At 35.0% G+C, this 72,089-nt stretch overlaps 2 protein-coding genes and 1 long non-coding RNA gene across 8 annotated transcripts; 2 read left to right on the top strand and 1 right to left on the bottom strand.

The window, feature by feature from the left end:
• Positions 1-20,039: 20,039 nt before the first annotated feature.
• LOC137833010 (uncharacterized) lies at positions 20,040-40,561 on the top strand. The gene is made up of 5 exons (XR_011084645.1): positions 20,040-20,192; positions 20,291-20,574; positions 20,844-20,908; positions 21,754-21,982; positions 39,928-40,561. It is a non-coding gene; the product is annotated as an uncharacterized lncRNA (long non-coding RNA).
• Positions 40,562-42,286: 1,725 nt separating this feature from the next.
• On the bottom strand, positions 42,287-46,068 carry LOC137830978 (uncharacterized). 5 transcript variants are annotated; one of them, XM_068638430.1, is made up of 5 exons: positions 45,782-46,068; positions 45,397-45,452; positions 44,499-44,600; positions 43,940-44,313; positions 42,287-42,511 (listed from the first exon to the last, which is right to left on the bottom strand). In XM_068638430.1, the coding sequence occupies exons 1-4, from the start codon at positions 45,890-45,892 to the stop codon at positions 44,295-44,297; spliced, it is 288 nt and encodes a 95-aa protein (XP_068494531.1). In that variant the 5' UTR covers positions 45,893-46,068; the 3' UTR covers positions 42,287-42,511; positions 43,940-44,294. The 5 variants fall into 5 exon arrangements, with proteins under 5 accessions (XP_068494531.1, XP_068494530.1, XP_068494532.1 ...); XM_068638429.1 differs by having other exon boundaries at positions 43,940-44,116; XM_068638431.1 differs by having other exon boundaries at positions 43,940-44,116; positions 44,499-44,555; positions 45,782-46,066.
• A 21,041-nt stretch (positions 46,069-67,109) lies between these two features.
• On the top strand, positions 67,110-70,155 carry LOC137830977 (uncharacterized). Of its 2 annotated transcripts, none has more exons than XM_068638428.1 (3): positions 67,110-67,406; positions 68,146-69,089; positions 69,676-70,155. In XM_068638428.1, exons 2-3 carry the CDS (start codon positions 68,148-68,150, stop codon positions 69,679-69,681), a joined length of 948 nt encoding a protein of 315 aa, XP_068494529.1. In that variant the 5' UTR covers positions 67,110-67,406; positions 68,146-68,147; the 3' UTR covers positions 69,682-70,155. The 2 variants fall into 2 exon arrangements, with proteins under 2 accessions (XP_068494529.1, XP_068494528.1); XM_068638427.1 differs by having other exon boundaries at positions 67,261-67,406; positions 68,139-69,089.
• Positions 70,156-72,089: the final 1,934 nt, after the last annotated feature.

Genomic DNA, 72,089 nt, shown 5'->3' with positions numbered 1-72,089 from the left:
TTTTTTCGTCGGATGCGGAACAGATGATACTCCGACGCATAAGCGTCCGTTTTTTCACTTTTGCGTCCGTTTTTGGCCCACGCAAAATGGTTGTTTTCTTGTAGTGTTTCTAAACCCATGCATCTTCTCTATCCTGATGCAATGTGCAACCTCCAGTTCCCGCATTAGTTCATTTAGCATTGGTTTCTTCCAAGCAAACCATTCTCTTATCCATACTAACCTCCCATTCTCAGGTACTACCATTCCAAAACCCTTGCTCTCTTAAGTTAGAGTCCTTAGAACTAGAATCAACATGGAGTGTAAGGAATCTTTCCCTTAGAGGGATACTGCCAGTCCATGCATATTTCCATAATCTTATATTATTTCATTTTCCTTTTTGCTGGACTATGTTCTTATCAAGCCAATTCTCTGATTGTCCACAATCACACACACTCTTAATGTCCCTCCACCAACTTGAGTTGTGTGAGCTTGATTTATTCTCGTTCAAGTTTCTCCAAATCATATTTTGATATAAGGATATCTTTCCATGGTCCTAACTCTTTCATACCTACTCTCCACTTCCATTTTCTCAATATAATTATATTAAAAAACTTTAAATCCTTAACATTTAATCCTTCCTCTTTCTTAGATTTACATAAATTTCCCCAGCTAGTCCATGAGTTTTTCTACCGTCCTTCCCCTTCTTACAAAATATCCAGCTTGTCGAAAATCAATCTTTTGTCGGGTTTGAAGATTGGAAGTAAGAAGGTAGATGTGAGTTTCTTGCAATATGCAGATGCCACTCTTTTCTTCTGTGAGGATTCTTGGAGTAACGTGGTGAATATGAAGGCTATCCTAAAAATCAATTTCCACAAGTCAATACTAGTTGGTATAAATTTTGAGAATACCACTCTTAGTTGCTACTCAAAGATCTTAAACTGTGGCTTGATGGGCTATCCGTTTAAATACTTGGGACTAGAAGTAGGAGGGAACCCAAGGAAAAAAGCGTTCTGGGAACCTGTTCTGACCAAACTGAAAGCAAGACTAAGTGCGTGGAAAGGGAGGTTTTTATCTTTGACAGGTAGGAGTTGTGTAATTAAATTTGTGCTCACAGTAGTACCCCTCTTCTACCTATCTGTTTTCAAAGCGTAAAGCATTATCATCACTCAAAGAAGATTCCTCTGGGTGTGGGGAAAAGAGAATAAACCGATTTCATGGGTAAGCCGGGGAGACGTATGCAAACAAAAGGAAGAGGGAGGCTTGGGAATCAAAGACATCAGAAAGTTAAATTGTGCCATGTTAGCGAAATGGAGATGGCGACTTATCTCGCAAGAGAAAGGGAAGTGGAAGGAGGTGCTTCTGTCAAAATATGGTTTTCAGCAAGAGGGTTCAAGTTTTACAAGTATTCCTGTGAAGCACCAGTCGTGGTGGTGGAGGGACATAGGAAAGGTTTGTAAGAAGGGGGAAGAGAAGGGTGGTTCCAAGAAGAGTTACGGTGGAAACTAGGGAGAGGAGATAAGGTGAGATTCTGGGAGGATGTGTGGGTTGGTAATTCAAGTCTAAAAACATCATTCCAGAGGTTGTTTTCCTTGTCGGCTAACCAGGAGCAAAAGGTGGAAGAAGTAGGTGTGTGGGAGGGTCCTGAGTGGCAGTGGAGGTTACAGTGGCGTAGGAACAGATTTGAGTGGGAATTTGAGATGGTAATAAATCTTCTTCAATGTATTACAAGGGCATATGTGAAGAGATACATATCTGACATCCAAGTGTGGGGGGGGGGGGGGAGGAGGAACTAGAGAAGTATACGGTGAATTCAGCATACACATGTCTAGCAAAGAAATCGAGTGGGACACAGCAGGTTGTTTTTGAAATCCTTTGGAAAGCCACAACTTTTCCAAGTGTGCTGCCAACAGCGTGGAGAGCACTTTTGGATAGAATTCCAACACGGGAAGGCCTATATAGAAGAGGTGTGCAGGTGACTTCTACTGAATGTGTTTTGTATCGAAGTAAGGAGGAATCCTCTAAGCACTTATTCATAGAATGCGTATATGCACAACGAGTATGGTCCATATGCCAAAGGTGGTTGGGAACTACGTTAGTGCAACATAATAAGATTAAGAACCAATTTGAAAGTTTTCATTGTAGTCAAGAAAGTGTTAAGCAGAATCAAGTTTGGAAAGGTATTTGGGCAGCTGTTGTAAGGTGTATTTGGGACCAAAGAAACACAATTTTGTTCAAACAGGGAGTTGTGGATGTAGAAGAGATATTTCAGATGACTCAGCTTAAATCTTGGTCTTGGCTTAAACATAGGACTAAATCATTTAGTTACTCTTTTGTAGATTGGATTTCCAGACATCTGTATAAAGAGTTTGAAATAATCTGGAATGAATGGCAAAGGGGTATGTACAAGGTGCAGAAATAAGGCTGAGAGGGATCATGGAGGTAGTTAGGGGAGGTTCGAAGGGTGGACATATATGAGAAACAAAACTGGATTGTTTTGTGCCTATCTAAAAGCTGGTAAGGGCTAACGTGGTGTTGACAGCTATAGTAGGATGTTGGGTGTTTGGAGAACAACTACAGGTTGATGTGTATATAGCAAAAGGTTTACTAAAAGCTAAACAGGAACCAGAGGACAAGGGTGGATGGAGATGTTGGTTGTAGGGGGTCGCAACTGGGTAAACTGGCAGTTGTAGGGCTGTCCTAATTCCTAAGCACTGAAGGTTTGTTAAACGCTAAAGAAAATCTGGTAATGTGAAGCAATATGGGGTATGAAACGCTGGAAGGGTCTTGATATAGTGTATGATCAGGAAATGTCACTCATTGTGGTGGAGGAAGGGTAGTACCTTTTCATAACATTAATAATGTGGCAGAGGATTGAGAAGTTGATGGTGGAGATGGAAGCAGTTGCTGATGTCAGGGTGAAGGAAATGTTGGTGCTTGGCAGATAGTGGGAGGCCAGGAATGCAATCCTGAGTGACAGAGGCAAAGCAGGGCTGAAGAATAGGTGGAGTAATTAATTTCTGATTGGTGCTGAACGGTGCTATTGTTGGTAAATGCAGTTGTGTGGTTAGTCAGCAGTGACAATACTTGTATAGGTTGTCTCTAGTCAGGATCATCCAATGTGTTGCTAGTTTTGGGCTACGGAACTAACACTAATCCAACCAATTTTGCCTGGACAGCATTCCAAATGCAATGGAATGGGCAAATCAAACTTAAGGTTACAACTGAATGTGTAGTGGAGGTGCTGGAACAGGAAATAAGTAATCAATTTTTCATGGGTGGTGGCTATTGATTAAAGAGCTTAGCAGGTTTGATTGTGTGCCGCTAGTCTAGATGGATATGGGGTAGCATGCTGTCAGAAGAGGGAATTCCGAAAGGAGAAACTGTAGGAGTGTAACAAAAAGGTCCTCACGAAATCAGCTATATGGAAGATGAATAAGAAGAGGGCACATGGAGGGAGAATTAACTGGTAAAATCTGTAGAGTGAAGAAGGGGGAGAAATCCTAGACCAGGTTTATAATTACAACTCTAAGGGGATGCTAGGTGGAGTGAGGCTTTTTGTTTTAATTGCAGATTGGATCTTTGTCTTGGTATCACAATCCTTAGAGGAGCATATGGACTGCCGAAATGAAGGTGCAATGTTGCTGGTTTATTAGAAAAGATCTCCCCAACTACAAGTTTTAACTTTCAAAGGAAGCAATATTGTTACTGTTATTTTGTAATCTTAACTTGTTAGTATGAGGGAAGAACAATGATTTTGGTATAAGGGTTGGGATACCCCTGAAGTATCCTATTAATTCAATTAATTATTTGCTGTAAAAAAAAAAAATTCTTCTTATTTTTGACATCTTTTATATAGATATATAGTATGAGGGGGGCAACTGGCAGTATGAACTTAATTATGTAACCCTTCCTGCAAATGAGATATGTTTCTATTTTTACCCTTTTTTTAATCAGCAAAGAATAAATAAAATAAAATGAGGTACTTCAGGGGTACCCAATCCTTATACAAAAAACGAAAACAAGTTTCCTTGCACCTAACCAGCTAAGGATCCACCAGACCTTACACGACATTACCCAAAATCACATACGAGAATAAGATACAGAATCCCCAAATACATCAACTCACCAGTGAAAGACACCCTTAGAACAGGCACAAAATCCAACTGATAAAGAAGATCTTTGCCAGCAATCTGACCTATCACATAACTAATTGTCAAAGACAACAACCGATCCTGTGAGAAGAGAACATAACTAGAAACACCTACACAAATCACAAACAACTTCCAATCGCAACCCAAGACAAACACATTAATCCGTCACTATCAGGTAGAAAAAGTCAAGGAAATCTACACAGAACACATCACAACTTCCAAACCTGGGTACAAACATTAAATAAGAAACACCAAATATCAATCTTTCAAATACCCCATACAACACTGAGGTTCCAAACACCAGTCTGAGTAAGAGAAAGCAGCCAACCTTTATTTTACCATGATCCAAGACCAAGTCTTCCTTTGTACCGCAGTAAAGACCTCCACTAGATCTACCCTCCCATTCTAAAAAACAACTCTATTACTGTGATTCAAAATTTCACTTACAATACCTACCCAAATGCCCCCCCAACACCTGATAATATCATGTTTCAAACCTATTGGTTTAAACATCTTAAAATTAGGAATTTCAAAGTTTGTCTGGAAAATAACATCACCAAATTAAAATTAATCAATGAATATTAAAAATCATTATATGGTAACAATAATATTGTAAAGCTTACCAGAACATCCTCCCAAATCATGTTCCGATCGACTTCTGACACCTCATCCCATGAATTAATCAAAATGGAGAGCCTCTCACGAGAAACAACTCCAAGATAACTCATAAACTCATCTGCTTTAGGACCAAAAGCCACTCTAGTGTTGACATCAATGTCAACACGTGTCTTCTCACTATCAGCACGTTTCAATGCGAGACGCTTCAATCTAGTAGGTCCTCTGCTGCCTCCTCCGGATCGAGGTCGGATTGGAGTCTGATCGTCATCCATAAATTCATAACATTAAAATAAATTCAAAAAATACAACCAATCTTGTGTGTGAAGGCAACATTCCCAAGGTGGCACGACGGCAGCGAACGAGAGGTCGTGGACGCGGAAACAACGACGGAGCATACAAGCAAGAACAAAGGAACTACGAAAGCAATGCAACAGTATCAATGGGGCAATGCAACAGTATGATGAACAGTATATATGAACGAAAAATACATTGGTGAAGGCACAAAAGCTTTGAAAGAGAACCACAAACATACCACGAAGGAACGAAAGCTTCATGAACAGCGAAACGCGAAACGCAAATGAGAGCACAATGAATGGTGAAACGCTTCTGGAGAAAGAAAGAGTAGTGTATGGCGCGTTTCTGAAGTGAGTTAGGGTAAAAAACAGTTTACGAATGCGGCTATTTGTAAAAGCCGCATTCATAAATCTTAATTAAAAATAATTAAAAATACGAATGAATTGATTCTTTTAAATACGACTTAATTAAAAATAATTAAAAATAAATAAAAAATAGTAAAAATACATGCTTTGAAGCGCGACTTGAAAGTGAAATATTGACTAAAACTAAAATCGTGTTTGGAATTACTATTTACATATTTTTGTAAAAAATTTAAAATTTAAGTATTTCAGTAAATTTAATAAATAATTAAAGCGTTTTCGTAAATTAATCAGTTAATTGTATATATTTTATGTTAAACTCAACCATATTCAAAGGCGAACCTAATCTTAAAATGAAAAATTTTATATATAGCTATAGGTATTTTGTTTTATGCACGGTATAAAATAAATATTTATTATATAACTACATCTATATATATTATGTTATAATTAAAATTTATAGTGAATAATTTTTTTAATTTATAAATTATATTTTGTATTTATGACAAATAACTTATATTTTGATATTCTTACTTTTAATTATTTATAATATCTTTTTAATAAATATTGAATTTCAACTTTAGAACATAGGTATAATTGAATTCATATTTAAAAAAATATTTAATATATTAGGATATTTAAGTTTTTGAAGATAAATATATATTTGAAAATATAAAAAAATTGTATGTAAGAAGAAAAAAGATGTTTTTATTCTCTTATGTGTGTGAAAAATTGTGAATCGGTTTTGTAAAAGCCGAATTAATAGACGAGTTATGGGCAAGCAAACCTGCAAAGCTAACTCGACAGTGAAGCTTGTACGAGGTTTCTATCAGACTTGTTATTGTTACTTGTACCTTCTTTGTCATACATAACTTCTTATTTAGCAGATAAAAATGTAGAGACGGTCAGAGCACACCAAGATTGGTGCTTTGATACATATAAGAAAATTGTATATAAGAAGAAAGAAAATGTTTTTATTCGGGTATTTACATCACTTACTTCATGTATATACTAGTGTAGGAAGACTTTCTTTCTTCAAATAACAATCTAATTAGGCAGATCCACTCATCATGATATTATATATTTGGGTACAATATTTTAATAGAAAACGACAAATTTTATGAGTTAATTCATTCAGGTATATCAAAAGAATAAGAGTGTATACCAAACACATATTAGAATTGTATCTCAGGATATAAGATATGAGTTAATAATCTTTCTTATATTCATATTTTTATATTGTTTTACATAGTTATAGCTATCAATGTATTTTTTATTTTAAATAATAATCATACTGTTTTTTTAATGTTATTTTAATTATATATGTTCCTGCTGGGGAGATGGGACCTAGAGAACTATTGAAGTCTTCTTCTCCTTCCTTCGGTCGGTTAGGTGACTGGGTGGTGAGCTGGAATTCTCTCCGTCCTCCTGCTTCTCCTTCGGCCCTCGGCCTCGGCTGAACACCAGATGGTGGGGGTACCTGCGAAGGCACTCCGACGCTCAAATTAGTAAAGCGGGTGGTCAGCTCTCAGGTAGGTGAACAGTAATAAATGACATACCTTCTCCTTGGAATGCGTGCTATTTATATTATTCTAATGGGCCTACCTTGTTGGGCCCGTTTATCGAGGTGGATACCGCTTAGGGTTGCATTACCTAATTCTTGATGATGGATTAGCTTCACTGATCTTGGTTTGAGCGTTAATTGTAATGGGGTTCGGCCATCGGCCAAATTCTCATGGTGAGGGTCGGCCATCGGCCAAATACCTGTGGTCTTCGACCGTCTCAGTTAAGTCTTCTAAGGTCTCGGTCTCTCGGCCAAGTGTCCAAAGGTCTCGGCCTCTCGGTCTCTCGGTCAAGTCTCCAAAGGTCTTGGCCTCTCGGTCTCTCGGCCAAGTCTCCAAAGGTCTCGGCCTCTCGGTCTCTTGGCCAAGTCTCCAAAGGTCTCGGCCTCTCGGTCGCTCGACCAAGTCTCCAAAGGTCTTGACTTCTCGGTCTCTCGGTCAGGTTGACTGGGCATCGGGCAGCCAGGTGGGTCCCAGCCTTGCCTAGTACCGGTACACTTGCCCCCCACGGTGGGCGCCAATTGTTCCAGCTAGGGAGATGGGACCTAGAGAACTGTTGAAGTCTTGTTCTCCTTCCTTCGGTCGGTTAGGTGACTGGGTGGTGAGCTGGAATTCTCTTCGTCCTCCTGCTTCTCCTTCGGCCCTCGGCCTCGGCTGAACACTGGATGGTGGGGGTACCTGCGAAGGCACTCCGACGCTCAAGTCAATAAAGCGGGTGGTCAGCTCTCAGGTAGGTGAACAGTAATAAATGACATACCTTACTCCTTGGAATGCGTGCTATTTATATTATTCTAATGGGCCTACCTTGTTGGGCCCGCTTATCGAGGTGGATACCGCTTAGGGTTGCATTACCTAATTCTTGATGATGGATTAACTTCACTGATCTTGGTTTGAGCGTTAATTGTAATGGGGTTCGGCCATCGGCCAAATTCTCATGGTGAGGGTCGGCCATCAGCCAAATACCTGTGGTCTTCGACCGTCTCAGTTAAGTCTTCTAAGGTCTCGGTCTCTCGGCCAAGTCTCCAAAGGTCTCGGCCTCTCGGTCTCTCGGCCAAGTCTCCAAAGGTCTTGGCCTCTCGGTCTCTCGGCCAAGTCTCCAAAGGTCTCGGCCTCTCGGTCGCTCGGCCAAGTCTCCAAAGGTCTTGACCTCTCGGTTTCTCGATCAGGTTGACTGGGCATCGGGCAGCCAGGTGGGTCCCAGCCTCGCCAGTACTGGTACAATATATTTTTTAGTTTAACAATTTAACAATTCTTCTGATTATTTTAAAATTTATAACATAACGTTATTGTAACGATAAAAAAAAATGATAACAAGAATTCTAATTATAGTTCATTTAATCAAAATGTATTCTTATTGTATATATCCTTAATTGTATTGAATTGATGAAATCAAGAACAACTAGGATTGAATATTAATTGATTAATCTAATCGATTTACTTATTAATTGAACAAAAATACCAATATCATGAAAATCCTCTTTTAAAATATATAATACCTAAATTAATTCATTATAATATAATAAGAATATATCTTTATCATACACAATTTAATCATACTCAAGATAAATATCAAGATATTCTTGGACTAGGTATGGTGCTTCTGTGGTGACTTCAATGCTGTTAGAAGTTGATCCTGTCGGTTGACCTAGCGCAAGAGCGTTGCCTCGTCACGATCTTCCTCACCAGCTTGACACCACGTGCCCTTCAAGTCCACACCACGGAGAGCCTTTCTCAGAACCTGAAAAACACAAGGTGGTGCCTCTGCGGCCGGTGGCGCTCCGACGCTCAAGTCAATGACAGGAGCAACCAAAAAACTGAGAGAAAATATGCTCTGTAGGATCGTACTAAAAGCACACAACCCTAGCAGAGTGAGCCGTAATGAATAACGTACCTCTACAAATTCTGTTAAGTTTACCTTTATAGCTAGGTTTCTTCTCTCTCCAGGCCGTTATGCTTTTGGACGCGTGGCTCGCATCCAACCCTGCACGTGTCACCATCTGGGCTGGGGTCGTAGGTTGTACCCAGCCCTACACGTGTCATTGTCTGAGCTAGGATAACTCGAGCGTCATTTCTTTATTGCTCCCAGCCCTACACGTGTCATCACCTGGGTTGGAGTAACTGATAGCATCCAACCCTACATGTGTCGTCATCTGGGTTGGGGCAACTTGAATGTCATTTCTGTGTAGTAACTAGTTGCGCGGCTAAGTCCTCTACTCAAGGAACAAACTAGCACACGACACGCTGTAGAACACCACCCATCAAGGCGAGTATCGGGAGCAGCAAAGTGCACCATCTCTATGATATCGCTTGTCGCTGGTGGTGCCTTCCCTTTTGCTACACCATGCATGTTCTAGCTGAGGAAACCTTGCTTTCAATGAATGTCCACCCTCGGAATCCCGTCGTGGATAGGCAAGACGTTCCCTTCAACCCACACGCCCTTCACGCCCTACGCTGGCACAACAATCGTAGCGTTGGACTGACCCGCCGGATTTCTGTCGGGAAATTCGGCGACGTGCTTCCTGCGGCGATGTTAAGCTACTTGATCGCCAATCGCCCAACGCGTCGATGACAGATAACCCGGCGACGACCGACCATGTTAACTGCAAAACGCCAGTTCCATGAACCGGCGACTACGCTCACCTCTGAACCATCCATCTTTCTCTTGCCCACATGTTCCGCTGAGCACGCCCCACCTAATCACGTGCAAGACACGTCATCACACCCGATGACCGGGTCGGTACAGAAGCCGTAGTGAAAGGAAGGGGATAAGGGAGGGATCTGCTTATTCAAGTGAGATTATTGGCTTTAATAGCTTCATTGATGCTAACCTTCTTCTGGACTTACCTATTGTGGGTAAGAATTATACGTTGTTTAAGTCTAATGGGTCGGCAAAAAGCAGAATAGACAGAGTTCTGGTCTCAGAGGAATGGTTCGTAAGATGGCCTATGAGTAAACAATATGTGCAGCGGAGGGAAGTCTCTGACCACTGTGCTATAGTGGTGAAGTCAGTGGAGAAGGATTGGGGACCAAAATCGTTTCGTACTATTGATGCTTGGTTCCTGGAAAGGGGGTTCAATGAGATGATAAAGGAAAAATGGTTATCTTACCCTAAGAAGGGGAATGCCATGGTAAATATGAAGGAGAAGTTGAAGAGTCTGGGCGACCTAAAGATTTGGAACAAGGAAGTGTTTGTAAATGTCTACACACGCAAAAAGGAGATCTTACAGGAAATTGAAGAATGGGATTGTATGGACTGCTTGAATGATCTGAACGAAGGTGATAGGTTGAAAAGGGCTGCGTTGGTAAGTCGATTGAAGGAAAATGACAAAAAGATAGAGTCCCTCACTTGTCTGAAGGCTAGAGCAAGGTGGTTTAAGTATGGTGACTCCTGTACTAGATTCTACCACTCATCCTTAATATGGAGAAGACTCGGAAATGAAGTTAAGGGGGTGGAGGTAGGGGGTCAGTGGTGTGAGGAACCTTGTACTGTGCGATCTGAAGCCAAGAAGCTTTTTGATTCTAGATTCACAGCCACGAAAGACTTTGGGGTAAGACTCGATGAGGTAGAGTTCAAGTCTTTATCACAAGAGGACAATGAGAGCCTGATTATGGCCTTCACAGAGGAAGAAATAAGGGACATAGTTTGGCTTTGTGATGGGACAAAGAGTCTTGGGCCTGATGGCTTTAACATGAACTTTATTAAGGAGAGTTGGGAAGCCCTTAAAGATGAGGTAGTACAAGCGATGTCCCTCTTTCATGGATCAGGGAGTATTCCAAAAGGGTGCAATGCCTCGTTTGTCGCTCTAGTTCCAAAAGTAAGAGACCCGTCTAATCTGGAACAATATAGACCAATCTCCTTGGTGGGTGTAATGTATAAAATCATCTCTAAGGTGCTAGCAGAACGGATGAAGAAAGTATTACCAGTAGTCATTGATGAGTGCCAATCAGCTTTCCTTAAGGACAAAGGGATTCTTGATAGTGTTTTAACGGCCAATGAGGTGCTAGAAGACCTTAGGAGGCGACGAATGAGTGGGTTGTGCCTTAAGGTGGACTTTGAAAAAGCCTACGATTCCGTTTGATGGGAGTTCCTGTTTGACATGCTCCAGAGGCTGGGTTTCCATTGTAAATGGATTACGTGGATCAAAGGATGTCTAGCTAGTGCAACGGTATCGGTGTTGGTAAATGGAAGTCCAACGGAGGAATTTTGTCCGTCACGGGGGCTTAGGCAGGGATACCCCCTCGCTCCTTTTCTCTTTATAGTAGTAGCTAAAGGGCTTGCAGGGTTAGTAAGACAAGCTGTGAAGGCTAATCTTTACAAAGGCCTTAATATTGGAAGGAAAGAGGTGGAGATAAATATACTACAGTTCGCTGATGACACATTGTTTTTATGCCAGGACTCTTACTCTAATGTGTTTATACTGAAGGCCATTCTCAGGGGTTTTGAGCTAGCGTCTGGGCTGAAGATCAACTTCCATAAGTCAAAGTTGGCAGGTGTAAATGTTAGGAAAAGCAATATGGATTGTTATAAGAAGACCCTAAATTGCTCTCAGATGGAGGTACCCTTTATCTACTTGGGTATAGAAGTGGGAGGTAATCCGAGAAAGAAGAAATTCTGGGAGCCTGTGTTGAGCAAGCTTAAATCCAGGCTTAGCGTATGGAAAGGGAGATTTATGTCTATGGCAGGAAGATTGTGCCTGGTCAAGTCAGTCCTGTCGGCGGTTCCACTATACTACCTGTCCCTGTTTAAAGCACCTGGGGTGGTATGCAAGAGTATTACTAGCATACAAAGGAGATTCTTGTGGGGCTGGGGGAAGGGAAATAAATCTATCTCTTGGATTAGTTGGAAAGATATTTGCAAACAGAAAGAGGATGGAGGGTTTGGTATCAGAGACATAAGAAAGTTTAATTATGCGTTGTTGGCAAAGTGGAAGTGGAGGACTATCTCTGGTCATGAAGGGAGGTGGAATGAAGTGTTAAACTCAAAGTATGGATGGGATACAAGCTTTGGTCATGTACCTGTGAAACTGCAATCTTGGTGGTGGAGAGATCTGGTGAAGGTGTGTAAAGAAGGAGGAGGTGAAGGGTGGTTCCTTGAACAAGTTGGATGGAATCTAGGAAGTGGTGATAAAGTTAGATTTTGGGAGGATGTGTGGGTTGGTAATTCAACGTTGAAGACTTTGTATCCAAGGTTGTATTCTCTTTCTCTAAATCAAGGTCAGAAGGTGGAAGAGGTAGGAGTATGGGATGATTTGGAGTGGAGGTGGACCCTAAACTGGAGGAGAAGTAGATTTGAATGGGAATCGGATTTGGAATATGAACTTGGAAACCTCATCTCCAGGGTCAGAGTTAGGAAGGATGTGGAGGATACCCTACTGTGGAAGAGCAGTAAAGATGGCGTGTTTTCGGTAAGTGCAGCGTATGAGTGCTTGTCAAAGCCTGAAAGGGTTCCAAAGAAAGAGGTGTATACCCTCCTCTGGAAGGTGAAAACTTTTCCTAATGTTATGCTCTTGGTCTGGAGGGTACTGCTGGGGAGAATCCCTACAAGACTGAGATTGAGAAGTAGGGGGGTTGTAATGAACTCTACCATGTGTGCGCTATGTCTATCCGTGGAGGAGTCCAACCAACATCTTTTCTTGGAATGTAAGCATGCATGGCGGGTGTGGTCCATGTGCTATAAATGGATAGGTATTCTGTCTGCTCAACACAATGACATTACGGTACACTTTGAGAGCTTCCATCTGGTAAATGGTAGTCGAGTACAGAATTTGGTCTGGAAAGGGGTATGGACAGCTATAATTTGGAGCCTGTGGGAGCATAGAAATGAAGTGGTGTTTAGAGAAGGAGTAGGTGATGCTGAAGAAGTGCTGCAAAAAGCCCAACTCAAATCGTGGTTGTGGTTGAAGCACAAGGGTCACAAGTTCTCCTACTCGTTCTCCGATTGGATTTTAAATCCTTGGTCCTGCATCTGTAGTTATAAGTAAAGTAGAGGTGTGGAAGAAGGGCCCCTTGAGCTTAATGTGGACTTTCAGAAAGTGAGGATACCTTTGGAAGAGCAAGGAATTGAATTTAGTCTGCTATAATGTGAGCCTGGTCATGTTACTGCTGATTCGGTTCCAAGGAGGTATAACCCTCGAGTAGTCCAGGTGGGGGGCGAACGCAGTATAAGACGGTGATCTGTAGTGGAGGTGGGAGTTTCTGGGCTTGGTGTGGTAGTTGGGGGAATGTTAATAGGGGTTGAGCTTGCTGTGTTGCTCATGGAGGTGATGGTGTTATTTGTTTCCGTTGTACTGGAGATGTCCCAAGGCATCACTGGTGGGTGTGGTGTATTGTCTAGTGTGTGCAGATGCTTATGATGAGTGTCTCTTGAGGTTATCTTAGCAGACCCGAAGGTCCAAGGCCGGAGAAATGATCCCTAAAAGGAGTGAGAAGAAGGTAGTGGTAAGAGGTGACTGGTGGTGGATTACAGTGAGGTATGGTTAACACATTTGTAGTATTATAATCCTTGGATGGTTGCTGGTTTGTGAACGTGTTTCTTGGAGGCAAATTCTGAAGTAGATGACCTCCAATGTCACGCCTGATTCTCTGCTAGGTGGTGGACTGCAGGAGTGTAGGGAGTGCCTGTAGAAATATATGGACCTAGTCATACCTGCTGGAGGTAGAGGTTGAAGGCCAAGGCTCGACCCATATGTTGACGCTGGTTTCTGGAACTGGTTATTATGTGGCATGGTTTGGTGCAGATCCAGTTTGGTTGCAGCTGGTGTTGAATTATGCCAGTGTCACGTATGGGGACCACTTCACTGTGAATCCATGGAAGTGATTTGGATGGCAGAGCAGGTGTAGTTTGGCAGGTTTATTGGCTGGACTGATTTCTGGATGGTGTTTTGATGGCATACGTTTATGGAACTAAGGAGGCTGCCCTTACCAATTAAAGAAAGATTTACCCAACGGTTTGGTGCCAAAGATGTCTTAACTGTTGGTGATGATGTTAAGAAAATTAAATCTTATGTTGGGACAATCTTGAAGGAAAGTTTATGCCGGAACAAACTTAAGACAACAAGTAGTAGCTGCCAGAATTATGTTAATTAACGTTTGTTGAAGTTTATGCAAGTATAACATAACCATTTTGAAGGGGTGCAGGGCGATAAACGCTGAAGGGCTGGTATAAAGTAGAGATGAAGTTATGCTTAGGCCGGTAATGCATCTGTGCAGTCCCTGTTCTGATGATGATGCATCGGATCTGCTGGTTGTTTTATCAAAGTAATGAGCCTTCAAGGAGTTGGTATGATGCTGGAGTGGAAAGTGAATCAAAAGTGTTCTGCTGCAGTAGGGAAAGTTAGATCCAGTTATAGGAAGGAGTAAAGAAATAGAGAGGGTTCAATATATACTATGGCAAATGAGGAAAATAGCCCTTGTCTTGTAGGTGATTTAGGTGTAGGGAAGACCGCATCTGATGAAAGGCTTGCTCAGGGCATTGTTGATGAAACTGTTCCACTGAAATTCCAAAGAAAATGGTGATTACTCTAGAAATGGGACGTCTTGTAGCTGGAACCAAATATCGCGGGGATTTTGAGCAGAGGCTGGTAAAGGTGATTGAAAAAGTGAAAGAAAGTGATGGGGAAATAATTCTCTTCATTGATTTGAAATCAGTTCTTTTAAGAGCAGAGATCAAGTGCTGGAGCAACAATTGTTCATGAGTACCAGAAGTACATAACGAAGGATCCAGCAGTGCAGAGGCGTCTCCAACCGGTGGTTGTGTCTGAACCAACTGTTGATGAGATCATAGAAATATTGGAAGGGTTGAGAGACAAATATGAAGAGTTTCATGGCATTAAGTACGAATATGAGGTTGTCTCAACAAGGAACCTGGTTTGGGAAGTAGTGAAAAAGAATGGTTTGTTGTTGTAGTAGATGGAGTTGGGTGATTGGCTTGTATTAGGAGCGGCCATGTTGGGCAGACGGAGGCTGATGTAAGATCATGAAGGTGTGCAATGTTTTACAGAGAGTTGGTTGGTTATGGTGGGAAGTATATGCCTGGCAGCAAATTGAAGGGATAAAGGGTGATACTTTTTTAAGTGCTACTGCTACTATTTGTCTAGTAGTTGCTGCTGTTATAATTTCCCTTCTTGGCAGATGTTAATTTAGAGAGTAAGTGAAAGCTTTATATTACTGTAGTAGTGACCATGTCACGTACGAAGAGGGAAGAAATAAGAGGGTATGGAACCTGTCCAGTAATAGAGGTGGGGCTGGCTAGTTGGTGTGTAGGATGTTCTAAGAAGCACATAGCTTTCCCCTGTAACCCCTCTAGTGTTAAGTGAATTATTTGTAACTCTAGTTTATACTGTTGCTCGCTTAACCTTAGAGTGGTTTTGTAAAAGGGTTGGGACACCCCTTAAGTGTCTCTAATTATTCTATTAATTTATTGCTGATAAAAAAACAAAAAAAACAAAACAAAAACAAACCTATCACTATGATTCCCATCTTGAAAACTTTTCTGGTCTTTGCATTAGGTTTGATTCGCTTCATTTTCATTTCTTCTACTCACTACTATCATATGCATGCCTGTAAATTAATGGCTCCTGCAATGTATTCTCTATCTCTTTTTGGTTATGTCTAGGAACCAATTGTTAACTATTGCGGAGCTCAAGGAGCATTTTTCATACATTTGCTTTGTTCGGTTATCTGTTATCATTATCAAGTAATCTTTTTCACCTTCTCTTCATGTGTAAAACATGTAATCTATTTTGAAAGTATTAAAAATTGAAATATTTAAGGATTTGATTTGGATTGTTCAGAATTCGTTGATTAGGAATACATGTACCAATTATTTAGTTTCTAAATTTGGTCTCTAAAACCTTGGTTGCTAATTAGATACCAATTTAGAAACTATTTAAAATAGAAACTAATTTAGAAACCAATTTTTTTTAGTTTATAAAATGGTCTCTAATTTAGTTACTATTGTAACTAATTATTTTGATCTCTAAAAATTGGTTTCTATTTCATGATTTTCTTGTAGTGCTATTTCATAATTTTTTTTAAGTGTAAATATAGTGTATGTGCGCGCATATCATATAATACTACAAAATAAAAAGTTTTACAACAAGAATTTGAGCCTACATTTTTTTTCAGCAAAGAATAAACAAATTTAATTAAAAAAAAACACTTTAGGGGTGTTCCAACCCTTATACTAGTACCTACAACCTTTTTCATCATGTTTTCAAATTTATAAACGTTGTTAACTACCCAAAGAACAAAATAGAACATCATTCATAGAGTCTTTAATATTTTGTCAAAGTTGGTGCTTTTTTGGACATTGAGAACATAGAAAGAAGGATAGTTGAGAAGTTAAAAATTATAAAGAAGGAAAAAACTTCAAAATCATTGACAAAAATAAGTTGGAGGTTGACAAATTATCCAAGAAGGTATTAGTTTCTCAATTTATACGGGCAATTTCACTATTAATTTATGTAGTGTGGACTATAGTACCTATTTTTCCTACTAATTAATGTCTTTAATTAATTGAAATTGGACAGGTTGCAGCTTTGGAGACTGGTGCTTCCACAGGTGAGATTATAGCAAAGTTAGATGTGGAGAATTTCATTAAAATTTTGATGAGAACATTGATTGCGTTGGATGAAATTTATGATGCTTCCACGTGTGAGATTATAGCAGAGTTAGATGTGGAGAATTTGATTGAAAATTTGGTGAGAACATTGATTGCATTTGATGAAATTTATGGTGAAGGTGAACTGAAACTACAAATAAGAGAGCATGTATTAACTCTTGATCTTCAAAACTGAAAATATATGTCTATTGATATTAAAAAATATTTGTCACTAAAACATTATATGTCTAGAAAAAAATTATGTGAAGGTTAAGAGAGTTTAGAAACTCTTGATATGTTTAGGATGACAAGGCAAAATTTAATTCCCCTTAAAAATGATGAAAACACAATTTAGATGCATTATCATGATGACTTTCAGAGGAGGCGGGGAAATCCTAATGCAACATTCCAACTCTGTTGTGGTGACCATAGATTGGAAAACTTTTGATTAAGGTAAGGCTTTTAGATTTACAACCAAAATGTTTCACACATATTAAGAATATATTAGTGAGTCATCATGTGATTGTGGATTATTTTTTTCTTAAAAGAAATTATTAATCTCTCATTCTAAGACTGCAAATTAGACTAATGTGTAGTTTACATTTTCTTTGTACATCTACTTGCACCTTTTAATGTGTTGTAAAGGTGTTTAATGGTAGGTGTAAAAAAAATGAAGTAAAAACTATCTTGAAAAACCAAAGAGACTAGGAACTTTAAGAATGGATGACTAGTGGTTTTTATTTGCTTAGAACTAATGTCATTTCTAGGTAATTCTTCTACCATATTTTATAGTATTAATTAACTTATTTAAAAAACTTCATTCATTCACTCTTGCTATTTCTTTATCTTTACTTTAGAAAGGAATTGTATTATATATAAATACAATTTGTGATTTGTTTGTCATACTTGCAATGTGAAGCATTAGTTGATATTTTATTCTTACATTACTTTGTTTTCTTTTGCATTATTTTGAACTTGTCGGTTATATTTTTCTTTTTTTCTTTTTAGGAATAACCAAATTTATAATTGTATCGGACAGGAGTGTTCGGCATCTCGGGACCTCGGTTTGAGCATGTGGGTAGGTCAACTCGATTGTTGGGCCCAAAGGGTGGGTCATGAGTTTGACCCAATTATATTGGTAAGCCCGATGGAGAATAATAAGTTTTGTCATATATTGGTTGTTAATTATATATATATATATGTGTGTGTGTGTTAGTTAATATACAAGTGTATGTGTCAATATATTTGTAGTTGTTAAATGAATAAACATATGCATAAAGTTGTTAATAAGTAGAGAACACCCGAGAATAAAGGTGCATACGATTCTCTTCTGTTGTAGCACTTTGAGTGAAGGTGCCCATGAACATAATGTTTTTTTGTTACCTATGCTTTCGGTTGAGATTATATTCTCGTGAGTGTTGTTAAACGAGTAAGCTATAAAAGGGCTTGAGACCCCAGGTAAAGGTACACTGTTTTTGAATACTAGACTGAAATTGAATACTTGTCTTATTTTGTATGCTCTCACTGACTTGATCGTCGGAGTGTGATCAACAAGTAGAGTCTCCTCTATTGCAACAGAGCCATGTTCCAGTGCAACAAGAAGACAAAAAACAAAATCTAGAAGAGACAGGTTAGGAGCAGAGCTTTCCACCCAAGTCAACCGATGAGAAAGTCAATCGATAAGAACAATAACGGAAGGCCAAAGAATGTCCACTTTTAGCAGGTGATCATGACCACTAGATTGAATTACGATATTTGTTCTATTAACAGTTTGCACTATGGTGATCTTTAGGGTATGGATAAATTGAAAAGGGTAACAAGTATAGGTAAATTTCATATTTTCTTTTATATCACACTTTGTTGGTTTCTTGACGATTTTTTAACCTTTTTTCTTGTAGTGTGATTGGAGTAGTTTTGTGTCATTCTATTATTTTTCGTCATTCTACTAGATCTAGATGATATGTTAATATAGGTGACACATCTTCAAACGAAATACTTCGAGATAAAAACACTAACTTTTCTAAAGGTAAGGGAAAAGTTGTATTAAAGTTTGCGCAAAAGGAGTCAAGATGACCTCAAACTAGGAAGCTACTCGCAGAAGAGCAGTTATTGATAAAAATGATGAAGCAAAGCCTGTAAAAGGTGACTCTACTTCTGAGGTATACTGATGGAAACTACTTTAGAAATCAGTTCTGCATTAGAACTCAAATAATTGCTGATAGTTATGTATTTTTTTTTTTGATACAGCTAGTGTATTGGTGTATTTCCATGTTATTGGAGACTTGTATCTGGGTGGAGGCAATTTGCCTTTCGTTTGTATCATTTCTTCCATTTCAACTAACTTTTATATCTTCAACTAACTTAAACAATATAATTTCTTAAACATTATATTTTATAAAAAAAATAATCCTAGTCGTGGAGTTAATGAAACCGATTTTCTTTATCATTGATTAAAATTGGATTAGAAATTATATCGAAATACATTAATAATATATTTAATAAAAGAAATGTTACTTTCAATCTTTAATTAGAGTCCTGAAGTTGCTACATAATAACATACCCAAATTTATGTATTATGTAAATGCAGTGGTTATAAGATAAATGAATCAGTAACTAATATGTATTTCTTATATCAATATAATTATTTGGTATCAATATGAAATTTTGTTAATCACATATTACACACATTTTTTAAATTAATAATTCAGTGTCTATATTTTTATTATGAAAAAATTATACTTTTATAGTATTACGAAACACTGAAAAGTAAATACAAAAAAGTTGAAGGGTAGTAGTGTATTGATGGTAGAAGAAGAACACAGGCCTGAAAAAACCATTAGGCTATTTTGGTTCAACATTTTTATTATTTGTGTCCTAGTTTTTTATATATGCACCTCCTAAAAGTAACGAGGGTTTTCAAACCGTCGGAAATAACATGGATTCAAAACCGTCGAAAATAAAGGGGGTTCAAAACCGTCGAGAATAACGGGGGTTTCAAAACCGCTGGAAAGTGATTATTTTATAGAATTTAATAGAAACTGTCGATAATCAGTTAGCAACGTTGGATCTTTCAAAAAAAAAAAAACCGCGCACTTAACGAAGGTTAAAATCACGAGAAATCGCAAATTTAAAATTTCTGCTTAAATATAAACTTGGTTAGTGTTTCTCATTACACCACTATAGTATATTTTTTCATATAAATGTTACTAACAAAAAAGTAACTTTAACGCCGTGATTATTAAACTAATATATAGTATCTTTTTCAAATGTTACGAAAAGATTATTTTTCTAATTAAATAAAAAAATGAATTTGTTTTTATTTTCCAGAATTATTGTTCTATTAAATTTTTTATTAAATATATATTAATTTAAAAATTAAAAATATTCCATTAGAAATACTTTTTAAACTATGCATCCATTGACACCAAATCGCAAAGGCTAAGAAATAGAACTTAAAACACTAATATTCAGCTATTTTGCACTTCTCATTCGCGCCCTACATTTCGTGTTTTTTTTCTTCTCCCTACATTTCCGCATTGCGCCCTACTTTGTGCCGCTTCCGCCACTGTTGTGTCACCATCGCATGCACCTGCTGCGCAACACCGCGTGCCTCTTTCACATTCTCGTTCGTGCCATACTGTTTTCGCATTTCTTTCTTCTTTTTTGTGCGCCCTTCTTCTTTGTGCCACACTTCCATTCTCCGTTACTGTTGTTCCTCCATAGGTGCCCGTGAAGCACTGCGAAACAACCGTGGCGCGCCCCTGCTGCACAACAGTAGCTAATTCGTGTTTCCCTGTCAGTGAAAGAAGGAGATTCAAGGCTCTTTAAGACGGATTGAGATTGCGAAGGAACAAGCCTCAATGTCGCGCTTTCGTTGTTGGGAACCTGGCTTTTGCTGCTGCAACAAACCTGTGCCTCTGGCTATCTTGTGAGGAATTGTCATTCCAATTTCGCAACATTTGCGCCTAGAGTTTTTCTCAACAAATCTTTTTTCCGCTTATATAACAGTAAACTCCATCATTCTTCTATGAGTTTTCTCGTTTCTAGCTGATAATCTTAATTTTTAATTTGTTATTATTTTCTTTTACATTTGCCTAAGCTTTATAAGCTTTACTTAAGTCATATCTTTTGATTAGTTATCTCTTTGGCACACATTAGACAAATACTTAATTTATTAAGTCTCTTTACCTCAATTTGTATAGCAAACAGTAGAAAAATACTTTGTATGTTCTGTAGAAAATTCAAACTAAGCTTCTTTATGTTTTTACTCTTGTAGGAATTTTACCATGTGCACTGTTGATACCTGGCCTACTCGTTGTTCCCGAATATCCTAGATGGCTGGTAAGCTTTGCAAATCAATATTCTTAAAGTCATTAATATTGTTTACCACAAAATTACAAATTGAACGTATTTTCATGTTGTTCCATTGATCAGACATAATGGTACAACTTGTTCTCTTCCATTCATCTTTATACTTTTGAAGTTGTATATCAGTTTTGTGCATTGCTTGTTTCAAAAGCTTCTATGTGATATTATGATATGATGGGGATTTATAGCCAACACCATATCTATCAATCATGTCACACATTTTTGCAAAATCTAGATTTCTAATAACATTGAATGGGATGACACTTGTGTAGAAAAATTCAACAATTTAAGCATCACCTTTTTCTTTATCACCTCTCTTGTATATTTGATTTAGAGTAAATTGAACACCATTAGTACATTTACTGTTAAATATTTTGCTAGTGCTAGCACTTTGGTCACTCTCTTCCTCACCATCAATTACCATCAATTTGTCCAAGGCTATTGAACTTTATTTTTTTAATGAGGCATCTTTAGCTTTTGATACAACTTTCAACATTAAAACTTTGATTTCTTATGGTATTGATACACAAGGTTCAGAGTCATTCTAGTTTTGGCAAGATGATGTTTGAATCTGAAAATGTCTTCATTAAATGTTTTTGAGTAGTGATTACATTTTACCTTTTTTTCGTTCCCTAAACATTAGTTTCACGCTTCCATCCAATATTTTTTCTATTTCTTGTAGTTTTGGCAAGATGATGTTTGAATCTGAAAATGCCTTCAGTAAATGTCTTTGAGTAATAATTACATTTTACTCTTTTTTTTGTTCCTTGAAACATCAGTTTCATGCTTCCATCCAATATCTTTTCTATTTCTTGTAGTTCTGGCAAAATGATGTTTGAATATGAAAATGCCTTAAAAAGGATCCCAACGAAACCCACAATAGCAGCAACATACCTGTCGCGTGGCACGGTGTGTGGCGCTACGAGGTGAGGAGGCGTGACGAGGGGAGCCGGTGCACGATGCAACGAGGTGAGGATGACGACAATTTGGGGCGTTGCGAGGTGAGGTGGTGATGAAGATGAGAACGTGAACGAGAATGCGAATCAGGTAAAGAAAATCTAAATCCTAACCTAACATTTATGAAAACACCTCTCTGAATCGTTTTGGACATTTTTTTTTTCAAAACTCGGTGACTCGACCTCGAAGTTGATATTTGCACTGAGTTCACCGAGTCAGTCCGAATCTACCATAAGTCTACCAAAAAACAAGTTTACCTATGGTAACTTGCCAGACAGTACCAAACTCGTAAATTCGAATGGGTTCAAGGGTGAACCCGCGAGTTTGATAACCTTGGTCTCACCATCAATGCTCCATTATCGTTCGAGTGAAGCAGTTATGGTGAACTTTGCATTCCAACTTTATCACATGCGTGATGAAACTTGCCAGACAGTACCAAACTCGTAAACTCGAATGGGTTCAAGGGTGAACCCGCGAGTTTGATAACCTTGGTCTCACCATCAATGCTCCATTATCGTTCGAGTGAAGCAGTTATGGTGAACTTTGCATTCCAACTTTATCACATGCGTGATGAAACTGTATCCATAGTGAACGAGAGAGACCAATTTCTTCGCATGGTTAAGTGTTTCAATCCAAAACTTGTGACAATTGTGGAGCAGAACATGAACAAGAACACCAGCACCTCCCCTTTTCTCCAAAGATTTGTAGAAGCATACAATTACTACTCTGCTATGCTTGACACACTTGATGCAATTCTACCAAGGGAGAGCCAGGACAAGATGAATGTTGAAAGGAAATTCTTGGCTAAGGACATTGTAAATATTGTGGCTTGTGAGCGCAAGGTTGACAATGGCTGGCTTCATTCCATTCCCAATGAGCACAAATGTTAGAGAAGCAATTAGGAAACTAATTATTAAGCAGTATTGTGATAGGTTCAAGATAAAGGAGGAATTTTTATCTGAAATTTTCTCCCAGCCTATTATATCATAAACTTATTCCTTGTATGGGATATTGAGGACCTTGTTGTTGGTTGGAGTTGTGGTAAATGAATACATGTCAATTCATAATTCAAATAATGTTTTTTGAATACTTGTTATCTGACTATTGAGTTTTAAACTTCCAATTCTTTAAGGCCATGGTTAATGCATAATCTATGGGAAAGGGAGCTATGCCATGGATTAAAATGTCTGAGGTACATTTTTGTGGTTTTACATTTTAGACTTTTATTTCCAAAGTATAAGAATATCCTGAAATTATGATCTCATGACGATCTTTTAAGAAAACCAATAGAGGATATAGGCATCAATAAGTTGCCAATATATTTTATTATGGAAAAATATTATCACATTATTTGATTTGTGTAACCAATCCAACTAATTGTAAAGGTTTGGTTGAAGTTATTTGTTTTGTTGTTTCTCATCTGCCCTTCCTAAAAGACACAAGTCTAGCTAGTAAGTTGCTACCAAGTGGGAGGTAACCTGCTTTTTTTTTTTTTTATCAGCAAAGAATTAAATTAAATTAAAGGGGATACAAAAGGGGTATCCCAACCCTTTACACAAATCAAACCAAGTTCTGGGACCTCCAAGAGAGGAGAAAGCACCCCAAAGCTAGAAGGAAAAAAATCTGTTGAACTAAAACACCTTACACCATCACTTACTTTACTTCTAATGGTCTGCTGCTCTGCTACAAAAACCAGCAAAAAACCCCTCCACCAATTCAAAAACTTTCCTACCCAGTGGCTTACACCACGACATCCTCTTCTATTTCTTAGAAAAAGGTAGTAAGTTCTCTAGCACCTAAAGCATTCAGCGGAACTTCTACCACCTCAAAATCCCTATGATCCTTAGTTTTACCCTGTGACATCCAACCAAACCCGCTACCAGGCCACCAACTAAAGCTTTTCATTCCACTTACAACCTTGGCTTAAGAAAACCACCCAACATACCTTATAACTGGCCTATTCACTTAAACCAAAGCAAAAAAAATTAGCATCTTCCTATGTGTCTTAGCCCAAGTATCTACTATTAGATCGCAACTACAACAGCGACTTAGATCCCCTTTCAAGACCGAACCCACCCCACAGTACTACCAACTTGAAGCACATGACTCTCTCTTCCTAAGTTCACCATCCAACACCATCTAGTGCCTTTACTCCCCCCATCAGCATGATTGGCTCTGCCTGTAGCCATTTGGACTCATGCCAACATAGAGTCTTGAGCAAAAAGCAACGGTTGTTCCTCCACCAGACAACCCATCAAACAGAACAACATCAGTAGCGTCAACCATTCCTCAAAACTTACATCACCTGCCAACACCGTACTCTCATCCCCATCTTTCAAAACGGACCAGGAACCACATATTTGTTCCACAAAATCCTGTATACCAACCAGGCCCTCCACCTCTCCTCACCATTTGGCTTCAGCTTTGGACACTACTACCTCCAGAACTGGGAAAGCCACAATGGCCACTCCGCCCCTTCAACCTGAACTGCCATCTGCATCATCTGCATGAAATGAGCCATTACCCCAGTCTTACTTGTAACAGATCCACCTAGCCCACCTTACACCCTTCTGCACCATTATAGAAGGTAGGACCACCTCCTCCCCGATCGAATTCGAATAGAACCTTCCATCTCACCCCCACACAACTAGGCTGCCACAGGTCTCCTAAGCTAATAATACAATGGATAGGATTCAACACCCAATATGTTAAAGAGTATGAAAAATTATGGCCTTTGTGCTTTAACCATAACCACGAATTGAGCTGAGCCTTATGTAGCACTTCTTCCTCGTCCACTACTCCTTGGTGAAACATAACAAAATTTCTATGCTCCCACAAACACCACACTATGGCTGCCCACACCCCTTTCTAGACTAGATTTTGCTTATGGTTAGCCTGGAACAAATGAAAACTCTCGAAATGGGCCCTAATGTCATTATGTTGAACGAATACGATTCCAATCCACTTAAAGCACATAGTCCATACTCGCCATGCATGTTTACATTCTATAAAAAGGTGTTGGTTTGACTCATCCACGGTTTCACACAAGACACATTCAGAATTATTCATTTGAACCCCTCTCCTGCTCAAAGCTAATCTTGTCAGAATTCTGCCCCTTAGCACCCTCCATGCAGTGATCATCACATTAGGAAACGTCTTTACCTTCCATAGATGCTTAAACACCTCTACTTGAGGGCCCCTTTCCGACTCCACTAAGCACTCATATGCCGACCTTACTGTGTAACACCCGGACTCTCCACTTCTCCAAACCTGAGCATCGTTCACATCCCTTATAACATAGACATTGACAATATAATTACCAAGTTCAGATTCCAGCAATGTTTCCCACTCAAACCTTACTCTTCTCCATCTTAATGTCCATCTCCACACCGAAACTTCCCACACCCCGACCTCCTGCACCCTTTGACCTTGATTCAGCGAAAAAGAGTACAAACTTGGAAAAAAGGGTTTTTAGATTTGAAATACCAACCCACACATCCTCCCAGAATCTGACTTTGTTTCCCCCCCTAGTTTCCACCCTACATGACCTTGAAACCACCCTTCTCCTCCTCCCTCCCTACATATCTTCATCAGATCTCTCCACCACCATGACTGGTGTTTCACCTGTGTCTGCTCACAATTGTTTCCCAGTCCATACTTCGAGTCCAACACCTCCTTCCACCTCCCTTTATCATCAGAGATACAACGTCATTTCCACTTAGCCAACAACGCATAATTAAACTTGTGAATCTCTCTGATACCCAACCCACCTTCCTCACGCTTTCGACTTCTTCTCCTTACCCCATCCCCACAAAAACCTCCTTTGGATTATGATAATGCTCTTGCAAACCTCCTCCGGTGCTTTAAAGAGAGACAAATAGTACATCAGTATAGCAGACAAAACAGATTTGATTAGGCATAATCTACCTGCCATCGATAAGAATCTCCCTTTCCACACACTAAGCCTGGATTTTAGCTTGTTCAGAACAGGCTCCCAAAACTTTTTCTTCCTCGGGTTACCCCCCACTTCAAGACCCAGATAGCTAAAAGGTACACTCATCTGGTTGCAATTTAAAGTCTTCGTATAACAATTCATATTACTTTTTAGAACATTTATACCTGCTAATTTTGACTTGTGAAAATTAATCTTCAATCCTGAAGCTAGCTCAAACCCCTTGAGGATGGACTTTAAGGTAACCACATTTGAAAAGGAGTCTTGACATAAAAACAGCGTATCATCGGCAAACTGGAGAATACCCAGTTCCACCTCTTTCCTTCCTATTCTTAGACCAGAGAGGAGATTAACCTTCACCGCTTGCCTTACTAGCCCTGCAAGCCCTTCAAATACCACAATGAAGAGGAATGGAGGAAGATGATCCCCTGTCTTAGCCCCCTCGACGATTTAAATTCCTCCGTTGGGCTCCCATTCATAAGCACAAATACTGTTGCACTCTCCAAGCACCCTTGGATCCACATAATCCATTTCCTATGGAATCCCATCCTATATAGCATGTCATAAAGGAATTCCCATCTGACTGAATCATACGCCTTTTCAAAATCCACCTTTAGACGCAACCTTGACTTCCTTCGCCTCCTTAGCTCCTCTATCACCTCATTAGCCATCAAAACACTATCAAGGATCCCTCTATCCTTGTGAAAGGCCGATTGGCAATCATCAATAATGGCAGGGAGCACTTTCTTAAGCCTACCTGCCAACACCTTTGAAATAATTTTATACATGGCACCTACTAGGGGGATAGGTCTGTATTGCTCCAGGTTGGTTGGGTCCCTTACTTTGGGTACAAGAGCTACAAATGAGGCATTGCAGCCCTTTGGAATTACGCCATTCTTGTGGAAGAGAACCATTGCTTCCACGACTTCTTCTTTTATGAACTCCCAACTTTTCTTGATAAAGTTCATATTAAAACCATTTGGTCATGGGCTCTTCGACCCCTCACAAAGCCAAAGGGCCTCCCTTATTTCTTCCTCGGCGAAGTCAGCAACCAGGGACAAATTGTCCTCTATGGTGATAGTCTTAAACTCCACCCCATCAAGTCTGACTCCAAAGTCTCTTGTGGCTTTAAATCTATTTTCAAATAGCCTTTTTGCTTCGATGCGCACCGTACCAGGTTCCTCGCACCACAGGCCCCCAACCTCCACCCCCTTTACTTCATTTCTAAGCCCTCTCCACCTCAGGGATGAGTTATAAAACTTAGTGCAAGAGTCCTCATTCTTAAACCAACACGCTCTAGCTTTTTGACAGATAAGGGAGTCAATCTTTTTTTTCAGTTACCATCAACCTACCAACCAAATCATATCTTTTCAGTCTATCAATTTCCCCAAGGTCATCATTACAGTCTTTGCAGTCCAGGTCCTCTATCTCTTGCAGCAACCTCTTCTTTTTAGTGTGAAGATTTTCAAACACATCCCTATTCCATATTTTTAGGTCTTCCTTTAGGCACTCCAGCTTCAACTTGATCTTTTGAAATGCTCCCCCTGTACAAAGTAGGATACCCACTTGTCTTTGATCATCTCACAGAACCCCCTTTCCAACAACCAGGCATCAACGGATTGAAAGGGTTTGGGCCCCCAATCCTTATCCAGGGACTTCACCACAATAGCACCGTGATCTGAGACTTCCCTATTTTACACATATTGTTTGCTCATAGGCCACTTGTCCAACCACTCTTCTGAGACAAGCACTCTGTCTAGTCTACTCTTAGCAAATCCGTTTGCTTTGAACCAGGTGAATTTCTTACCTACTAAAGGCAGATCAAGAAGAGCGTTTGTATCAATGAAACTATTAAAGCCCTCAATCTCCCTTGCTTGATCAGCCCTATCCCTTATTTCTTTCCTTTCACTTTGGCTTCTAACAACATTAAAGTCACCACAGAGACACCACACTTTATCTTGACAGGCCCGTTTTACACTTGACAACTCCTCCCACGTGATCTTCTTATCACTCAGATTACAGGCAGCATAGACATTTACCACTGCGCATCTGAGTTCAAATTTGTGATTTTTACCGAAGACAGCGATGAACCCTTTTCCCATAACATGACTCTCATAACTAAATTCATCCTCGTACCACATAGACAACAAACACCCTCCTCCATTGGCACCTTCATGATGGAGCCAACCAATTCTATTACTCCCTCATAGGGAGCAACATTTTTGTTGCGTTACAACATTAGCTTTTGTCTCTTGCAAGCACACAAACTCCACCCCTTCTCTTGCTATGACATGACGTAAGTACCTAGATTTGGTGCTCCCCCTACCCCTCTTATATTTAGGCTCAAAATAATCATAAGGATACATACCTTCCTCCAATCTTCGGGTCCATAGCAACCTCTTCATCACGAACATCCATACACCCATATTCCTTCACTACTTCCTCTTCTTCCTCATGACAAATAATCCCCATTTGCTTTCCAATGACCCACAGAGAAGCTGGTTCCGCCAGATTGACTGTTGCATGTAGATAGGAATTGCATTTATTAATCTCCGATGGCCCTGCCGAAGCAACTCTGGACCTTGGGCGAGCTGAGCATCTCGGATAGGGGCATGAGTCCCCCAATTCCAATAGACCTTTCTTTTTGCGCCTAATGGGTGGAGAATTTCATCTACGCTTCAAGACAACAACGTCCATACATAATTAGGGAAGAGAACCCACACCCATCGATGTTACCTCTACCGCTCCATCATCAACATTGCCTCCTCGCACACCAAAATTATAACCCACCCGGTCCATTATCAATAATATTCCTTTTTGTATCTTGCTTCCTGCGGTTCGGTTTGAAGACGATACCTTACGACCTACATTGCTCCCACTCACCTTCAACCCTTCTCTGCAATTACCTCTCTCTTGGTTAACAATTCCTTTTGCACCCCTATCGCCAAAAGTTGGTGGAGTAACTTGGCCCATGTATTCCTCAGATCCTTCATGCACCTGGACTAGGCCGCAGGGCCCTACTTCACCAAGATGGGCCTTTGAACCACTGGCTCGATTCGATAAGTCAGATACATATTTAAGGTTAATGGAGCACTCAATATCTACAACTACTTTAGCCGTCTCTGAAAAAACAAGGTTACTATAACTAGCCTTTAATTGTACTAGGTCAGTGAAGTTGACAAGGTCAGAGCCATTTTGTTCATTACATCCCATCCGATCCTCCACCGTCATCCCCATCTGACCAACACTCCTCACCTTCTTTTAACCAGATCTTCAACCTACCACTCTTCACAGAAAGAGCCGATTCTTCAACGTAAGTTTCCGAGGATGACACACTCTTAGAGGAGTCACCACAACAGGGATTAGCACGGTACCCCCCTCCCTCAAAACCAGAGAGCTCCTCTTCAATGAGGATATTACACATGAGCTTATTAATCTTCACTTTCCTCGCCATTTTAGCGCTACCATTATTCACAAGGCGTACTTTCAGTCTGGCGTATTCCACAACCTCCTAGGATAACGTTGATGCATCAACAAACACCAATGATGCCGACTTGGACAATTCTTCAATCACCTTAGCGAAACAATTCATGTTCCAGAATTGTAAAGGCATCCCATAACACCTCACCCACACCACTCTATGGCTAGCTTCACTTCCATCCGACCAAGGCCTAATGCTAGTGAAGACATTGTTGAACCAGCCTGTATTTAACCGCATAACATCCTCCATAACCACCCCTTCTACTGGGGATACCAAGACCAAGTCGTCACCTAGATATCTCACCCTAACCATAGACATTCCCCCCTTCACTATTTCCTCTTCCAGCTTCTCAAAATCCATGGAACCTCCTAATTTCCCGACAATACTTTTGGCCAGCCACAGGGGAGCACATTGTTGAGTACTGAACGACAAACCCTTCCATTCCTTTTTAGGTTCACCTACTACAACGTCAACATAGGATCTGCTCCTATTCTTCTCCACCCACTTCTCTTTGCTCCTTTGTTTCCCATAGTGCTTTGTTTCCTTTGAGAACTTGTTCCTTTCCTCCTCATACTTCACTCCCTGCGCCCTCCGCTCTTCCCTTTTTGTTCCCTCCTGATACCTCCTATACTTCGGAATATTCACATGGAGCTTCCTATTTCCAATGTAGATCTGGTCAAGCTCTCTTTCAAGTCGCACCACGTTTTTTACGTCGTAGAAACTCACAAATCCGAACCTCCTTCCCCATTTGTTAAGTTTACTTGAGATAAAAACCTCCTTCACCCTTGCCCATTTTTGAAATACATTGACCATATCCCTTTCACCCATACCATGTGAGAAGTTCGAGAAGAAGAACGTAACAAAATCATAATTATACCCCGCTCCGCTATCTCTGCCCACTCCGCCTCTTTTGGTCATCTCTCATGCTAGTTTTGGATGGTGCAACTCTTTCGGGGAGGGTGGTGTGTTAAGCTGCAGCTGGTTCTAAAGGTATCTGTTCTGGTTTTTGTGCTTGTGTGCTGCATAGACGTTGTTTTTTAGCTGCAGTTTTGGTGCCTTTTGATGCTTTTTTAAGAAGCCTAGTAGGCACTGGTATTTTCAGGTTTAGTAGCTGTTTGTAAAGCATAAATTATTTTAGTTTGTGGCCTTATTCTTTGGTGTTGTTTTAGCCTTTTGTTGTGTAGGTTCTCTCTTTTGTTTAAGACTCTTTTTTGTTTTGTTAAAACAAGTGTCAAAGAGTCTAGGTCTTGCTTGTTGTTTTTATAAGCCAATCTTTGTATATGGGTTGGAACATTCATAAAGTGTATCTTTTAATTCATTTGTCTATTGATAAAAAAAATTGCTACCAAAAGAATCATCCACCTATCTAGTTTTATGATTAGGAATAATGAAGTTAGAATATCTGACAACATGAAAACAATTGCACTTTTTTTAAAAAATAATAATAATCTTTTTAATAGTTTAGTTTGCACCATTAATATAATCAATTTAATTTAGTTATTGAAGTATTTGAAAAATATGTTAAAATATTACTTTTTAAATAAAAAGGTTTAGTAACATTTTTATAATGTTATCTTTTTATTAAAAAAATTACTAAAAAAATTTAATAACATTTTTAAAATATCATCTCTTTATTAAAAAAAGTATTTAACATATTTAGTAACATTTTTATGATGTTACTTTTTTATTAAAAAAATTATTAAAAAGATTTAGTAATATTTTTAAAATGTCACAATTTTATTAAAAAAATTACTAAACATTTTTAATTATATTTTCATAATGTTACTTTTTTATTAAAAATATTATTAAAAATTTAATAATATTTTTAAATGTTACCTCTTTATTAAAAAAAAGTTACCAAATATTTTTAATAACATTTTTATAATGTTATTTTTTCTTAAAAAACCATTACTAACAAATTTAGTAAAAATATTTTTATTAAGTAAATGTTATTAAAAGTATTTAGTAACATTTTTATAAATGTTTCTATTGATATCTAAATTCTTTTAGAAACATTCAATATACATTACATTCGATAAAATGTTATTAAATTATATTAGTAACATTTTCTTTGATTTAGTATTTTTTTTATGTTACTAATTATTATATATGTAGTAGTATCCGTGGATGAATTAATGATCAAAACCTCTCTTTATTGCTTAAATGTAGACAAAAACGAACATGAATAGGGATGTAATCCGAATGTGCGTGCAAATTTAAGACTGAATAAAATCAAATTATGCAGCAATTTTCTTAGCCTAGGAGTACAAATAAGTTATATTGTTCAAGATCGTGCATTGAGTGAATTCACTCCATATAGTGAGGTTGGAAAAAAGCACTCAACAAGCAAAACTTGGCTAAGAGCATTGCCCGTGTTCTAAAGAGATTAGCTCAAAGACAAATTTTAGGGATGAGCTAAAAATGGCTAAGCCAAGATGAAAATGTTGAGTCAATTTTCCCTACATTGAGAGAATTTGGCCTGGCCTGTAATAAGCGGATTAAAAAATGACTTATTGAACTTAGAAATAATTGAACAAAATTATGAAAAAAAAACTTACTTCTGTTAGGATCGGATCTTATTAAAATAGTTGTTACAAAAAATTGGAACCTATAGTAGGTAAATATCAACAATCTATTCTTAGATTGTGAGTTATTTGAGTAAGTATACATGAATATTTCTCATGTTACAAAACAACCAAGACTATTTTGTAAGTTAAAGAAGTTTATATTGGACTTATACAAGCTTTTAGACAATGGTTCTACAAGTTCTCTGCTCAACATTAATACAACATGGTTTTATACACTTAAAAAAGATTACAATCTATTCACTTTGTTAAGACGCTAGACGATCTATCAGTCTCTTGATACAAAAGTCTAAACATTTTGATAACAAACATTAAAAGGTGTGTTATGTTTTATAAGAAATCTCACTCATGTGCATTATTAGGTGATCTTAATAATAGAAGATGAACAAAGACTCACTAGATGATCTTACAACAATGAAAAAATTTGTTAGATAGTCTAGTTAAAGACCTTTAAATGATCCTATCTTGGTCTCAGTGATTGGACAAATCTCTAAGAGTTTACATGACAACATTTAAATAATATTGTCAAAATAAATAGTTCATATGAGAATAAATGCACAAGACAGTCTCACAAGGCTGATTAGAGGATCTCAATAAGAAGGTCTCGTCATGTGATCCCATTACTCATGGATACCTCAAATGATATCATCATACGATCCCAAAGGCATAACTAGTTGGGCGAATACATAAGCACCAAGAAAGCTCAACTATACAGTGCTTTATAAACTCATCAAACAACTGATAAGAGTTAAATTGTTGTAAAATTCATAGTAAGTTAAGCATTCATAATGTATAAAGTACATAGAAAAATAACCTTAACTAAATTCATGCAAAACCCCACAAAGAAAGCCTTGACTGGAGAGGAGCATAGAAGAAGAAGAATAATCTAAGAAATCTTAGAGAAAAAAAAAACAACAAATAAACAAAAATATAAAAAAAAGATCAATCCACACAGCGTATGAAGATAGGCTAAGTGGATTGGTTCCAGAGAACAAGCATTGAAGAACTTCCTAATCATTGTGCATTAATGAGATGTACTGAGCGAATTGAGGCCATAAGAATCAAAAATACAAAGTTTAAAAGGAAGAAAAAATTCACATGGACTAAATTCTCTATACTTATGTATTTTGTTGCTTATCTTTGGAAGATGATGAGAGGAGCTTGAGGAAATGTGGAGGAAGTAAAACAATGAACCGAGAATTTATAGTGGAGAGATGAAAATAGCCTAGTGAAAGGTTAGGCCAATTCACTATGAAATGTTCTAGGAGAGACTAAGAGGAAAAGTATCCTAAAGAGAGCTTAGGCAAGTGTTTTGGCTACAATTTGGCAGTATAACGCTAATCAATTCCAATATAATTTTACAAGAGACTAACACACTTATTTATAGTGTTAGGATTAGCCCAAAAGAGAGCCAAAATTCAAATTCAAATTACAACCCTAGATTTAGAAGAGTCAATGAGAGTGTGTCAAGTGGAACTCATGCTTTCATGTGCCTTGACCTTTTCAAATGAAAGGTTGACAAGTGTCATCCTCTCAAATAAGAGTTTAACAAGTGTTACCTCTTCACTAGTGCAAATCTTCTCTATTGAGGAAGTGTCATGTGGCTAGTTACACTCTCCATGCCTAGTCACACTCTACACGCCTTCTCCTATGTGTAACACATGTTAATTTTGTCCTTCTTTTGTGTGCAACTTTTCTTGGATGTATAGGGTTTACATTGGGCTTATAGAATCCCAAATGTAACCCTAAATGTCTTATGACATCGATCATATTCTAACCCTATTATACCCCTAACCCGAATACAAGGCCCAAAATCCTACTCTATTTGTCCTAAAATACAAGGCTCAATTATCCTATGTTAATAGGCCCAATACATGGCCCGTGAAATATTAAACTATTTTATACAATTAAAGAAACTAAAGATTGGCCCCAAAATGATGTTGACTTGCTTCCTTTGAAGTCAGCTGAGAATCAATCTTCTTGTGTTCTTATGACCAATGTTGTAACTGATGTTAGGAAGGCTTGGAGGTCTTCTTTGATATGTTTTATTCCTTTCTTCATCCTAGAATTGTTTGTTGAACAAAGACTTTGATGACTCCAAATCTTGACGAATTATGTGAAGTCATGTTGCTGCTTGTTTTGTTGAGTATTTTGTATTGTTTGAATTTGTAATTCTCTTTAAGAATTGATCCAAGGCCATTTAATCTTGAAACCTTTTAAAAAGATATGTTTTCAAAGAGAAGTGAAAAAACAACCAGTTGTTTATCGTTTCAACCGGTTGTTTTACACTCAGAAGCTTTTGAAAGAGTTTGCATAGAGTCAGAGGGTGTTCTGATATGTGGTGTGTTGTAATTGACAAAGGAAGTGTGTGTTCTTGAGAGGTTCAATATCACTTCTTTGGTGTATGTGGTTTGTAATATGTGGCTGATTACTTAGTGGAATACACAGTGGTTTCTGGGGACTGGATGCAACTCTTAGTTAAGAGTGAACTAGTATAAACCTTTTGTGTTGATTTCTCTTCCCCTTATCTCATTTAAATCTGTTTCAATTTGGTTTTTATATATTGCTGATAAAAACAATCGGTTGAATCGAAGAAACAACCGATTGATTTTCTGGAATCAAGTTAGAAACATATTTGATTTTGGTTGATCTTGTTCTATATCTCTTTTATTCTGCTTGTGACTTTCATTAAACCTTCAAATTTTTTGAAAATCTTGCATACACAATTCACCCACCCCCTCTTGTTTTAGCCTTGAAATTATAACATTGTCTTCTTTAGTGGACCTACAAAAGATAAAAAAAAATGCCAATTAGGCCTATATGTGCAAGTAAATGCTTACAAAACTTTAGGTCTTCATCCTTCTTATTCCGTGGGTGTTTGTGGTTGGACGATTTCAATGAAAAAGGGGTCAGACAAAGGTATAGACGATGGTTCCTCTTAGAACAGTCACCTATACCCTTTTTTGGACCTTATTTGTTTTTGTATCTTACGTATGCTATAGGCAAAAGTTCTAAGAGGAATTGATGGAACCTTAAGAGATAAAGCAACCACTAAGCTAGCCCAACCCTTCAGAATGATGACCAGGAGTAACATAAGACCTAGGGCTAGGTTAGGAGTTGTCCATAGCCAATGTATCTAAGCCTATCATTCCTCAGAGGATTACCAGGAGTAGAGCCCACATGATTGGACCTGAGCACTAGTTATTTTCATTACTTTTAATTTCATTAGAGTAGAGTGTACTTAGTAATTTAGGTTTGGTTGAAGTTCACTTTCTCTCCATGCGCCACCTAGGTTAACACTCCATTACCCTACCTTTTAGAATCCTTCCAATGGTGGCCATATTGACGTAGGGGACTTGACCTGCCCGCCTACTTTTCCCCCTCCCTCTCTCTTGTTTTCCAAGGCACTCTCTGTTATAAATAGAATGATTTGCCTCTTGTATTTTTATATTGAATTTGAATAGAAAAGAAACTCTGCTTGAGTGTTTAGTGAGTGTTTTCTTCTAAATTGTGGGTATTATCTTGTGAGAGCATACTTCAAGTGGCGACTGTTGAACAAGATGCTTTGATGTCTACAAATCCAAGTGGAAAGCTTGAAGATCTTGCTTTTGTTGTGTGTGTATGTCTAGTTGTTTGAAACTTGTTAATTCACTCCTTAAGTTGATCTAAGTTCAATTGAATCTTTAACATTTTGAAAAGATGGATTTTCTAAAAGAAGTGAAATTACAACAGGTTGAAATTTCGAATCAACAGGTTGTTTTAACACTTACTAGATTTTAAAATGATTTGAAAAAGCTTTGTCTTTTCCTTTGCTGTCAAACAAATTTTAACAGGTTGAAATTTTGAAACAACATGTTTTTTGGCACTTAGTAGATTTTAAAATGATTTGTAAAAGCTTTGTCTTTGCCTTTGCTGTCAAACAAATTTCAACAGGTTGAAATTTCAAAACTACAGGTTATTTGACACTTAGTGGATTTTAATGCTGTCAAATAAAAATCAATCGGTTATTTTGAAAAATCAATCGATTGTTTTGCTGAAAACCTTAACATAATTTTGTTAAGTGGTTTTTCTGTTTTAAATGATTCCAACTACTTTTGGGCTTTTGTTGTAACTGTTTTAACCATTTTGATTGAAAGATAAAAAGGTGGTTTTACGCTCCTATGCATTAACTAAGTGAGAGAGATTAATCAAAGAGAGTTTTCAAGTTTTCAAAGAGCTTTTGGATCATCTCAAGTGTGTGGAATATGATTAGGTCTTGTATTCTGATCTTTAATCTTGTGATTCATCTAGGTGTATTCTATTCCCTTCTTAATAATTGTATTTTTGTACTGGTGTTGCCAAGAAGTGTTGTGTGTTCTTGAGGGGATCAAGATCAACATTCTTGGAGTGGTGTGGTGTTTTCCAAGGAGTGATGTGTGTTCTTGAGTGGTTCAGGATCATCACTCTTGGTGTGTGTGAAATCCTGTAAATTCAGAGGGTGTTCTGACTTGAAGTGTCTGGTTGCAAAGAGGATGAGTGAGTCTTGTGGTTGCAAAGAGGATGAATGGGTCTTGTGGTTTTCAATATCACCTCTTTGTGGATGTGTTGTTTGTAATCTGTGATTGATTACATAGTGAATTCTCAGTGGTTTCTGAGGACTGGATGTAGTTCAGGTGTTGAGTGAACCAATATAAACATTTTGTGTGAATCTCTTTATCCTTACACTTTTTAAATTGCTTTAAATCTGTTTTGATAAAACTACTGATAAAAACAATCGGTTATTTCGTTAAAACAACAGGTTGATTTTTTGCATCAAGCTTAAAACTGTTTTATATTTGGCTTAACAGTTTTTCCATTGATTAATTCTTCATAGCCTTTCACTCTACCTTCAATACTTGCGAAAATCTTTCAAAACCAATTCACCCCTCTCTTGTTTTAGCACTATAATTCTAACAACGACTCTTCACCACTCATCTTGGAATCATCTCTCATTCCAAGTGTCGTGACCACCATCATTCCTCCATAAGCTTTTCTCATCTCTCTCGTTTGTTTTCTTCCATTATGCCTTCCATTACTCCTTCCATAATTCCTTTCAATTGTGTTCTTTATATTCATTTTCCATTCCATCATCCTTTGGATATTTGTTATCTTGCTTTGTTTCCATTTCTTGCAATCATCATTTTCACTTTATTATTGTGTTTTTTCTCTTTTGTTCTCTAGAAGAAAACATTCACACTTAACCACTTGGTTAAGTTCGTGTCCAGTGGCAATATTCTTTGAGGTTCTCGCCATTTTCTGCTAATTCTAAAAGCTTAAACAAAAGTGAAACTTTTAAAATCTGTCAATTTAAAATCAACTCACATCAGGAATCGTCCCATATAGCAGTATAAATAGACTACGATTGTGTAGTCTCTATAATTCAAAATTATAGATAATATTCGCATAAACCAAGGCTCTAAAATCACCATCTCATGGCTTTAAAAACAGTTGTATAAAGACATTTTTACAGTAGTGTATGAATAATCAGTGGTCGTTCCTCGTCATTGAGCATCAAACACCTACCAAACCCAAGGAAATTTAATATAAAAGACAAAACATGCATCTATAAACAACAATATAACTCTAGAAATATCACAGTGTCATCCAATCCCAACAAAATAGATTTAACACCTCATAATAAAGTCTTACAGTACAATGCATGATAAGAAGCTAATTTACAACAAACACATATCCTTGAATGTTGTGGCCAGCTTGGCTTCTGTACTCTCTTGTCCAGAGATTATTCCTCACTTCTTCTAAGGTTTTGGCCTTCTTGACTTGATTGGATTTTGAAGTTTAGACTCTCTGAGCCTAAATCAACATAATTTCTCTATCTAAGCCTCTTTAAGGATCTCACTTGATCCTTCTAACTTAAATCTCTTAGTACCTCTTAATGTTCTGAGGCCTTTTACTTTCTTTCACATCCTCTTAGTACCTAATTGCCTCTTGATGCTTTGGACGTTACCCCAATGTCCTATTTATAGATTTTAGAATTGGGATTCAAGGATTTCTGAGGAGGCTAGTGCTTCGCTCAGCACAAGCCAACGAATTAGCTTTCTTCTTAAGCATTCCTTTTGGCTTCAATATTTTAATCTTTGGCTTTTTGAAGTTTCAAAGTCAAAGATTGGCTCCATATCTTGCTAATCCCTGCCAAATCTTAATCATGAGGGATGTTTGGCTTCACATAGGCTCTAAGTGAAATCCTTTTGATCTCCTCTTTGTTCATTTTGACTTGAGCCCTTTCGGATCGAATTTAGGTTTTCTTCATGGTGAAGGACTCTTATGTGCTCAACTATTTTGATTTTGCTTTTTTTGCTCAACCTCCTTATTCTAGGATTTCTTGGATGTCATGGCCTTAATTCGCTCAGTGGATGTAGGTGCGTTCAGCGTTTTGAAAATTTCCATTCGATGAGCCCTTTCCCATGTGTTGGACGAATTGGCTCTAATGTGGTATCCTTGTTTGGTTTGTTTTTTTGCATAATTCTCCGTAGTTTTTTTCTTCTCTTTATGTTCTTCATATATAGCTTTGGTTGGAGTGATTTGCCATGCTTCTTACTGATATCTGTACAATTTTCTCCTATTTTACATGCCATTTTGCCTATGAATTCTATTACAATTATACACTTATTACAAAGTGAAGAATGTGATACAGAGTAGAAAAGCGCATTAAAGCAGTGCAGAACGTGATTCAAGGAATATCAATATCATACCTCAACGTTCACAAACTCAAGTAAGAGAATCAGAAACCAGAGACGCATAGTTAATGACAAAGCGGTTATTTCCATATTCAGCGTCTAAGGTAATTGCAGTGAAGTAAGTGACAGAGATATGATTGAAGAATCAGTCACATGCATTTAAGGATTAACGTTCACTTCAAAGATCATAAAAGAAACAATTCAAATTGGTTCATATGCTCAAAGGCGCAAATAATATAATCAAAGAAAAAGTTGCCATATTTAGCGTCCGACGTGATGAAGATAATGAATAATGCACAAAAATGAAGGATACCTAGAGAGTACAATATTAATGAATCAACTTTCACATTGGAACTAAAAACTCGACATAGCCTTAGTATTTTGGATGAACCAGTAAAAATATTTATGCATAGTATTTTTTATCCATCATCTATTATATTATATAATTTATCTTGAGTTGATAAAAGAAAAATTGAGTTTAGGTTTCATTCAATCTTCCTTATGGAATCAGTTGCCTACAGAGTCTATACAACATATGGACTATGAGTTCAAGATTGTTGCATGTATTCGTTTTTTGTTAAAAACTTAGTCAAGATACAAGTTTAGAAAGAAACTAATGGTGCCCGGCTTGTTTAGATCCTAAGATTAGGCTTAAAATATCTATTTTGTATACCTTTTTTTCCGTGGCATAATTTTAAACAGAGAAAACTAATTAATTTGCACACAATAGGTCCATCTAACTCAAACTTGTAACATGCTAGTCAAACTTCAACTACTTAATTTAAACAAATATGACAGTAGAATGGTCTATTACTGTATTACGCATATTTAGGTGGTTAACATATATGAATCTTTTTATGGTACTAAACCAATACCTTTAACTTTCATAGAAGCTAAAACCCTTCCAACATAATATCCATATCCTTTAAACTGACCAATAATAGAATTTGAGTTAGGAAATTCTCAAGTTTGATATGAGATCGTAGAATCCATTATGCAGTAAAATGATCAAACCAAAACATTTTTCCGATGTCTTTCCTAATAAGCAAACTTGTTATGGCCTACGAAACTCAAACAAAAGAAAGAATTAAAACTTTCAGAATTTCTGCACACAAACTAATAGCTTTGGAAATTCTTTGACACTAATATCAACCAATAATCCACTGAATTTAATAAACAAAAATGTATTACAAAATCTTGATAACTACTCTTGCTACAACTCAAGAATCACTAAAGAAACTCTATATGAATTTATCAAACATACTGAAATAGTTTCTGTCAAATAACTGTAAGATTGTTGCTAGTTTTCAAGGGTTGGCAAAGAGTAACGACACAAGGGACAGACGCGACTAGTTTTGAGCCATGTGAGAATACAGTGTAGATGAAACTCATGATGGCATGGCATTGTGTAGCACTCGCAGTTGATATTCAACTCTTCTAAGCAGATGCAACAATCATCACTCCCTTCCACCACCGTACATTTCTTCAAGAAGGTCTTTGTTATGGTTTCATTCGACTGATTCATTCTATAAACCTCCCACGATTCTTCCCCAGCTGCATGATTTCCAAAATCCAATATTATAACTGTCACAAATAAAGGGATGACTTGGTGTTGAGATTCCAAAGGGAGATAATCATCAATGCTACCAACTTCAAACAGTTCTTGAACTGAGGAAGCTACCCCTTCTGTTATTTCATCAATGGATTCAATGGGGAAGCTTAAGCCTGACAAAAGCGACTGTAAGAAAATTTGACCCTCTCGAAAGAAATCATTAGAGGGAATTGATAATGAAGAAAACAGATTTTGTAACCCTTCTGAATCTGTGTCAACTGAGTGATATACAATTTTGATGTGGAAATTGAAAGTATCACCAGACACAATCGTTGTGTCTTGGTTATCCAACCTCAACACGTTATAGTAGTATCGTTGTGACTGCATTCTTTCTCAATGTTATGGAAAACGAAACAAAGTATACTATTCTGCAAACTTTTCAGAAAGAAACTATTCTCTATATGAGGATGATAGAAAGATCCAATTCATATATATAGAATGATAAATATATATGATATTAATGAATTAATGCATTAAATCCTAGTCCAAGAATATCTTGGTATTTATCTTGAGTATGATTAAATTGTGTATAATAAAGATATATTCTTATTATATTATAATGAATTAATTTAGGTATTATATATTTTAAAAGAGGATTTTCTTGGGTATGCAAAATGCACGTGGCATCATGATATTGACATAATCGTTGGTTATTCAACCTCAACACGTTATAGTAGTATCGCTGTGACAAGAAAAATCTAATTCATATATAAGAAAATTTTATCCGGTAAATAAATGTAACAGGAATCACCGTACTGATATTTCCGTTTTTTAAAATCCCCTATACACAAACCGCTTTTCATTTTAAAAACATTATTATTATTTTTTATTATATAGATGTAACTTTAAATTTTAGAAGTATTACACTTGGATCCTAATTACTAAAACTACTGTAAGTGAAATAAACCAGAATTATAAATATAATTTGAAAAATTTTCAAAGTATCATTGTAATCTATTTTATTATAAAAAAGAGGTAAGTAGAAAGATGTCACATCACATCACTATATTGATATTTTTTTCCGTAAAAATATATGATTTATTTATATATTTATTTTATTCGTAACTAATTATTATTTAATTATAGTAATTAAGTTACGTGTAATTAAGGCACGTATGATGAATTTATATTCTGATTAAATTAATCAATTCATATATTCAATCTTAAGCAATCTTGATCGTATCATTCCAGTGTAATATATATTATTCAGTTAATGCATTAAATCCTAGTCCTAGCATATCTTGATTTTATCTTTTAAGTACAATTAAGTTGTATATATTAAGATATATTCTTGTTACATTACTCAATTAATATAGTTATTATATATTATAAAATAGGATTTTGTTGCGTATGCAAATATAGTTATATATATATATATATATATATATATATATATTCACAACAAAATACTATAATATTTAGTTATAGTAATTAATACGTCACTACAAGAAAAAATGGTTTTAACGGGGTTATTTTTACATTACCTAGGGTTAAAACCTCCATTAAGTCATTTACCCAGGGTTGTAATTTCCCTCGCTAAATCATTCCTGGGGAACGTGTTCCCCGAGGTTTTTTTAAACCTCAGGAAAAGCCTTTCAGAACCCCTGTTAAATACCAAGAGTTTAAGAACTTCCGTAAAATACCATAGGTTTCAAAACCTCCGTAAAATATCACGGGTTTCAAAACCTCCATAAAATACCACAGGTTTCAAAACCTCCGTAAAATATCACAGGTTTCAAAACCTCCGTAAAATACCATAAGTTTTAGAACCTCCGTAAAATATCATGGGTTTCAAAACCTTCGTAAAATATCATAGGTTTCAAAACCTCCGTAAAATACCATAGGTTTCAAAACCTCCGTAAACTTTATTTATTTTATTCATTTATCAATTAGACATTCATGTGTTTTTTAAACCACAATTATTTACATCTATTGTATTTATTTATCTATGTTTGTTAAAGTAATTTTTCAATAAATAAAACAAATAAATGGATATAACATTCATCAATTGACAAGATATATCAAAATATTTATAAAAGTATACCAAAATATATCAAGTAAACACATTGAAATTCAAATTAAACACAAAATATGAGTTAAAAAATTACAAGGAAGCAATATAAGACAAATAGGTACTACAAATGAAAACATAACATATTGCTCACAAAGCATAAAATAAGTCAAAAAACATTTCCATAATATACTAAATTCTTCATCAATCACGTATGCTCCTCTTGATGTCCAAAATTTGTGGGCACACTTCTTTGATCAAAAACCTACAATATAAACATGTATCACAATTAGAAATGTAAATTTGAAAAATAAAACAAGCTATTTAATTTTTTTTATAATACTCTAAATTATTATAATATTATAAATACAATCATTATGTGGATTATAGTAAAAACAAATCTTTCCTTTACTGAAAAACGTACTAATTATCAATTAAATAATAAAAAATAAAAATATGTTTCAGCATTTGAAAGATACATTAGCAATTGCCAAAAAAAAATGTCATCTAATACGGTAACTACATGTACTTATATATAACTAGTGTAGAGTTCCAAATACCTAATGTAAGGATGAGCTAACATACACTTCCTTTCAAATCTTCATAGCTTCAAAACGTTTTTTTTTTCTTTTTTGGTGCTAATATTTAAATACATATGATTTTAATATTTACATATTTTTATTATAGTTATACACCCTAAAAAGAAATTAAATAATGTATGTAAAGACTAAAAAAGTTATAAGTAAAATCTATAATGATGTTTTTATGTATAAAAACTTTAAAAAAAATGTAATTATCTAAACCAGAAATTAATCTTTTGGTTTGCTTTTATAATAAGTTACATAACTAGTGCTACAGGTCTCAAATCAATTAGCAAGTTACATAAGTTACATAATTTCTAATTGCTTACTTTCCTCGTTATATAGAAAATTAGCAACATACTATGTATGATTAATCATGTTCCAATTAATTTGAACCATTAATACCATGGTTTCTTCAAATATCCTCATACTAATCAATTTAAAAAATTTATAGGGTTGGTAGCTATAACCATGTTATGCCTATTTAATAGAAAGAAGAAAGACATAATTGGACAGAAAATGCAAGAGCAAAGCATGGTACTGCTTTGAATAGTAGCAGTTTCCACTGGCTGGACATTAAGAATCTCATCAGTGTTTTTCAAAATTGGTCTTCATACTACAAGTGTCATGGTTTTGTTGTGCAAGGTGATTAAATAATTTAGAAAACTAAAACTGTAAGAAACATGGCTCTTAAAAGAGGATGAAAGAGGTTGTGCCATGTGTTGAATCTGTAGAACTATGCTGGACAAATATTTGACCTATTATCCAAAGCAGACTAACTACTTATCAATATGGTATATCAAGTAACATGCTAAGGAAGTTGACAAGAACTTTTTGATGTTGATTAAGCCATGTAAGACAGTTTCCAATTTTAGAAGAAAATCTTGTATTATATGGTTAGATATAACTTTTATCCAATAGCCAATGCTGAGTGAGGAGATAATGCAACATAGAATCACATCACAGTCATATAACTGTAGTGATCCATTTCATATCTATTACAAAACAGTGTACTGCTACAGTATCTTGCAAAGCAGAAAGAAATGACAATACACTAGTTGATAAATACAAGCATTCAGAATTACAAAAAGACAGGGTTTAAATCCAATTACCGGATTGTGAAGAACCAAGTTTGGTAGAAGAATGACCCAAATGGAACTTCAATCCAGCAACCATAGTCGTGAGTGGTAATGTATCTAATGAGCTTCTCATCTTCCTTTAACCTTCTGTTGGTTCAGCAAGAGTGGTGACCCATCTTAAATTTCTTAACTTTCTTCACACACTTAACCCTTTCCCATTTCCACAAAACTCCAAAAATTAATAACAACCCAAGAAGATTATAACAACCTAAAGAGAAGCTAGTGCAAGATGAAAACGAGAGAAAGAACATTGTCGGTTGTTTCATGCAGCGAATATTTGGTGCTATGCAGCAAATAAAGTGAGGCATGGTGCTCTCCAACTGATGCATCAACTTGAACAATTGAACCTAAAAGAATGAAACTATTTAGATTTTTGCCCTTAACTATTTCTCTTTATACTTTCTGTACTTTGTTATTCAATAATTTGATTTTCAGGAGAGTAGGTTTATATTACCATGTGTAAATCTACTTTAACAAGCCTTAGTCATTTCTTTTAAATCTTTATTAAGCACAAGAAATGCTACAAAATTACCTTGAACTTTGTTGCAACACTCTGCTTTTGAGACTGGTTAAATATTTTGGAGAATAGCTGCAGCAAATCACAATTACATGATTTTGCTTCACAAACCATGCTCTGAATTTTATCAAAAGAGTTTGTTTTACAAGCTTTAAAAGCTGAACAAAATAATTAAAATAATAAAACATAAAGCTAAAATTACCAAATTAGAATGATAAAACTAGCAGAAACAATGTTATATATCCAAACAACTTCTGGTGTGTTGCTTAGCATATTCAGAGAATTGTTATAATTTTTTCAATAAGCACCTTACTCATTTTGAAACAAGCAGCTCCAACTTTCACTTTCTTCCAAGAAATAGCAAATTGATCATAAGAATAAAACTGGATTTCTTGATGAAAACATGGATTTGAACTAGGATCGCCTTTAATTATCATGTTTGGAAGAAAGAAGACCAAAAGATCTTTAAAGGAAATGCAGAGCAGAAATATTACTCAACTTAAAAGGGATGCTAAAGATGGATAGTGTACTTATAACAAATTGCTCTGGTTTAAGGTAAGACTTACATACGGTTCAATAACTGTTGTTCTTCAATTAGAATAGGAGTTTCACCTCGTTAATATGTGGAGAAAGCTTTACATTAAATAATTATACATATTACCAAGGTGAAACTCTAATTCTAATTAGAGAACAGTACAAATCACCTCCATAGAACAGTAAGTAAGTTCTGCTCTTAGTTCAACTACTAATAGACAATGTTTATGTGGAATTTGGAAGTTAGAAACTTGAAATGCAGATAATATTGATTTTAGAAAAAAAAAAGTTGACTAATGCTTTGTATGTCGCGATAACAGAATAAGAATAATAACAACAATAATAAATAATAAATAGAAAACAAAGAGGATTGACATACCTATTCTTTGTTTCAGTATCTTCATTTGCTGTTTGTAACTGAGATCGGAGAACCCCCTGCATTGACACAAAAGTATCCCAAGCATAAACAGTAAGTCTGATTGAATATGAAAAAGCATCAGCACTCAGCAGCTTAATTCTCTTCCTCTCTACCCTTAATTGATACTAAACAAGGGACCAATCATTTTGTTCCTCTGTTCCTTCCCCTCTAACCCAAAGTTTGGTATAAGACGAAGCACGAAGCACGGACCACAACCTCAATCATAAACCATAGCCACAAAGAATGACGAGAACGACGCACTAACGACGAAAATAAACTGATTAGAAAAATTAGGGTTCCAAGATCAATAAATAACAAACACCACATCACCAATCACGGAACATACCTGCACTTTTTTGTAGACAAGCGGTTCTGTGGTGGAGCGAAGGTTGAAGCAAGTTCCATGGTGGAGTAGCAGAACCATGTTCCGTGCTGGAATAGCAGAAGCACATTTCATTGTGGAGCAGTAGAATCAAAGGTCCAGTGATGTGCAATGGGAGTGAGGTGAGAGTTGGACGAAAATGAGAGTGAAGAAAAGTGAAAATGGAAATGAAAGGCGGGTTTAGGGTCTACCGGAAGTGAAGAGGAAAGGAAAAGATAAAAACAAAAAGAATTTGAAATAAAATTATAATAGTTTACCAAGGTTTTCAAATAAACCTCTGCCATTTATCGGAGGTTTTCAAATAAACCTCTACAATTTTCCGGAGGTTTTCAAATAAACCTCATTAAATAAACCTTTAATATTTAAAAACTTCCCTTGATTAAATTTATTCTGAAAGTTATATTAAGCATTGATAAATAAAATTATTTTAATATAATATAAAGTTATTAAATGAAAATTATGCTATAATTACAAAAACTTTAAAGAATTTAGTTATCAAATATATTAAAATTATATTTTTAATTATTTGTTTATAAAAAAATTAATTATATTTATTTATTGAGATTTGAGAAAATCTAAAATATTTTATTGATTTTTACAATAAATATTTTAAACTTAATGAAAATTAAAAAAATCTTCATTATTTTGATGAGATTTTAGAATAAATCATTTGAATTTAACGAAGGTTAAAAAAATCTCCGCTATTTGGCAAAGGTTTTAAAATAAACCTTTGGAAATTAACTAAAGTTAAAAAATCCTCCGTTATTTTGTGGAAATTTTAAAATAAACCTTTGGAAATTAACGAATGTTAAAAAAATCTCCGTTATTTTACGGAGGTTTTAAAATAAACCTTTGAAAATTAACGAAGGTTAAAAAAACCTCTGCTATTTTGCTAAGGTTTTAGAATAAACCTTTGAAAATTAACGAAGGTTAAAAAAACCTTCATTATTTTGCTGAGGTTTTAGAATAAACCTTTGGAATTTACCTAAGGTTAGAAAACCTTCATTATTTTCTTGAGGTTTTAGAAAAAAACCTTCATTAATTAAATCAGTTCCTAGGGTTATATTAACCTCCGCTAAATAACCTCCATTAAAACCTTTTTTTCTTGTAGTGCGTGTTTAATACGCTTATCGATTAGATTAATCAATTAATATTCAATCCTAGCTGTTCTTGATTTCATCATTTCAATATAATAACGGTGTATATAATAAGGATATATTTTGATTGCATTAACTAATCGATATATTCAATCTTTAAAAATCTTGTATTTTATCAATTAAGTATAGGTTTATAATTTTTTTTATACTTATAAGAACTTTATCTTATAAAGACGATTTTAAAATAATCAGAATAATTGTTAAATTGTTAAACAAACACTAATTGCCTATTCAGGTTCACCATGCTATTAAAGATAACTAAAATATTGAACAAAAGTCATTTTAAGAATTAAAATATAAATCAAACCGTACTTATAAATGAAAAAAAAATAACATAAAAAAATATTAAATTGAAATAAATGCTGATAAAACTACAAAAATTATTATTATGATAACATTAAAAAACTGTACTTATTATTTAAAATACTACAATACATTTGATAGATATAACTATATAAAAAACATTAAAATATGAGTGAAATAAAAATTATTAACTTATATCTTATATCTGGAAATACACTTGTAATATATATATATATATATATATATATATATTATTCTGTTAATATTATAGCTGAATGATTTAACAGGTAAAAATATTTTTGAAATATATAGTTTAATAATAAAAATCAAAATACACTCCTAATATATGGGATATATGTTTTTAATATGAACTGAAGTATTTAACTTATCTAATTTTTATATTCTAAGTTGAAATTAAATATTTCTTAGAAATAAATTATTAATAATTAGAAGTAAAGATATCAAAATATAAGTTATTTATCATAAATATAACATATTTATTTATGATAAATTTTAATTATCACATGATATATATTTATATATATATATATATATATTATAAAAAATTTCATACTTAACTTTGACAACACTTCAACTAACAACAATTATTGTTATAAAAAACGTATTATTAAAAAAATAATAATAAAATAATAAAAATGGGAGAACTGGACATAATCATATGTTAATATATATATATATATATATATCATTATTTATTACATATAGTAGTTATATAAAATAAATATTTATTCTATATAATGCATAAAGAAAATACCTATAGCTAAATCTATCAATTTTTCAGATAAGTCTAGGTTGGTCTTTAAGTATTGTTGAGTTTAATATCAAATATATACAAATATTTATCTATAATTTATTAGATGAAATTAAGTTTATTGATTAGATTAGTAACGATGGAATTGACAACTAGATGTAGTGAACTTTTTCAAAAAAATATAGGAATTAAATGAGAATGAGGAAAAGCAATTACACATGCCAAGTCATATAGATAAAATAATCATTGTATGACAGTTTCACTGAAGAGGAAATAGAGATTGAAGATGCTTGAAGAATTTAGAGATGCATGTTCCAAAACTATATCCATAGAAATTGAAAGTGGAGGACATCCAAAAGCTTGTGAAAAGTTGAAGTAAAAACGTTGCCTCCTCATCTGAAGCATGTTTTCCTTGATGAATATCACAAAAAAGCTTCAAAATGGTTGAATTCAAGTTCAACAACTTCAGGAATGAAGACAACTAACTGAGTTTGTGTCATGCATTGAATTGCTATGTTATTTTTTTGCATCTGGTTTACTTTAAATGTTTGTTTAGTAATTGTGTTAGGTTTAGTTTGTGATTTCATTAGTTAACTTTTAAATTACTGTGTGTAAATAGAATAGTTGAACATATAATATTTTTTTTATTAATAAAGAATAAATAAAATAAAAAATGGGACACTTCAGCTGTCTCAATCGTATACAAGTTAAGAACACCATACAACGTCTTTGGTTCTTGAGTAGAACATATAATGTATTGGTAGTACAGGGTTTGATATTGCTTGATAAGTCATGAGTTACTGCATTAACATCATCAAGAGCTTCAAGAAGAAGCACACTGTATATGGATTGGGATACCCTGAAGTATCTCTTTAATTTTATTTATTCATTGCTGATGAAAAAAAAAAAACAAGCTCCAAGTGTGAGAAGCACACTGAGGTGCATATTGTACACTACAGAAAATTCGCTCAAGGATCTAAGTCATTTCATCAAACCGAGTACCCACCTGAGAACTGATAGAGCCACAAAGCAAGAAAACAATCATATAAGTGATTTCAGAATCTTAAAATGGTTGTGTTGAATTTTAAGTTCAAAAGCTAGCACATAGCATGGATCATATAAACTAACCGTAAGATGTTTTCAAGCCTATTTAAAAGCCCAAAACAGACAATAAAAATAATGAAATAATAATATAAATAAATAAAATTGATATACCTATCTTAGCCAGAAACGCCACACATGCTTGTTGTGTTATCTTAAGAGATATAAATGAAATACAAAAATTGTTTGAGAATTTTTAAATCCAGTTGAGTGTAAAGAGCTAGCTGGGTTGAGAATGAGACTGAATTGGGAAAATTTGCATGACTCAAAAAGCCTTATATGATATAAACTGCATGTGTATTGTACTTAAGTATGCAACACTTATGCTCAAAACATAAGTAATGATGACTTTTCAGTTCTGAACTAATTCTGACAAAAATCAAACTAATCATTGTTGCTTAAGACCTGTACCTACCTACAAGGAGGTTTGCTTCAAGACAAGCAAAGAGCTAAGGAAAAGTTGATAAGGATAATTTTTAGCAAAAATTATAAATCGATAAACATGTAATTAGTATAGAAAATATATAAAAACAAGTGAAAGAAGTCCTCCCACTCAAGCTGCACCTAGAGAAAAAAGAAAATTTTTTATAATTAATATATATAATTACATTAATAATTTATAAATTATAATCTATTTTATTTTATTTTTCAATCAAAGATAGAATAACCAATCACAAAAATTCAATTTTATTTCAGTACCAACATACAAGAACCATCTATATAAATTATTAGGTGTACTGAACAGAAGTGCTCGGGATCTTGGTTCTAGCACTTTGGTATGGTCAACTCGATTTTTGGGTCAACATGGGTCCAAAGGGTAACCCAGGAGCTCGGCCCAAGCGCTGGTAAGACAAATCGAAAAAATTAGTTAAAATAGAAGGAATATTTTGTTTGTTTATAACATTCGTTAATTAAATGCCAATAAAAGCTGTTGAGAATAATGTTGTTAGCACCCGAGAATAATGGTGCACATGCAGACAAAATATTTTTTGTTGTTAGCACCCAAAGATAAGAGGTGCACGTGAACATGTGGTTTTCTATTATGATTATATGTTTGTTGTTGAGATTATGTTCTCATTAGTAGAAGTAGTTCAAGGGAAATCTATAAAAGGGGCTTGAGACCCCCGGTAATGGTAGGTTGTTTCTAAATACTTAAGACTAAAATTGAATAGTTATTTTCTATGCTCTCACTGACTTGATCGTTGGAGTGTGATCAACGGGTAGAGCTCCCTCTGTCCCAGCCGAGTATTGTTCCAGTGCACCAAAAGGAGACAGACTAGAAGCGGAGCTCTCCATCCAGTCCCACTAAGGTCAACCGACGAGAACATTTCCCGTCCACACTACAAAAAAAAACATGTATGTGGTGGCGGTTATTTTCATATAACTTGGCGTTTTTAACCACCACATTATACGTCTGTAACGGTACCGCGCGCGTACCGCCAGAATTCTTGCCGCCACAAAGTTTAATGTGGTGGTCAATTGAGAACCGTTGTAGCAGACGCCATATAATGCATTGTATAAAGTGGCGGTTTTAAGCGTGTAATTTACGTCAGTTATAAATGCCTTAATTTTAAAACTGGGTAAACCAATTCCAGCGTAAATAGTGGCAGCTTTAAACGCCACTTAATACGGTATAGTATGATGTTTATAATAAATAACATTTATAACTGTCATAATTTGAAAATTAAATATTTAATTTTATTTTTAATATTTATAATAATTTATTTAATTCTATTTTATAATATTATTTAATTTCATATTATAATTAAATTTCATTAAACAGTTAAGTTTCATAATATAATTATACTTCATAATATAATTAAAATTGATAAATATAATAATCAAAAGATGACTTCATTCATTCATTGAGAGAACAAAGTTGTTAATGTCAAAATAGTCCAAACAACAAGTAAATTAAATTGTCAAAATATAAATTGTTCACTTTCTAAACATATTACAACTAAACTCTCAATACTAATTTGTCTTAATGCCTCCACTTGATCTTATATTCTGGTTTGGTGATGGAGCACCACTTCCAAGATCTGGTGCCTGGAATAAGTTAAAATATGTTTATAGTTAATTGACAATTTTTAAAAAATAAATAAAAATAGTGTTATAATAAAATTTTAAGTATAGTAATTTATACCTCATTAATAGATGCTAGTACCAAATTTGTTGCCATTGGAGCAAAATGTTTCGGCACGTCTGGTCTGGAAGCAATGTAGGCTAGTAGAGTATGCATTTGGATCCTTACAGTTGCAAGTTCAGTTTCCTTCTAGTCTACCTTTTCTTCAACCCACCACTAGAGGAACCATGACTCATACTTAATCTTGTTCTAGATTTCCTGAAAGCAAGGGTAGGAAAAACTCCATATGAATATCATCTGACCCTCCCTGGATGCTCCTTTCCAAAAATAACACCAACTAGATCATTTGGACATATATGTGATGCAGTGTCTGGATTTTCCAACATTAGCTGATCAATTTTTTCCTACATAACAATGGAAGCAACCAGAATTAGCTCATGGCAGAGCCAATATGTTCCCAAACACAGTCCAAGACAATATCCAAAATAACCCAAAACAGTCCAAAACAGTATCCAAAATAGTCCAAAACTATATATACCCTTGGCAGAGACAATATGTTCCCAAAACAGTATCCAAAGTAGTCCAAAACAATATCCAAAACAGTCCAAAATAATGTCTCAAAAATAGTATATACCAAAAACAATTACTCTGTTCAACATAAAGAAGCAAATGAGAGGTTCAAAACTGATATAATTAGAAGTTACCCCAATCTCCATAGCTTCATCATTAACATACGTGTCATTCTTCCTCTTGTGTGTGATCTTCCACATCTTAGCTCAACCAATGTTCCTACCAGTCTCAATTTTCTATACGTTCCAAAAAGGATAATATAATTACAAAATTCATAATATATTATAAATCAAAATATATGTCAAATTCACAAAACTACATATAAGTAAATATACCAAATTATCCCTCCTTCTTGACAATGGCATAGCACCACCAGTGTGAGGAATATTTTGTTTCCTTCTTATATCTTTATTCCTATTACACAGTTTCTACAAAGTAAAATGAAATCCGTTTTTGCAAATTTAAAATCAAGCTTAGTGAAAATATATGAAATGAAAAGTATGTACCACTGTGGAAAGCTTGAGATGATAATCCACAAATATAGCCCAATGCTCGATGCTAAGACCATTTGAAACATTCTTTATCAGGTCATTTCTGCTTAACATTGGGTTATAGAATTCATTCCAAAGCTTGCATTTATACTCCCTCCACAATTTGGCAATTTTGAACATAACATCTCTTTTAGCGAGATCTTCATTTACCTTGAAGCAAAAACGAGTCTTCAAATAATACAACGGTTAGTCCACTTATATATTCAAAAAATGAAATAAGAATGTACATATTTAATGTTGTATTGTAAAAAAGGTAGGAGGGAATAACATTTCCTTGTGGCAAAGAGTTTCAATGATGCGGGACTGAAGTTTATCAAGATCGATTTGACTTAAACTTTTGCCACATAATTGTCGAAAAATGAACATAGTTCTACTACCACTACAGTCACATTGTTTGGTAACATTACGTATGGCAATGGGTAGTAAATGTTCCACAAGAATATGACAATCATGACTCTTGAGGCCAAAAATCTTTCCAACTTTCAAATCAATACACCTTGAAATATTACTTGAGTATCCATATGGCATTTTGACATCTTTTAGTGTTTGTAAAAACATTTTTTTCTTTGGTTTTGACAAGGAAAACAAACTTGGCCGAAATATTCCACTTTCATCTGGCCAAAGTTCCTTATACCCATTTCTTTAAGTACCTTTTGGGCTTTTAAATTATCTTTTGATTTCTTAGGGTCATTGAGTAACGTATACAAAACATTGTCACAAACATTTTTCTCAATATGCATGCCATCTAGAAAATGGCGTAATAAGTTCGTCTCCCAATAAGGAAGGTCAAAAAATATACTTCTCTTTTTTCCATTGTTCTACTCCAACAACATTCTTTCCCCGACCCCTTTTACTTGTATCCATAGGTTCTAATGGTTTTCCAAATGTAACATTGACACCCTCAACTTGTTTAAATATATCTGACTATGACAAATGTTCTAGTGCTTCCCTTAGTTCAGTTCTTTCGTTAAAAAGAAAATGACTTAGTCTAAATCTATGCTCTTTATGTAAAAATCGACGGTGTTCCATAAAGTTGTATTTGCCCCTGTACAACAAAGAAGACTTAGTGTCAAAGTTACAAGTTGGGCAAACAATACTAGTGTCTGTGTTCCATCCAGATAAATTGCCTATGCCAGGGAAGTCACTAATTGTCTACAACAAAGTTGCTCGCAATGTAAACATTTCTTTTTTCGAATAATCAAATGTTTGCACTCCATCAAACCAAAGCTCCTTTAATTATGTTATGAGTGATTATAAGTATACATCAATTTCGTTTCCTGACATTTGTTTTCCAGGAATTATCATGGATAGGATGAAAGAGGTTTGCTTCATACACTCCCAAGGAGGACGATTGTATATGATGATGACTACTGGCCATATATTATAACTTGTACTCATGGTTCCAAAAGGGTTGAAGCCATCACTAGCTAAGCCCAATCGTACATTTCGAGGATCATTTGCAAATTCTGGATGTAATAGATCAAATTCTTTCCAACCCTCAAAATCTCTAGGATGCCTCATCAACCCATCCTGGTTATCCTTTGATGCATTCCATGTCATAGATTCAGTTGTCTTAGAACTCAAACAATCGTTGCAATCTTGACTTTAATGGAAAGTAACGCAAGATTTTTGCATATTGTTTCTTATCTTTATCTTTCCACTTAGACGTTTTGCACCGTTTACATTTTTCTAAGCTTTCATTCTCTTCACCTCAATATATCATGCAATCTTTTGGACAAGCTGGTATTTTGGCATAATTAAGACCAAGTTTGTTAATCACATTCTTGGCCTCATAAAATGAATTAGGAAACTCAGCATGTTCAAATGCATCCTTTAGCAAGCCTAGAATCATGGTCATTGCTTTATCACTCATTCTACACATGCATTTTATATGATACAACTTCAACATGAATGATAACTTTGAATACTTGGTACAACCTTCATATAATGGTTCATTATTGTCCTTCAACAACGCATCAAAGTTTGTATTTCCTTCACCATGCAGCATATCATCTTGTGCACCATCATCTTGAGTACCCTCATCAATGTGATCATCGTCGTGCCCCACAAACCCAAATGCATCGTTCAACATGTCTTCCATTAGATTACGAGATTCTGTGACATCTTCAATCTCATGCGCACTTATAACAACCATAGACTCAATATCCACTTAGTCCTTCACCGTACATATACCAAGTTTGGTAGTTTTGAGGAAAAGTGCTACATGTTAAGTGTTCTTGAACTACATCCCTTTTTTGCCACTTATTGAAACCACACTTTGAACACAAACACTTTATGACAACACCATTAGCATGTGCAAATGCAAATTCCAAAAATTCATTCAAACTATTTTCATATTCAATGGTGTTTCGTGGTTTAGAAATCAACCTTTTATCAATTGACATGATTACAAAACAAAACACCATAACAAAAACTTACTTACATAAATGTGTTAACTACATAAAATAGTTAACTAGAACCTACATTTACCAAACTAGCTTTTGGTTAATTTTTGGATCATACAAACAAAAATTTAATTTTGCAAGTACTTGATGTTGAATCAAGTGTGTTCAAGCTTTGAAGAATCCAAATCCTTTGTGTTTGATGGAAGGTGGAGGTGCTTGTTGTTGCTGAGGTGCTTTAGAATAGGATCTGGGGTAGATTATATTTGTAATCCACTGTTTGTTGAATCTAAAGCTTAAGTGTTTTCAAATCTTTTAAGTTTAAAGTGTTTTTCTAACTAAGTGAAAAACAACCGTTGTTTTGTCGAAACAACCTATTGTTTTATACTTAGGTGTTTTTGAAAATTTTTGAAAACTATTTTGGATGGTTGACTTGTTGTCAAACCCAAACAACCGATTGATTCGCTATTTCAACCGATTGTTTGTTTGAAATCCTAACAGAAACAGTTTTGTTTGTTAAAAGAGCTTTAATTGATTTCATAACTGAATACGCTCCTTCTTTAAATGCTTTGACCAAAATTTGAATACTATAAATAGTTTGTTAATGTTTTATAACAAACAACAAGAAAGAAAAATAGATTTTAGTTTTTCAAAGAGTTTTTGAAGCATTTGAGTTTGAACTTTGAGCTTTGGTTATTCAAGAGAGAAGTGAAATAGGATTACTCTTATTGATTTCAGTTGATTCTGTAACAGTGTAATTCATTATGTGATTTGTGTACATTCTGGTGTTGTGAAGCCAAGAAGGGTTGTGTGCTCTTGAGCTTGTCAAGATCAACATTCTTGGTGGTGTATGTGCTGAGCCAAAGGAAGTGTGTGTCTTGAGGGGATCAAGGTCACTTCTTTGGTGGTGTGTGTATGTAATCTGGATTTGATTACCTAGTGGATTCCCAAGTGGTTTCTAGGAAACTGGATGTAGCTCTTAGGTTAATAGTGAACCAGTATAAATGGTTTGTGTAATTCCCTCTTCCTTAAACTCTTTAATTCCAGTTGCTGTTATTTTTACTGGTATAAACAACTTATTGTTTCTTCGAAACAACCGATTTTTTTTTCTGTTGTTTTTCTGTTTTGAGCTTTGTTCTTGGCAAACTGAATTCCTAAATCTGGTTTCTTGCAAATAATTTCATTCTACCTTAAAAAGTTTGCGAAAACCTCCTTTAAACCATTCACCCCCTCCCCCTCTAGTTTAAAGCCATACATTCTAACAATTGGTATCAGAGCTTGGTACTTGAAAAATACTCAAGTTTGATCCTAAAACCTTTTTTTCAATGGCTGAAAAACTACCTTTTGGAGAGAGTGCATCAATCAACAGACCACCTGTTTTCTGTGGTTTGATTACCAATTATGGAAAGTTAAGATGAAAATCTTTGTTGAATCTCTTGACAAGGGAACTTGTGATGCAATTGAAAATGGTCCTTTTATTCCAAAACTTGAAAAAGATGGATCTTCAATTGAAAAACCTTGGTCTCAATAGACTGATTCTAAAAACAAGAAGGCCAAATTTGATTGTATTGCTAAGAACATCATAACATCTGCCTTGTATTCGGATGAATTTTTCATCATTTTCAATGCTCTTCGGCCAAGGAGATGTGGGACACTTTGGAGGTGACTTGTGAAGGAACCAATGATGCGAAAAGAGCTAGAAAGCATACTCTAATTCAGGAATATGAAATGTTTAGAATGCTTAAAGGTGAGTCAATCGCTGAAGTACAAAAAAGGTTCACCCACATCATCAACCACCTTATGAGCCTTGGGAAAACCTTTGATAAAGAAGAGCTAAATATCAAGATCCTCAAGTGTCTTGATAGATCATGGCAACCAAAGGTGACCGCAATTTCTGAGTCAAAAAATTTGACATCCTTGACAACGGCTTCTTTATTTGGTAAGCTTAGAGCACATGAGTTAGAAATGAATAGACTCAATGTTCAAGAGAGTGAAGACAAGCATGTGAGAAACATTGCCTTGAAAGCTGCCAAGCACAAAAGCAAGCAAGAATCAAGTGATGAAAGTGAAGAAAACCTTAGTTTGTTGTCCAAGAAGTTTAGTAGATTTTTGAAGAGAAATCGCAACAAAGAAGCCAACAAAGAAAGGTATGGCAACAAGAAAACTAGTGATTTCAATTATAAAAAATATACTTAGCTTTGGTTGTGGTGAACAAGGGCACATTAAAGCAGATTGTCCAAACAAAGAAAACAATGAAAAGAAATCAAGCCACAAGGAGAAAAAAGGAAAGTCAAGAAGAGCATACATAGCTTGGGATGAGAATGAAGTCTCCTCATCAAACTCATCATCAAGTGAATAAGAAAAAGCAAACATATTCTCGATTGCAGAAGGAGATGATGAGTCATGTAGCTCAAGTGATGTAAGTTCATGTGCTTCCCTAAATGCTAAAAATTATAGTAAATTGCTTGAAGCTTTTCAAGAAACACATGAAGAAGCTAACCGATTGGTTCTCTCAAACAACCGTTTGAAAGGGCTTAACAACTGGCTTGAAAAGAGGGTTAAGACACTTGAAGAAGAGCTAGAAAAATCAAAAATTGATTTTGAAAATCTGGAAAATCATTGCAAAAACTCTTCTCATATGTATGACTCTCTAGTTTGTGAAAATTGTGAAAATCTTGAAAAGAAAGTACATTATCTTGTTAGTACTGTGGATAAGCTTCCAAAAGGAAAATCCAACTTTGAGAATGTATTAGCATCTCAAAATTGTGTTTTTGGAAGAGCTGGATTAGGTTTTAATCCATAGAACAGGCAAGATAATTTTTCAAATAATTTTTTAAAACTGCCAATAAAACAACTGATTGTTAAGTCGAAACAACCGGTTGTTACATGCTTTTATTGCATGAAGAGGGGCCATTCTGTCAGATTCTTCAAAATAAGGAAATATTATGTTCCCAGAGGTTTTATGAAATGGATTCCCAAAGGTTGTGAGGTTTCAAATGATAAAAATAAATCAAATGGACCCACATTTGTAAGGGGACCAAACCTTGTTGCTTGAATTCATTTTTATGCAGGGAATCTAGAAGAACATGAGGCTTTGAGTCATCTGATCAGGTTCTTGGAAGGAAAAGATTAATGTTATGTACCAGTCCAAGTCTTTTCAAAAGTCAAAAGAAGCTTCTTGATCACAACAAATGACTCATTGAAGGGACCTCATAAAAGGAGAAGACCTTCCTTAACTCTGCCTTTGATTTGTTAATTACTATTTCATGTTTAAAATCTCTTTCTCTGAGTAATTACATCTGTTTTTGAATCCTTCTCAGTCAATATTTGAAAAATCTCAATATGTCTACTTGCTGCAGAAAAACAACCGATTGTTTCCTCTCTGACAACACTATGAAAGAATGGATTTAATTTCTTTTTGCATTATGTCTGTTGCATATCTCAATTATGAAAAGATCCTGAGTCAATAAAGTTGTATTGGAAGCCTGATTATGTTCTGGAGGAAGTTACAACATGTCGTAAAGGAATATATTCCATAATCTTGAAAATTCAAGAGCCTTTATGACTAGTCAAAGATCATATGTGATGACCATGTGGTTTTATGCTTTTTCTGACGTTTTCTGTGCAGTTCTTGGTCAAGTCTTTTCTCTTTGAAGACTGAAACCCACTCACATCAATTGATTGCAGTAAGGTTTAGCATTTCTATAAATTATGGTGCAGTTGTTCTGTCTCACAAGAACAAGCAATTAAGCCATCTCTTGCAACATCTCTTGCTCTCTTTGTGTGAGACCATTTGTCTCTTTTTCTGCTATCATGGAGTCCACTCCTCCTACGTCAAAGAGGATCAAAACAAGAGCTGTGAGGTCTGGAGGGAAACTTGAAGGCTGGTTTTCAGGGGATAATGAGCTCATTGAGAGATATCGTTTTGAAACAAGCACAAAGGTGATCAACAACCCAAAAGTTGTCTCCTTTGATTGGCTGAAAAGTCAAAAGCTTGACAATGTGAGAAAGCTTCTAAAAGATCAGTTATTGAGAAGATTCTTGGAGATGAAGGGAAACATATACCCTGATTTAATTTGGGTATTCTACACCAACCTTAAGTTTGAAGGAAACAACATTGTTTCTCATGTGAAAGGTGTAGACATGGAGATTACCCATGATGTGTGGGCTGCAGTAATGGGTTTAAAGTATGTTGGGCTAAGGATTAACAAAGGAAATCTTGGAGTAGTGGAGGATTTCAACAAAGTCCAATACTACAAGAGTTGTTTGAAGAATCAAAAAGCACAAGTGAGAACTTGTTCTGTTGGAGGCTTGAAGTTAGATGAAAGGGTGCTTGCTTTTATTGTTACTTGGATTCTAACTCCAAGAGGGAGCAACCATTCTATCTTAACAGAAGAAGATCTTGTATACATCTACTGCATCATGAAAAAGATCAAGATTAACTGGATTCATATCATCAAAGAACATATGCAAAAATCCATGAGGTTAAGGGACTACCACTATGAATTCTTGCTCTATTTTGAAGTGTATCTTGAAGATGAGACCTCTGAGTTGGTTAAATCAACACAAGAAATGAACAATGGCTCTCTAAGCAAGATGAGATTCACCAAAGTAAGTGGAAGATGGGTGAGCAAAGATGGAGATCATGGTGGTTCATCAAGTGTTGCAGCTGTTGATTTTGATGAAGAAAATCAAGCTGCTGATATGGATATTCACAATGAAGATCATCCTGCAACTACCTTTGAAGCTGGAACAAGTGCAGGACATCAAGGAGATGAGATTCCTTCTATGTCTTCTTTTGAAAGATACATGGTGAATAGGCTTAATGGCTTTGTTGAAAATCAAAGAAATCTCCATGATCTTTGTGTGACAAATTTCCAAAGCATTGACAACAGATTCTAGAGCATGAATACTAGCTTTATGACCCTGGATGAACAAATTGAAGTTGTTCAGAACCAGATCTTTGAACTTCAGTATGGCAAGGATGATTGAAGGAAAAAAAAATCGGTTGAATGGTCGAAACAACCGATTGTTTTTGCCCTGTATCAGTTTAAGAGCTTTTATTTATAAATTCTGTTTTAACTGGAACAATTTATGGTTTATCTCTTCTTATAGTCTATTTGTGAAGACAAATAGGGGGAGATTTTTATGTTGTGTTGTTTTTATTTCTGCAAACTCTCTTTTAGTTTAAGTGATTACTGTTTTGTTGCTTTGCTGCTGATTTGCTGTTAATTTCTGCTAAGTTTTGGCTGCTGTTTTGGATAAGCAAAACATAAGTTGTGTTTTACTGCTATAACCTACTTCCGTAATTTTTGTACATCCTAAACTTTGTTTTGCAGGAACTGCTTCAGATTCAATCAAGTCCAACACAAGCAACCAGGGATTTTTCTTCATCAAATAGGGGGAGATTGTTGAATCAAGTGTGTTCAAGCTTTGAAGAATCCAAATCCTTTGTTTTTTATGGAAGGCTGGAGGTGTTTGTTGTTGTTGAGGTGCTTTAGAATAGCATATGGGGTAGATTATATTTGTAATCCACTCTTTGTTGAATCTAAAGCTTAAGTGTTTTCAAATCTTTTAAGTTTAAAGTGTTTTTCAAACTAAGTGAAAACAACCAGTTGTTTTGTCGAAACAACCTATTGTTTTATACTTAGGTATTTTTGAAAAATTTTGAAAACTATTTTGGATGGTTGACTTGCTGTCAAACCCAAACAACCGATTGATTCGCTATTTCAACCGATTGTTTGTTTGAAATCCTAACAGAAACAGTTTTGTTTGTTAAAAGAGCTTTAATTGATTTCATAACTGAATACGCTCCTGCTTTAAATGTTTTGACCAAAATTTGAATACTATAAATAGTTTGTTAATGTTTTATAACAAACAACAAGAAAGAAAAACAAATTTGAGTTTTTCAAAGAGTTTTTGAAGCATTTGAGTTTGAACTTTGAGCTTTGGTTATTCAAGAGAGAAGTGGAATAGGATTACTCTGTATTGATTTCAGTTGATTCTGTAACAATGTAATTCATTTTGTGATTTGTGTACATTCTGGTGTTGTAAAGCCAAGAAGGGTTGTGTGCTCTTGAGGTTGTCAAGATCAACATTCTTGGTGGTGTATGTGCTGAGCCAAAGGAAGTGTGTCTCTTGAGGGGATCAAGGTCACTTCTTTGGTGGTGTGTGTATATAATCTAGATTTGATTACCTAGTGGATTCCACAATGGTTTCTGGGAAACTGGATGTAGCTCTTGGGTTAAGAGTGAACCAGTATAAACTGTTTGTGCAATTCTCTCTTCCTTAAACTCTTTAATTTCAGTTGTTGTTATTTTTACTGGTATAAACAACCGATTGTATCTGCGAAACAACCGATTGTTTTTCTGTTGTTTTTCTGTTTTGAGCTTTGTTCTTGGCAAACTGAATTCCTAAATCTGGTTTCTTGCAAAGAATTTCATTCTATCTTAAAAAGTTTGCGAAAACCTCCTTTAAACCATCCCCCCCCCTCCCCTCCCCTCCCCTCTAGTTTAAAGTCATACATTCTAACACTTGGATCATACAAACACATCATACAAGCAATCCGTACCCTTGAAAATAGATTTGGATGGTTGAATATAAAATTAGATCCAAACCAACTTGGAAATTAGTTTGGATCTATTGTTGTATCTATAAATTTTGTAAGCATTCTATAAATAACCATGATTAAATAGAGAACATGTTGATCATGCAAACAGTTTTTCAAGATTTCAGCAACATTAACCACTTTAGCAATAGGTGGACAAAAAAGCAAATAAAAAATATTCAGGGTAGAACTTTAGGATAATTAGGAGTTATACAGCTTGGTTAAACAAAGAGCAAACACTTAATCCTAACTCCAATATATATACTGATGTTCTAATGTATTTATTTTAAGAAACAATCTTTCTTTTAATTTTCAAAAATTAAAATTAATATGATTTTTTACAAAAATAATAAGACATGTTTAAGATGTATTAAATTTAATAAAAAATACAAATAGTAAAAAAAAATACAAAAAGGGGATATACATATTTTATAATTTCTTTTGATGTCAGTTTTTACTTAAACAATTTTATCCTTTTAATAAATAAAATAAATTTTAATTAATAAAATAAATAATTAAACATGCTCTTCGTCCTCTAAAATAAATATTATATATATTCCTTAATATCACCTTATAAAATTATACCTACTTTAAATTGTATTATTTTAATATAATTCTTAGAAAATTATATATATACGGTTAGAGTGACCCATTATTATGGATTCATTGAAAACTTTTCTTATTTTTATATTCATATTTTAACTATATAAATCATTATTTCATTGTAATAAAGTGTAAAGTGGTGAAAAAAAGTTGAAAACATTTAACGTTGTTATCAATGAAAAGTATTTAATAAGACTGCAGTGAAAGGAAGGAAAGAAGAGGTCAAGATGGAAAATAGGATTGGCAATAAGAGAAACACCACAAGATCTTGTAAAACATACAAACATAATCTGTTATATTTTCCAGGAAAAAAAACAAAACATTTCAATGGCACAGATATGAAATCATGCCCTCATAATTTTTCTTTAGTTCATGCATTCCCAGCCTCTAAAATCATGTAAGAATTTGCAATTGTCTCCACTTTCATGGAAATAATGTCTACACACCTGATTTACCTTATATTTTTCTTTGTTGAAGACAATAAATACAATAACTACATACTTGAATGTTGTTAAGCTTTACCAATATATCAAAATGATATTTCACCCAATTTCAAAATTATATTCAGCAAACATTTGACAGAAGGATGACCACTGTATGTTTTTTTTTATCAGCAAAAAATTAATAAATTAAAAAGAGAGACACTTCATGGATGTTCCAACCCGTATACATAAGACTAATCACCAAGGAACACATATAAAGCTCATACAAACCTGCTAAAACTAGATACTCTTCCTATAAATTTTAAGAACTAATCACACTTTCCAGCAGAGAGCCATTAAGCTAGAAGACCAAAAGCTGATGACTTCAGAGATTGATGGATAAAAGGCCAATTTCTCCCATTCCAAAAATATCATGAAGAAATTTAGAGTAAACCTTTTAGAGGAAAATAGCCATAAACAAGCTATTCCTTATGTTGAATAATGTTATTTTATCTCTCACTACATACATTGACTTCAAAACGTTCAGATTTTTTTTCTTAAATAATAATTTAAAATTTAACACTGGTTAAGAATTATTCGAACTTTCAAACTCCATAATATATTTCTGATTTTTGTTTTCTGGAATTTTATTTCCGAAACGTAAAAAATCTATTTCAAATTTTTTTTTCAAAATATATTTTTTTAATTTTAGATTTCCAATTTCAATTAGAGATTTCTAATTTCAGAATAAAAGATAATTTTTAAATTTCCAACAAGTAAATAAAAATGGGCCTGATCCGCATCCAAGCCCAGAGCAAACAACTAACCTCTAATTCTTATTTTTATTTCCAGACTTTCAGACTACAAAAGGCTTCAAAGCATTTGGATGAACACCTCGAGGAACACTAAGCAAGAATGGAGTTTTCACAATTCACTTAATCATCAATAATTATGAAAACAACTAACATTTCTTTCAATATTTTTAAAGGCTTAATCATTAACTTTAATATCTAGCCTTCGACGTAGGCTCCAAATAACTTATTTGAGTTAAAAAAAATGGTAAAGAACTCTCCAGACATATCAGTATGAAACTCAGACATTTCTCTTAAATGGCATGTCGGTGTCGGATACTCATATCGGACACCGACACTCGTATGATACTTGTAGGACATGTATTCGTGAAATGTCCAATTCAAAAAGTATTTGTTAGATTTCTGACAATTCTAGTACGGTTCTTGTTAGAATGGATGGCTTTAAACTAGAGGGGGGGTGAATTGTTTAAAGAGGGTTTTCGCAAACTTTTGAAGCAAGAATGAAATTATCTCAAGAAACAGTTGATAAGAAATTCAGTTTGCCAAAATAGCAATCAAAAACAACAGTACCAGAAAAACAATCGGTTGTTTCACAAAAACAATCGGTTGTTTATACCAGCAAACAATAAACAAAACTGTATTTAAAGAGTTAAGGATAGAGACATTGCACACAGATGTTTATACTGGTTCACTCCAAACCCAGAGCTACATCCAATCTTCTCAGAAACCCTGAGGAAATCCACTAAGCAATCACACCTTGATCACTTACACCACAACCAAGAAAGTGACCTTGAACACCTCAAGACACACACTCTTCTTGGCCAACACACCAACACTAAGATTCCTAATCTTGATCCCCTCAAGAACACACAGCCAATCTCAGCAAACACAGAAACGAAAACTTGTTTCACAGAGTACAAGGATTACACTTGTTACAGAAGATAATCTGAAATCAATACAAGCAGAATCCTATTCCACAAACTTTGATCAATCAAAAACTTTCAGCAATCTCAGCTCTTTGAAAAACTCAAAAACTCTTTTCAAAATCTGGTAAAAGATTGTTACTCAAATATGTTTTTCCTGAATTTATTCAAAGATGTAGTTTGTTATCAAATCTTAACAAACTCTTAAATTGCATTAAAAGATTGGTCAAAGCATTTAATAACTGGAGCGTAAGCAGTTAAATCATTTAAAGCTCAGTCAAAGATAAAATAGATTTTCTGTTATTGATATGATTCCAATAGCAAAGTATAGATGATTCTTTGACATTTTATGGAATCAACTTGAGTTGGAGAATGAATAGGCACTTTTAATATAATTGGATCAATGTTCTATGTTTCAAGAACTCACCAAAACTTGCACCAAACACCAAACTCACATGGAAGATCCATTTCTTGCCAATTGAACCAATTAAAAGAGGTAAGAATACAAAAGCACCGATTAAAAAGCTTAGAAACTGAAATGTGTTGAACCAAGTGGTGTTCAAGTTTTGAAGAATCCAAACCCTTTGAAGGATGTTGAAGCCTTGGTTGTGCTTGATGTTGTTGTGCTGGTTTAAGCCTTGTTCTGGGGTAGTTTATATGTTGTAATCCACCCTTTGATTAAATCTCAAGCAATTAGCACTCTCAATCTTTATGAAAGTAAAATGTTTTTCAAACTAAGTTGAAACAACCGATTGTTTTGTCGAAACAACCGATTGTTTATACTTAGGCATTTTGAGAAAAAGATTGAAAACTGTTTTTGAATGGTTGAACTGTTAAGTACCAAAACAACCGATTGATTCGAGGAAACAACCGATTTTTGGGACCATAACAGAAAAACTGTTTTCTGTTTGACTGAGCTTTAAATGTTTTAACTGATTATGCTCCAGTCATTAAATGCTTTGACCAATCTTTTAATGCAATTTAAGAGTTTGTTAAGATTTGATAACAAACTACATCTTTGAATAAATTCAGAAAAACAGATTTGAGAATAAAAAATCTTTTGACAAAGTTTTTCTAGAGAGTTTTTCAAAGTGCTGAGATTGCTAAGAGTTTGTGATTGATCAAGGTGTTGGAATAGGATTCTACTTGTATTGATTTCAGATATTCATTTGTAACAAGTGTAATCTTTGTACTCTGTTTAACAATTCGTTTCTGTGTTTGCTGAGATTGGCTGTGTGTTCTTGAGGTGTTCAAGATCAGCAATCTTAGTGTTGGCCAAGGAGAGTGTGTTTCTTGAGGTGTTCAAGGTCATTCTCTTGGTTGTGGTGTAAGTGATCAAGTGGTGATTGCTTAGTGGATTTCCTCAGGGTTCTAAGAAGACTGGATGTAGCTCTGGATTTGGAGTGAACCAGTATAAACAACCGTGTACAATTTCTCTATCCCTATCTCTTTAAATTCAGTTTTGTCATTTTAAAACTGGTATAAACAACCGATTGTTTCGCTAAAACAACCGATTGTTTTTCCAGATTTGTGCTTTTGCTTTTTCTTTTGAAAAACTGAATCCTTAATCAAGGTTTTCTTAAAGAATTTTCATTCTAAACTTAAAAGTTTACTAAAATATTTCTTAAACAATTCACCCCCACCCTCTCGTTTAAGGCCATATATTCTAACAAAATGCACCGAACAATTTAAGAGGAATTAAAGAAGAAACAATTGAATCCAGCAAAAGAGAATAAGAACCGAACACTATATGAAATTAAACTCAAAACACCGAAAAGAAGGAACCTAGACATGTTTTTGAATTCGTATGAATATGGAAATGAAATGAAAAGATGGAGAAGAGAGGAACTTATAAGAATGAAGAGCTTGGTTGAGGATTGCACCCACTTATATACAATGAATTGTATATAAGCCTAACTCAACCCCATAAAACCGACTCATAAGGTTGAGGATTGCACCCACTTATATACAATGAATTGTCCTCATCTCTAGTCGATGTGGAATCTCCATCAACTAGAGATGAGGACAATTCATTGTATATAAGTGGGTGCAATCCTCAACCTTATGAGCCGATTTTATGGGGTTGAGTTAGATTTAAATCCACTTCGTAAGAGTATGCTCTCACTTTACTTAATTGTCAAAATATGATAACTCAACTGGTAGACTCTCAGTCACGTTAGGTAATATTCTTAACATGTGATGTTGCCTATTTATAATATATTTTTATTTTAAAAATGGTAATACAATAATGCTAATAATTAGTTGTAAAGTAATAACGTTAGTTACATATTCGATGAAATAAAGTTGATGCGTTTTTTTTTAAATATTATCTTTTAGATTGCTGACTCTAAAATATAACTAAACCTTCTTAAAAACTTAATAAATTAATATATTTTTTATTTTTATTTTTTAATATAAAAATATTAATATATATTATTATAATGTGTTGTCAAATTAATGTTTTACTTTTTAAGGATGCTAAAATATTTATTTTCTCTTTCGAGAGGTAAAACAAAGTGAAGTTTTCCAATTTAAGATTTGTGAAACATAGCTTCTTTAGTAACTAAATTTTTTTCTTTCTACCAAATCCTTAAATTTTAGGTTTTGAATTAGTTAACAAATAATTTATATTCGTGTATAATAATAAAATCAAATCATTGCTTCAAAATGACTAAATGTGAAAAAGATAAATCAAGAAAAATATTATTAAAATAAAGGTGTAAACATATAATCAAGCGTAATCTGAATAATATATATTTATCTTACTTTTTTATTTCAATTCCTCAACATTATAATTTATTTGTATATAACATTAGAATCGTGTAAATTATGTTGTCAAAAAAATAATAATCGTGTAAATTATTCAATGACTCCATAACACCGTACATTAAAATGGTTTTTGTTTAAAAAATACACTAAAAATTTAAAAGGATTAAAATACAAATCCATACCAATATATAGAGAAACTAAAAATTGCAAATTTGGGTTCTATTTTCTCTTACAACGACGTCGTTTTCAGAAAACTTAATCATTGATTGAGTGACGGCATCACTGTGTAGTCCATACACGTAATACGATTCCTGCGGTATCGGGTAATAACAAAACAGGCAACAAATTCCATCAACGGCTGTTATTGATCATATATCGTGGTAAAATCGCGACCCTTGATGGACTAATGGCTCTCAAAATTCTTGTTCTCATTTTTTATTTACTCCCACAAGCACCTTTGTCTCCCTTTCTCCGTTTTGCTAAGATTCATTTCAAACATCACTTATCTAAGGTACTTCCCTGTTCCCTCTTTGTTCCATTCAATTCACTGTTAATTTTCTGTGTTAGGATCTCCCTTTTACCGAATTCTACCGTGGTTGTTTTGGAAGCATTTTGAACTTTGTGTTTTGGATTTTTGTTGGTTGGTGTGTTAGAATGTGATCATTGATAAAGTTTTGGTATTCTGGTTCTGGGTACTCTTCATCTTGATCAGTGGGAAATATATTTGGAAATAGGGAACAAGACAAGCAAAATTGTTAAATTCAGTGTAATTCTGATATGGTTTTGGTGCATAAATAATAACAAAATTAAGCAATATTGGAAACTGGTGATCAAGAAACAAAAAATACCTTTTTTAATTTCTATTCGTATTGTCAGAAATTAAAAAAAATATTAATTAATTTTTTTACTTTGTTTCATGTTTTCAAACATTATCATGAAAAAGTATTTTGATGTTTCTAGCATTTTTTGTATAGTGTAAATAGGAAACAGAACTGCACAAGTGTGAGAATTAAACATGCCCTAAATGTTTGTTACTGTGAAAAAAGAAAGCGTTGTTGTCAGATGTGTGTGACTTTGTATAGTGATTTGTGAATAATATGTATGTAAATTATTGATGTGATGTGATCCTGATTGTTGCAGCTTTTCTTTTGTAAATTATTGATCTACAAAGTTAACTTGTAACTGATTTTGCCTTTGATTTTTGTTGTTGGATCTTACCCAACTAATTTATTTGATCGTTGAGTATTTAGATATGTCTACATCTGAGAAGCCAGAAGTGGTGGAAAGGGGTGCTAAGGATGGTGAAAAGACAAAGGAAGAGGATGGGAAGGGTGGATTTCTTGATACAGTGAAGGATTTCATTTCAGACATTGGTGACAAGATTGAGGAAGCAATTGGGTTCGGGAAGCCAACTGCAGATGTTACAGGGATACACATTCCATCAATCAATCTTCAGAAGGTAGACCTTGTTGTTGATATTCTCATAAAGAACCCAAATCCGGTGCCAATTCCCCTAATTGACATAAACTACTTGATTGAGAGTGATGGGAGGAAACTAGTTTCAGGATTGATACCGGATTCAGGTACAATTCATGCACATGGGGAGGAGACTGTCAAGATTCCTCTTACTTTGATTTATGATGACATAAAGAAAACGTATGCTGATATTAAACCAGGAAGCATCATTCCTTACAAGGTAAAGGTTGATCTCATTGTTGATGTTCCTGTGTTTGGAAGGCTCACTCTACCTTTGGAGAAAACTGGAGAAATCCCCATTCCATACAAGCCTGATGTTGATCTTGATAAAATTCAGTTTGAGAGGTTTTCTTTTGAAGAGACAGTTGCTATTCTTCATTTGAAGTTGGACAACAAGAATGACTTTGACTTGGGCCTCAATACACTTGATTATGAGGTCTGGCTTGGTGATGTTAGCATTGGAGGAGCAGAACTTTCCAAATCTGCAAAGATTGTCAAAACTGGGATTACTGACATTGATGTTCCAATTACCTTCAGGCCTAAGGATTTTGGCTCTGCACTTTGGGACATGATCAGAGGACGGGGGACAGGCTACTCTATTAAAGGACATATTAATGTTGACACTCCCTTTGGAGCAATGAAATTACCCATCTCCAAAGAAGGAGGTACTACCCGGCTGAAGAAGAAGAAGGAAGATGGCGGAGATGATGATGATGAGGTTTGTTAACTTCTCTCTAATTTATTCTTGTTTTGAATGTTCTGCAGAAAATTGCCCTTATTTTGGCAAATGAAGGGTGACAAATGAGTGTTTTATTGTCGGGATGTCAATTTTCTTGCCTTTTTGCCTCAGAACATACCGTTTACCCTGTTGGCAATAAATATCTTGTTCTATCTTAGACTTCATCATCTCAGAAGTACTTTTACAGCACCACCTGATATCCTGAGCTTGTAGAGATTTGACTATTACCACATTCATTACTTAACGATCCTGTTTCGAATAAAGATCTATAATACTTGTCTGGTAGTTTCAGTATAGAGTATAACTGAAAGAATTCTGACTGGTTGGAGAGCTGAAATAGATTTAGTGAAGATTTTGTTCTCAGAAAACCATCTATTGAAAAGAAAAAAAAGTTAAAAGAAGTTATAGGGTTTTTTCAAATCACTCTTGAAACAGATTCCTTTAACTGTGCAGAGTAGCGAGAGGTAAATTTTTATAAACTGGCTAAAAGGTCAATAATCGGTTGTTTATTCTGCAGTAATTTTCTTGTGCTGTAAATCTACGCCTTTATTTTTTTCTTTTGCAGGATTGAAGAAGATATTGCTGCAAGTTATTAGTATAGTATCTGTATTTTATTTACTGGGTCCATTATAAAGTTAAGCAAAAGGCATATGAACTTAAGGGCCTAGTGGTGGTGATTTATGTACGAGAGTTCAAGTTGAGGTTTGAAATGATGATTATGTCTGGTTATTTAAGTGAATATCAGTTTGGCGTTTGCTCCTGCTCTTGAAGCCATGTTCCTATTAGAGTACGTAATTGGTGGTAGAAATTCGAAACTGTGCGGTGATACGTTCTCAAAGGATAATTATGTGTCAATTTTTTTAGTACTAAGTAAACTGTGGTTATGTACTTGTTCTAATGGCCAGAGGGAAGATGGTGTTATAGTGTTCTGCTATTGATGTCATCTATAAGAAATAGTATGTAATTGTAATACCCAAGTAACCCAACAATTTATATTATGTAGATGTTATTCAAACAATAATATTACGTAAAGTTTTTAAATTAATTAATTTGGGATTTTTTTACAAAACTATTGCAATTTGATATGTTAATTACCGAAATGGAAAAAAATTTAAAAAATTATTGAGATGGATAAATTTTGTCTAAGTTGGCAGGTTCTTATTGTAAAGAAGTTGTGTCATGTTAGTACAATTTTGACCTCTGAAGGTGAACTCGTATTAAGGTGACACGACTTTATTGTGTTTGAACTAAAGTTGTGTCAAAATGACACGACTTCACTATAATAAGATTTTAATTAAAGTTGTATCACCTTACTACGACTTTACTGTAATCAGATTTTACTTAATATTGAAGTCGTGTCAAAGTGACACAACTTAAATTAATTTTGATTATAGTGAAGTTGTGTCATCTTAACATGACTTTAGTTCAAATCTTACTTTGAAACGACTTCACTTTTAAGAGGCTAAAATCATGTAGCTTGACACAAGTTACCATTTTGATAAAATTTTAAAATTATACTCATTTTGACCATTAAAATTATATATGTAACTATTATTTCTAAAAAGAGAAGTTATTTAATTATTTTGAAATAAAAATAATTGTTTAACTATTTATTTTATTATTTATAAATGAAAATAATAACAAAATCAATAACAGAATAATATAAATCACAGGTTAAGTCTGTTACATTCAACACTCCCCTCAAGATGGTGCATATAAATCACACGTACCAAGCTTGTTATAAATATAATTAATTTTAGGTCTCCTTAAAGATTTAGTGAAAATATATGCTAATTGATCATTTGAATTAACAAATTCAGTCTTGATGTCTCCCGACACAATCTTTTCTCGAATGAAATGACAATCAATCTCAATATGGTTGACCCTTTCATGAAAGATGGGATTTGAGCTATGAAGAACAACCTAATTATCACACATGAGTGTCATTTGATTGACTTCTCCAAATTGCAATTATTTGAGTAACTATTTAAGCCAAATAAGTTCACAAGTAGTTCAAGTCATAACTCTATATTTTGCTTCAGCACTAAATCTTGCCACAAAATTTTGTTTTTTGCTTTTCCTAGAAATTAAATTATCACCAATAAAAACACAATATGCAGAAGTAGATCTTTTATCAGATGGAGACCATGGCCAATAAACATTTGAATAACATACGACTCTAATATGATTATTGTGACCATATAACAAGCCTTTTCCAGGAGAACCTTTAATGTATTTCAATATACGAATGAATGCATTCCAATGATCAACACATGGTGAATTAAGGAATTTAGTCACCACACTAAAAAAAATGAAATATTTAGACGAGTGACCATAAGATAGTTCAATTTTCCAGCTAATCTTTTATACTTCTTAAGATCTGAGAAAGGCTCCCCCTGACTAGGTAGGAGTTTGACATTAGGATCCATAGGTATCTCTATAGATTTTGAATTTGTTAATTCAATTTCCTCCAAAATATCCAATGCATACTTCCTCTGAGAAATAACAATACCATTGTTTGATTATGCTACCTCAATCCCCAAGAAATATTTATGTTGTCAAGATCTTTGGTTTGAAAGTGTTGACTAAGATGTTATTTTACCTGTAAGATGTCACGGTGATCAGTTCTTGTAAGAACAATGTCATCAACATATACTACAAGATATATACACCCAACACTCTAGTGACGGTAAAAATCCGAATGATCTGCTTCACTACGAGTCATACCAAAATGTTGAACAACTTTGCTAAATTTTCCAAACCAAGTCTTGGGAGACTACTAGAGACCATATAAGGATTTGTGGAGACTACATACTCATCTAGAAGACTCCCCATGAGTAACAAAGCCGAGAGGTTGCTCCATATAATTTCTTCCTTTAAATCTCCATTAAGAAAGGCATTTTTGACATTCAGTTGATAAAGAGGTCATTATTGAAGAGAAATTATGGCTATGAATAAGCAAATTGAAACCATCTTTGT

The sequence above is a fragment of the Phaseolus vulgaris genome, chromosome 6, assembly GCF_000499845.2.
Source record: "Phaseolus vulgaris cultivar G19833 chromosome 6, P. vulgaris v2.0, whole genome shotgun sequence".
NCBI classification, from domain to species: Eukaryota; Viridiplantae; Streptophyta; class Magnoliopsida; order Fabales; family Fabaceae; genus Phaseolus; species Phaseolus vulgaris.
The sequence above is the reverse complement of the archived record's forward strand: the minus strand, read 5'-3'. Positions and strand labels throughout refer to the sequence as shown.

What these genes read in the sequence shown, in the direction of transcription:
- LOC137830977 (XM_068638427.1), top strand. Translation starts at nt 67,302, where the DNA reads ATGGCTCTCAAAATTCTTGTTCTCATTTTTTATTTACTCCCACAAGCA. An exon ending in TCAAACATCACTTATCTAAG is followed by an intron (nt 67,407 to 68,138) that starts GTACTTCCCTGT and finishes TTGATCGTTGAG; the next exon opens with TATTTAGATATGTCTACATC.
- LOC137830978 (XM_068638429.1), bottom strand. Translation starts at nt 45,892, where the DNA reads ATGAAATGTGCTTCTGCTATTCCAGCACGGAACATGGTTCTGCTACTC. An exon ending in TTGTCTACAAAAAAGTGCAG is followed by an intron (nt 45,453 to 45,781) that starts GTATGTTCCGTG and finishes GTGTCAATGCAG; the next exon opens with GGGGTTCTCCGATCTCAGTT. An exon ending in GATACTGAAACAAAGAATAG is followed by an intron (nt 44,601 to 45,396) that starts GTATGTCAATCC and finishes GATAAAATTCAG; the next exon opens with AGCATGGTTTGTGAAGCAAA.